This window comes from Raphanus sativus, chromosome 2 (assembly GCF_000801105.2).
Source record: "Raphanus sativus cultivar WK10039 chromosome 2, ASM80110v3, whole genome shotgun sequence".
NCBI classification, from domain to species: Eukaryota; Viridiplantae; Streptophyta; class Magnoliopsida; order Brassicales; family Brassicaceae; genus Raphanus; species Raphanus sativus.
In genome coordinates this window covers 11,919,618-11,980,565 of record NC_079512.1, presented here as the reverse complement: position 1 = coordinate 11,980,565, position 60,948 = coordinate 11,919,618, and the positions used below count along the sequence as shown (strand labels likewise).

General features: G+C 39.6%; 6 protein-coding genes across 7 annotated transcripts in view; 3 read left to right on the top strand and 3 right to left on the bottom strand.

Moving 5' to 3' along the window:
* Positions 1–2,443: 2,443 nt before the first annotated feature.
* LOC108834429 (uncharacterized) lies at positions 2,444–6,316 on the bottom strand. The gene is made up of 2 exons (XM_018607765.1): positions 5,222–6,316; positions 2,444–5,071 (listed from the first exon to the last, which is right to left on the bottom strand). Exons 1-2 carry the CDS (start codon positions 6,314–6,316, stop codon positions 2,444–2,446), a joined length of 3,723 nt encoding a protein of 1,240 aa, XP_018463267.1.
* Positions 6,317–6,804: 488 nt separating this feature from the next.
* LOC108840902 (peptidyl-prolyl cis-trans isomerase D-like) lies at positions 6,805–7,953 on the top strand. The gene is made up of 2 exons (XM_056999937.1): positions 6,805–7,288; positions 7,451–7,953. The coding sequence occupies exons 1-2, from the start codon at positions 7,049–7,051 to the stop codon at positions 7,715–7,717; spliced, it is 507 nt and encodes a 168-aa protein (XP_056855917.1). The 5' UTR covers positions 6,805–7,048; the 3' UTR covers positions 7,718–7,953.
* A 5,329-nt stretch (positions 7,954–13,282) lies between these two features.
* On the bottom strand, positions 13,283–15,077 carry LOC108824872 (co-chaperone protein p23-1). Its single transcript, XM_018598246.2, has 6 exons — positions 14,921–15,077; positions 14,372–14,558; positions 14,129–14,285; positions 13,977–14,023; positions 13,702–13,882; positions 13,283–13,511 (listed from the first exon to the last, which is right to left on the bottom strand). The coding sequence occupies exons 1-6, from the start codon at positions 14,923–14,925 to the stop codon at positions 13,435–13,437; spliced, it is 654 nt and encodes a 217-aa protein (XP_018453748.2). The 5' UTR covers positions 14,926–15,077; the 3' UTR covers positions 13,283–13,434.
* Positions 15,078–15,333: 256 nt separating this feature from the next.
* LOC108819989 (DNA mismatch repair protein PMS1) lies at positions 15,334–19,401 on the bottom strand. Of its 2 annotated transcripts, none has more exons than XM_018592988.2 (10): positions 18,711–19,401; positions 17,435–18,577; positions 17,081–17,358; positions 16,873–17,005; positions 16,690–16,758; positions 16,499–16,572; positions 16,283–16,348; positions 16,102–16,205; positions 15,842–16,023; positions 15,334–15,648 (listed from the first exon to the last, which is right to left on the bottom strand). In XM_018592988.2, exons 1-10 carry the CDS (start codon positions 19,257–19,259, stop codon positions 15,496–15,498), a joined length of 2,751 nt encoding a protein of 916 aa, XP_018448490.2. In that variant the 5' UTR covers positions 19,260–19,401; the 3' UTR covers positions 15,334–15,495. The 2 variants fall into 2 exon arrangements, with proteins under 2 accessions (XP_018448490.2, XP_018448496.2); XM_018592994.2 differs by having other exon boundaries at positions 16,873–16,999; positions 18,711–19,400.
* Positions 19,402–24,715: 5,314 nt separating this feature from the next.
* Positions 24,716–26,901, top strand: LOC108843024 (xyloglucan 6-xylosyltransferase 2). Its single transcript, XM_018616100.2, has 2 exons — positions 24,716–25,872; positions 26,376–26,901. Exons 1-2 carry the CDS (start codon positions 24,856–24,858, stop codon positions 26,748–26,750), a joined length of 1,392 nt encoding a protein of 463 aa, XP_018471602.1. The 5' UTR covers positions 24,716–24,855; the 3' UTR covers positions 26,751–26,901.
* Positions 26,902–60,658: 33,757 nt separating this feature from the next.
* Positions 60,659–60,948, top strand: part of LOC108840312 (putative lipid-binding protein At4g00165) — a 600-nt gene continuing 310 nt past the window's right edge. Inside the window, exon 1 of the mRNA XM_018613146.2 lies at positions 60,659–60,948. This exon is cut by the window's right edge and continues 310 nt beyond it. Within this exon, the coding sequence (XP_018468648.1) occupies positions 60,781–60,948 (168 nt within the window). The 5' untranslated portion in view covers positions 60,659–60,780.

The following is a 60,948-nucleotide window of genomic DNA, read 5'->3' as shown; positions in this document are numbered from 1 at the left end:
GACTTAGAGGAAATTTCAAACATTGACGGTTCTATCGATTTCGAAGTAATTTCAAAATTTTTGGTCGGCCAAACCGTTGTTTTACAAATCACGAAATAATAGAGTCATTGTTTCGGGCACGCCGACTAACGGTAGCGACGCGACCATGTTTTCGCGAATATGTGTCTGATCAGGACGTATTCGTCGATGGGGGCGAGTATCGTTGTACGTTTGCGAGAGGACTGGGCCGAGCTCGCGTATAGATATCGCTATGAGGGAACGGACCCTCGTGTTGTGAGATATTCTTCTCGGGGAAGGTTTGATTTGTTTTTGGTTTTAGCTGGACCGGTTAAGGCTGCCTACGTACCTCGAGTGAGGATCAAGCCATTCGTAGTTCGGGTTTTGTGAGTAAGAGTGACTGTAAGGTGCACTTACTCGGTTTCGCGAGCAAGAGTGATCGAAGGATACACTTGCTCGGATTTTTTTTGTGTGAGTAAGAGTGACTGAATGGTGCACTTACTGGTTTTTTTTTTTTTAGGGCGAGCAGTTGCCCTATGAGTGGAAGCGTCGTAGATGCATGGAGTTCCAGGCGCGAGGTACCGCGTCTCCATGAGAAGTCTCGAGTCGGAAGACTCCGGGCCGGATGACTTGTGTAATCTTGTAGGGACCTTCCCAATTGGCACCTAACTTGCCGGCTTTCCACTCTTTGGTGTTTTCAAACACTTTGTGCAGAACGAGTTCTCCGAGTTCGAGAGGTCGGGATCGAACCTTCTTATTGTAATAACTCTCGATCTGATTCTGGTAATTCTGGATACGGAGGAGCGCTTGGTCGCGTCTTTCCTCGATGTTATCCAGAGCGTCGAGGAGCATGTGTCGGTTGATCTCGTCGTGAAGGGGCATCTTTGAACGTCGTAAGCTGGTGACGTTCACCTCGGCTGGTGCCATTGCCTCGACTCCGTATGCCAGCGAAAAGGGAGTAGCTTGTGTTGCTCCCCGAGGTGTCGTACGGTGAGACCATAGAACGCCGTCTAATTCGTCTGCCCAGCATCCATTCTTCAAGTCGAGTCGTTTTTTCAGACCGTCTATGATGGTTTTGTTCGTTGACTCGGCTTGTCCGTTGCACTGCAGGTGCCTCGGAGTTGCGGTGTTGAGACGGATTCTCCATCGCTCACAAAATTCGCGGAAGTTGTGCGAAATAAATTGGGACCCATTGTCGGTGACTATTTCATAAGGGAGTCCATGACGGCAGATGATGTTTTTCCAGACAAATATTTGCACTTCTTTGTCGGTGACGTTTGCGTATGCCTCTGCTTCCACCCACTTTGTGAAATAGTCGGTTAAGACAAGGATGAAGCGCTTTTGCCGGGAGGTCGGCAACGGACCGATGATGTCCATTCCCCACCGCATAAAGGGATATGGTGCGGAAGAGTTCGGTCGGACTGTGGATCGTAGAAGCATGGCGTTGGCATTTGTCGCAGTGGCGAACGTAGGAGTCGCAGTCTGTGTTCATTGATGGCCAGTAGAAACCGAGGTTCTTGATCTCCAGAGCGAGTGCTCGGCCTCCCGAGTGATTTCCTGCTGCGCCTTCATGAGTTTCTGCCATAACGAGCCTCGTTTGCTCGCCATAAATACACTTGAGGAGAACTTTAGTGGCGGTCCAACGGTGGAGCTCTCCTTCGGTGACGACGTAATGCGCGCTGTGTCGCTTTAATCTCCTGGCTTCCCACTTGTCAGTGGGTAAAGTCCCGTGGGCAAGGAAATTAATGAACTCGGTAGGCCAGTCGGTCGTTTGATCGTCGTCGATCATCATAGGGGAATCGTCGGTGACGGGCGTTGCTTCGGTAACCGAAGCAACGGTTCCACCTTCTTGGTGGTCGAGGTCGATGCTCTGCTTCTCGATGCGATGGATAGGAATCGTCCGCTTGACTTGATCATGAAGTTTGCTGCCGAGGGCAGCAAGAGCGTCGGCGCAGATGTTCTCCCCACGGGGAACCCTGGTTAATTCGAAGAACTCGAAACCTTGGGCTATATCTTGGACGATGCGAAGGTATGCATCCATCCGATCGTTGTGTACGTCGTAGTCACCGTGGTATTGACTTACGACGAGCTGGGAGTCACAATATGCGCTTAGTCGTTTAGCTTTGATGGCTTGGGCGAGACGGAGTCCCGCGATGAGAGACTCGTACTCTGCCTCGTTGTTGGAAGCAGTGAAGCCGAAGGTGAAGGACTGTCGGATCAGTTCTCCGGTTGGCGACTGCAACTGGACGCCCGCACCTGATCCTTTGTTCGTGGAGGAGCCGTCCACGTGCAATATCCAGTTGTTATTAGGTAGTATGAGGTCCTGTTCGAGCTCCGGTATGAGCTCGATGAGGAAATCAGCAAGGACTTGTGATTTGGCTGCTGTGCGGTTCTTGTACGTTATGTCGTGGGCACTTAGTTCCATCGCCCATTTCGTCAGTCGTCCTTACTGATTCGTGTTCTGCATCACCGTTCGAAGAGGCTGGTTGGAGAGAACCTCGATACTGTGTGACTGGAAGTAGGGGCGAAATTTACGAGCCGAGGTGACGACAGCAAGAGCCATTTTTTCAAGAGTCGGATAGCGGGTTTCCGCTTCAGTCATGCGTTTGCTGATGTAGAAGATGGGTTTCTGTTCGCCTCGGTCTTCCCGGATGAGGACACTGCTAACTGCCGAGGAGGTGACTGCAATGTAAAGGGATAGGATATCACCGACTTCTGGTTTTGCGAGGACTGGGGGCGTGGTGAGGTAGCGCTTGAGCTGGGTGAATGCCTCCTCGCACTTATCGTCCCAGACGAATCGTCTGTTTTCTCGCAACAACTCGTAGAACGGAAGGCATTTGTCGGTTGATCGAGAAATGAATCTGTTGAGGGCCGCGATTCTGCCTGTTAGGCGCTGCACCTCTCTACTGTTCTTCGGACTGGGTAGATCGAGTATCGCTGATATCTGCTTGGGGTTGGCTTCAATGCCTCGTTGGTTCACTATGTATCCCAGGAATTCGCCCGAGGTGACGCCGAAGGTGCATTTGGCCGGGTTGAGTTTCATCCCATACTCGTTCAGTGTCTTGAAACAATTTCGTAGATGGTCGAGGTGATCGTTCGCGTGAAGTGACTTGACTAGCATGTCGTCGATGTATACCTCCATGGTGTTACCCAATCTGTCGGATAACATCTTGTTGACGAGGTGCTGGTAAGTCGCTCCAGCGTTTTTCAGTCCGAAAGGCATGACCTTGTAGCAGTAGGTTCCTCGGTCGGTAATGAAAGCTGTCTTCTCTCGGTCATCGGGGTGCATCATTATTTGATTATACACCGAGAAGGCATCCATAAAGGTAAGTATTTCGTTACCTGCGGTTGACTCAACTAGTCGATCGATATGGGGGAGTGGGTAACTGTCCTTCGGGCATGCCTTGTTGAGGTCAGTAAAATCGACGCAGACACGCCACTTCCCATTTTTCTTTTTGACGACAACCGGGTTTGCTAACCATTCGGGGTACCTCACCTCGGTGATGGATCCTGCTGCGAGTAATCGGTCTACTTCCTCGTTGACTGCTTTCGACCGGTCGGGCCCGAGTTTCCGCCTCTTTTGCCGGATAGGTTTGAAAGTGGGGTCGACGTTCAACTCGTGTGAAGTTATAATTGGATCGATCCCCTTCATGTCTGATGCGGACCAAGCGAACGTCGAGGCATTGTCTCGGAGGAAGGAGGTGATTTGGGTTTGCATTTCATCCGAGAGGAACGCGCCGATTCGTACGACCTTCGTCGGGTCGTTGACGTCAAGCGGGACCTCGCGGATCTCTTCTTTCTGAGGGTACACCTTATGGATGGGTTTGGAGACGGAGTTAATAAGGGATACAGACTGCTGGAGTTTCAACGTTGCGATGAGTATTTCTCTTGCGGCTTGCTGGTCTCCACGGATGGTTTGCGTGCTGCCGTCCTTTTCCGGGAACTTGACACATTGGTGGTAAGACGACTGGATGGCTTTCATTGCATGGAGCCAGGGAGTGCCAAGGATCGCGTTGTACGGTGCTTTGGCTTGTATAACAGAGAACTTCACCGTGCGAACGATATCTCCCGCGTAGACGGGGAGGCGTATAGTGCCGAGCATCTGCTCCGAAGCTCCGTTAAATCCGGTGAGGGTGCGAGAGGATGGTTTCATATTTTGTAGATCGACTCCCATCTTATCCAATGTGTGGCGGAAGATGAGATCAACCGAGCTCCCGGTATCGATCAAGACTTTGGTGACTTGGCATTCTCCGATCCCGATATCTACGAGGAGTGGATCGTTATGAGGCATATGGACGCCCCGTGTGTCGGCGTTGGAGAACATTATCTGATGTTCGTCGTCAGCTGACGAGGGCCAACGTTTGGAGGTTACAGCTTGTCGCCTGTAGTCTTTGAATGCTTTGACAGAATCGCCGCAGAGGGGAGATCCACCCATGATTACGCTGATCCGTGGGAAGCGACTTCGGCGTCGAGATTCGATTTGTTCTCGGAGATCGGCAATTCCGATATAATCAGATGCGGCATTGGGATGGCGCTCTTTCGCTTTTTCCAAGTGCCGACGCAGGTCAGAATGTTTTGAACGGTTGAGCTTTATCCTCAAGTCGTCGGCCTTAGAGTTGAGGCTATCGCGTAGGTCGGAGACTTGGAAGGGGTGATCTGGGTCGATCCTTTGGGATTTGGATGCGCTATCTGTGGTACCGAAGTGCGGAGCTTCAGTTGATGCGAGGGTCGCTGCAGTTGCGGCTTTTCGCTTCAGCAAAGCCCAAAGGTCGGTCCCTTCTGCGTTGGTAGCGTTTACTCGGGGAGGAGTTTGCTCGGTCTGCTCGTCGTCCGAAGAGTCGCTCATTCTGGAGAGGATGACTTCTACTCGTCGACGGTTTCTCGGCTGATCTTCTTCGGCCGATGAGTCGTCTTTGTCCTGAGCGTCATCTTCTTCTGCAGTGGCTTGAGGTTGCTTCTCTTTGGATTTCTGAGACTTCTTTTCTTTGTTCTTGCTCCAGCTCTTGCCGTTCTTGGGCTTCGGTTTGGGGGGTGGCTCAATCTCCAGCTTGCCGCTGGCCACAGACGATAAGAACTGTTTGTAGAGGACGTTGCACTCATTCGTGTTGTGAGTGTCGACTTTGTGATAGGCGCATTATTTACGGGAAGGGGGAGCGCCAGGTCCCGACGACTCGGAAGGTGTTTGGCTCTTCGGATCGTTTTCGGAAGTCGGGCGGTTGTAGACGTTCCAACCCTTTTCCCGGACTACGGCAGTAGATGCAGGATCCTCTTCCTCGGTGACGGCGTATGCGAAGTTACGCTTCGGGTTGCCGGATGAATGTTGCCTCGGCTCCTGACGGTTGTCACTCGTCTTGGCCGAGTTCTGCTTCGCTGTTGCGTCTTTCGCAGCGTTCTGTCGTCCGGTGATTGCCTTCGTGTCCTCCTCCATTTTTATGAAGTTATGGGAACGTGCTATGGCATCTGCTAGGGATCGCGTCGGGTGTCGGTAAAGATCGGCTCGGAAAGTAGACTTGAGGTGAAGGGTGTTCTTCAAGGATTCGACGGCGATCTGGTCGGGGATGTCTATTTTTGAGACGACAGACTTGAACTTTTCCATGAAGTCGCGGAGGCTTTGACCGTTGGCTTGGGTGAGGTTCCACAGATCGGAAGCAGTCGCTTCCTCGCGAGTGAACATGATATAGTTCTTTAGGAAGGCGGTGGAGAGATCGTGGAAGCTGTTGACAGAGTTTTCTTTGAGGCCAGTGAACCAAGCCAAGGCTGTTCCTTCTAGGGTTTCGACGAAGAGCTGGCAAAAGCCGGCGTCTTTCTCTTCGTCGGAGAGATTTGCACGGCGCATAGCGATGTTGAACGACGTGACGTGAACCGTCGGGTCGGAGAGTTCGATCTGCGGAGCAGATGTCGTCACGTGGTGGATCTGCGAGCTGATGTCGAGGATGGACTGCTTGAGCGCCGCGAGCTCGTTGATGGTTTGCACGTCGGAGACGCTGGTGGTCTGTTCCGGAGCGTGGTCGTCGGCGTCGGGAGCCTCGTCTTGAGTAGGTACTGCGCCGGCCGTCCTCTCGGTGGCAAAAAGGTGTCGCCAGTATGCTGCCGTCGAAGCATCGGCGTTCACGGCGAGGGGGGCGATGAGAGCAGCGAGAGCAGTGAGTTGGTCGGTTACTGCCTTTTGGGCGGCGTCTTGTTGAGCTAGACGCGCCATAATGGTATCGATGGATGCTGGTGGTGGCACCGGCAAGGGAGTCGCCGGTGTCGGGGTTGGAGTAGGCTCACGAGCATCTTGCTCTTCGCCGGAAGTGGAACCGTCGTTAGTCGATCCCATCTGGTATTGACGTTACTTCGCTTTGCCCCACGGTGGGCGCCAACTGTTTGATCGGAAAATGGTTCTATGCTAAAGTAGACAGATTTCGATTGTGGGTTTAGTCGAAGACGTTTTTATTCAGATGAGAAAGAGTTCAGTCGGTGTACAAAAAGGGAAACAAACGGTGAGAAAGAGAGAGAGAGACCGGAGCTCGAAGCTGACGGTCGGAAAAGTACAACGGCGAGAATACAAGATGAAAACCCTAATTCTAGCCGCCAGGTGAGTGTGTGTTTTCGGATCCTCTCCTCGTTGTCCCTTTGCCTCCTTTTATAGCTGACGTCCTCTTGATCTCATGACCTAATCTTCGTGACCTAAGCTTGTTGGGCTTTTGTTCGTGGGCCGGACGTCGCGACTCCTACTTAGCGGACCTCGGGGTGCCGCTATGTCGGGAAGCGAGCTGCCAACTAGAAGTGGCGGCCTTCTGTGCTATCGGGCCGAGCCGACGCAAAGTTATTAGTGTGCCGGGCCATCTATTATTCGGGCCTTGTGAGAGGATGTAAATCCTGTCCCTACAGGGAGTCTGGTATACCACTCCACTACAAGGGATCTATCATCCACTCTATAAAGCCAAATCGTATTTGGTGTGGCGGGGATATCACTCAGGGGAACGGATTTGGAGGCGAATCGATCTACGGCCATCGATTTCCCAAGGAGGACTGCATCAGGAAACACGACCGTCCAGGTGTCCTCTCTATGTTCAGCTGCTCTGGTGGAAACCACACCTCTCAATTCATGCTCCTCATGAAGGAGTCCCCTGGCTACGACCGCGAGCACGTCGCGTTTGGACAAGTTTTGGAAGGCTTTGATGTGATCTCTCTTGTTGAGCAATTGGTTGGTAATGAATTTAGGAACCCTTCCCTGCCCTTGACAATCGCCAACTGCGGTCAGATTCTTCCCGAGTCTGACAAATCTGGCGGTTCTGTGTCAACAATGGTAACTTCTTTTCTGTGAAGATATCTTTGTTAAGATATCTTTGTTATTTATTCTATCGTTTGCATCATATATATGGTTTGTTTGAGCTTCTGCTTTCCTCACACTATTACAATACAAAACTCTATGATTCAGTTTTACTTTTCTTTCTTTTTATTGTTCCAGGCAGGTTACTCTACCCTTATTCCAGGCTCCGCCACTGCGGCCGTCACTTATCAGAAGTTGCTGAAGCAGGTGCGAGATACCCAACTGAAGGTGGGGGAGATGGAGGCCGCAGCGGCAAAGCAGACCTTGGCCTATCAAAGTGAATATGACAAAGACAATGCACTGGGTGCGCTGGTAAAGGAACATCTGGTACGTTGCAGAGGGTCTACAAATAATAAGGGTAGCAAAGACTTGTTGGAGAAGAGGCTCAAAGCTGGATATGAATAGGTTCTTAAGTTCTTTATATTGACATTGTGTCCGCCTGAGATCATAAGGCAGCTTTTACTTTTCAGATTTGTCCCTTTTCGGATCTTTCTCTACCTTGTCTTTGTTTTCGTTGTTGGTTGTGTTTCTTTTTTTTTTATTGGTTGGTTCTTCGTTTGGTGTTGTTACCTTCTAGTTTTAAACTGGATACCATTTTTATAGTCTGCTAAGCTTTGATCAAGAGTCTTCCATTCTTTCTAGTTTATATTACATCTTGGGTTTATGAAGCTTGACCTACGTTGTAGAAATCCAAATCTTTCAACAATCTTTTTCTTTCTCAGATTGATTTTGTATATATCCAAGCACTGATACAAGACCAATGATAGGTCTCAAAGACTTAAAAACAAAAACACAAAAGCTTACTGCAATTTTCTCTTCATGTCTCATTCCAAATACATCGATGTATATAAATACAGAGGAAGACAAAGTAACTACCCCACTAACACACGTTCCTAGTGGAGAGCAACCCTAATGCACTAAACCAATATTGGTTTACTTTGGTTATTAACCGGTTGACTCTCATCAATACTCCACCCTCTAAAGAACCTTGTCCTCAAGGTTCAACACAACATCCAAATCTTTACATGTTATGTTTCTTGTCCACAGCAACATATGACTGTGTGCGCTCTTCTTATCACGTAGTGGTGGTGGTCTACCAAGGGCTGCTTCCTCTTTGACGATACATATCTCGCCGTCACCGTTACGTCCACGATCAAACGGATGTTTTCCATGAGTACCAAATGAAACATGTCGTGGAAGGAGCTGCAAATAACTAAATCCAGATACATGCTTGGAAGAGTTTGACCAGCTACACTTTCCTGAATTTTTTGCCAGAACAGTGTGATGGTGATGCTTGACGGGAACAGTTTGATCTTGTCCTTGTTTCCGTGGTGAAGTTGCTGAACGCTTGAGTGATGAACGTTTGAGTGATGAAGTCACCAATGTCAGAGATTCGCTTTGAACCAGTCGAGTTGGTTTTTTCTCCGTCATCCTCTCCGTCTTCCACGTCGTCATCTTCTTACGCCACATTGCTGCCTGATCCTCCCATTCTTGAGCCATCTTCTTCAGCTCATCACGAAAAGCTACAAACTCCTTCTTCAGGACTGCTAGCAAAACCACCATTGATGGATCACAAGAAAGAGCATAACACTCTTGATTCATGGTTGGTAGAGTGCGGTTTTGATACCACGAGTGTGGTCCGGATCAAAACCAAAATTTGCTTTGATGCCAATGAAGGCCCCTCTTCAAAGCTAAGAGATTTGCTCTGATACCAATTGATAGGTCTCAAAGACTTAAAAACAAAAACACAAAAGCTTACTGCAATTTTCTCTTCATGTCTCATTCCAAATACATCGATGTATATAAATACAGAGGAAGACAAAGTAACTACCCCACTAACACACGTTCCTAGTGGAGAGCAACCCTAATGCACTAAACCAATATTGGTTTACTTTGGTTATTAACCGGTTGACTCTCATCAACCAACGGACACATCTATACTATTAAAAAAGAAACATTCTGAAAAAATCTACTTATGAAAAATCATTAGACCTATTCACTAGAATTTATTTAGATTCAATATTTAATCTCTAATCATAGCATATCCTAAATAAAATACAATTAGTTATAAATGTAACAAATCGTTTAGGCCCACTAACCTACATATTAGGAAAGTTCAGTTAATTACAATATCTACACAATTATATTCACAAATAAAATCTTCAAAAATTGCCAAAGAAAAAAACGATTATGAATAAAATCATATGCAATTCACGTTCATATGCAATTCGCATATGAGTCAAAATAACATATTTACTTTAATATTTTACTCAGCAATTATATTCTAATATATTATTATTCCAAGTCTCAAAACCATAACTAACAGCATAACATATTTATTAATAAGATCAAATTCATGATATTTTATACAAAAATAACAATTTAAATACAGTCCAATTCAAATATATTTAAAGAAATTATTTTATCACCAAACGTTAAAATTCTTATGTAGTAACATTATTCACTATTTCTTATACTCAATAATGGATCTATAATATTTAGAAATTAATTATCAAAATGAACTAAGTTATATCATATACCGTGTCATCTTACAAATATAGTTTTAAATGCTTACAAAATCAAATTTGATAAAGAAGAGCAACCATTATGTTTAAAACTAAATTATGTATCATGTTAAATTAATTTTTATAAGGACTTTATGATAAAAAAATGTTATCTAAGATAAATGTACATTTTTTAATAACAATACATATCTACACTATTGAATTAGCCAAAAATCTATCAAATACATCTTACGTCTTACTAACTTAACAAATATGACTTATAAAATTCACATAAAATATAATAAAAAGTGAAAATATGGGCATTTGAGTCCTCAAATCGGGCAAGGATCGGTTCCTTGCTGGTCCAGATCTTTTAGATCCTAAACATTTGAATCTAAGTAAGAATTAAAAAGTTTAATTTAGATTTAGATCGGTTATTTTTGATTAAAAATCGGTTGGGTTATATAATTCAAACACATGTTAAATACATGTAATTTTTGGGTATATAACAGGTTCAGATTAGTTCAAGTATTTAAAACCCAAAAAGACTAGAAATATCTGAAAACCCAAAATATATAAAACACGAAAAAACTCAAAAACAAAATAAAACCCAAAAAAATCCAAATATCCAAAAACCTTAAATTCTACTTGAAATCTGACTGAAGAACCGAAAATACCCTAAAGTTTATCCGAATACTTCAAATATATTTTTAAAATTTTGATATTTTACCTAAAATCCAAATCAAAACCCAAAAAAACTCAAACACAAAACTTAAAAAATATCTTTAATACCAAAAACTTATCCAAAATAACTAAATATACAATTCAAGTATTTTGGATACTAATCAGTCTCAGAAAGACATGGACTCAAACAGAGACCTACGGATCCAAAAATATATGATAAATTCTTGGGTTCACCCCTAGAGTGAACCTTTAGGTTCACCCAACCAATAGAATTTCGTTATTTCATATTCAATATCTTTTAAAAAAGGAAACAAAATATTGTCAAATTATATTAATATTTTTAAACTAAAAAATAAAAATTAATATTAATTGCAAACAAAAATACGTTTTAGAAAAATATATTTTTAATACCGTCAACCAAACACTAAACCCTAAACCCTAAATCCTAAACCATAAACTCTTGGGTAAACCCTAAACCCTTGGGTAAATCCTAAACCCTTGGTAAATCCTAAACCCTTGGTAGATCCAAAATGGTTGGATAAATTCTAAATCCTACGGTTTAGGATTTATCCAAGGGTTTATGATTTACCCAAGGGTTTAGGGTTTAGTATTTAGGGTTTAGGGTTTAGTGTTTTACTGATTGTGTTAAAAATATTTTTTTAAAAAAATCCAAAGATTTAACCAAGGGTTTACCATGGATTTAAGGTTTATGATTTAGGATTTAGAGTTTAAGGTTTAGTGTTTTGCTGACGGTATTTTAAATATAATTTTTTTTTGCGATTACTATTATTTCATATTTATTTTTTATTTTAAAAACATAATAAAACTTGACAATATTTTGTTTCCTTTTTTAAAAGATATTGAATATGAAATAACGAAATCCTATTGGTTGGGTGAACCTAAAGGTTCACTCTAGGGGTGAACCCAAGTATTTCTCAAAATATATCCAATAGATAATTTTTCCTAGATCAGAACCTGAACTGAGTTTGCATTTTTGAGTCGTTTGGTTTTTCGGTTTCTGGTAAAATACCTATGCCTACAAAAGAGTTACATAAGAGTGTGCATACAAATTTTAATTAAACTAATTTAAAAATTGTAAAATTTTATGCAAATTCTCTTATACAATATAATATAACTTTGTAAAATAATATATACCTATTTATAATTGAAAAACCCCCGCGCTTTTGAAGCGCGGGTCAATATCTAGTGACTTTAGTTAAGCCGACTGATAACGAAATAATCCTCGGAAACGAGATCTCACGCAGGGAAAGCAAATCCCCAAACGAAATCAACATTAAAGGGTGAGAGTAGGCATGGGCAAAAATCCGAACCGAACCTAAACCGAAAAACCCGAAATGTAAAAATACCCGAATAGGTTTTGTAGGATGGTACAAAAAATATCTGAACACAAAGTGTTATTAACCGAATTCAGATAGATAACCCGAAAAGTCTAAAATTAATAGTCAATATAAATATTTTGAAATATATATAAGTATTTCAATTATTAAATTCAATATTTTTGGTAATATAATATATAATAATAAATGTTTGACGTACATAATTAGTTATAAATAAATGTTTTATAATTTTTTCATTGAAATAACAAATCTAATATCTATAAGACAATACATATTGTTTACAAATAATATTCGTTTTCATGTTTGATTTAACATTTTATTGTTATTTTATCAATTTTATATGTGATAGATTAATTTTTATTTAATTTAGATTTTTTTCTTTATGTTTTGATTCAAAATTTTGTTTTTTACTTCGGTTATATCCGAACTGAACCGATATAACCCGAATTCGTATGATATATGGTTACTTTATGGATTTTAGGACACAATACAATTTTGAACCGAATCCGAAGTGTTATTATCCGAACCTGACCCGTGCTAATAAAATTTTAGTATGAAACCTACGAGGGTAAACCTAAAAATTCGAAAACTCAAAAAACCCGATCCGAATGTCAACGGGTACCCAAACTCCCACGCCTAAGATTGAGTACAAACTACAGACTTAAGTTAAGCAACTAGGTTTCAAGCCATCAGTAATACTCTCCGATTAACAGGTATGGCAACAATCAAGAGAACCTATGAAACTGTTTAACGGGAATCGGTATGGCAAACATCAAGAGAACCTATGAAACCGTTTAACGGGAATGCTCTCATCCAAACCACCGCAAAACCATTTTCTCCTAGAACAAGGAGGACACTCCTCAAGAACCAAGTAGCAAGAACTCCATAAACTAGCGAGTCAAATATGGCAGAGGTTGATGAGAGGGTTTTCTGAGTCTAGATACACAGAAGATTGGGAGGAGATAGTAACTCTTATGTTGGATCAAAGACTGGACCATATAAGGATGTTCCTGCTGAGATATACTTTTCAAGCAGCTGCCTCATGCGATTTGGTGGAAAAAAATAGACGCAAACATAGTTTGGGTTAGATTTAATATGGGAATATGGTTTGGCTCAGGAGGATAATATTAAGATAGAAGCATAGTCAAAATTCTTTATGTACAAAAGTTTTAGATAAATAAAATTCAAGATTTATTCAAAATAAAGAATGGGATGAAACGAACAGCCCTTACATGGAATGAACAAACAGACAGTTATTCCTTGATCACCCATATTTTAACATGTAGATCTGAATGATGAATATTCGGGCTGTTTTGCCTATGCCCATATTTATGTTTGATTGTCTCCGCAGACATAGAAAAAGGCATCCTACAAAACTCAATGTCAATGCATTTGGCAGTGCCAAAAATGCAGAGATACTTAAAAATTGAACCAAATCCATAAAAGCAAAACAAGAGTAACATAATTTTTAAAAGAAGTAAAATCAGAGGGTTTGATCATAAACTTAAGAATCTAATAGTAAACCCTTAGCTAACAAACTTGAAAACAATAATTTCTGGAAGGAAGAGTGTCTTCTTCACTTCACATCTACTGGCTTCGTTTCCTCCTTAACGGCGGCTTCATCTTTTTTGTCTCCTGATTTTGCAGTTTCTTCTGCAATAACACATTTCATTACAATTAAATGACACAACAAATAAGTACAAAACTCTGACAAAATGTTTTCTAAGACTATATAACATCATCTCAAATGCTATATTGATTACTTGAATAACAGTCATTCACTCTCACTTCATCAAGTAGATGTTACCAAACATAAACTATTAAGATCTTCGAAAAGCCTTACCCTCATCATCACTGTCTTCAAAATCTTCTATGCCTCCCATGCCGTCTCCCATTCCTCCCATACCTCCCATGCCGCCAAGTCCTTCAAGTCCGGGCATTCCACCCATACCGCCAAGTCCACCCATACCACCAAGTCCTTCAAGGCCGGCCATTCCGCCCATACCGCCCATACCGGCCAAGCTCTGCAAGAAGCAAGAATCGACCATGAAGTCATTTCTCAAAGGACTAAATATATATACGTATTAAAATAAAGAATATCACAAGCTAGAAACAAACCGAGAAATCCATTCCGCCCATTCCTCCCATATCCATATCTCCAGCACCTAAATCAAAAAAAAAAACAGCACAAAACGAGTTAACACCTTCAAAACTTTACAAAGAATGCAACACAAGAACATGTATATAAAAGCTTAAAGAAGAATGCTAACCAGCGGTGCCTTCATCGTCCTCATCTACCCACTTGTCCCAATCAATCTTGACATAGTGTGGCGCTTTCCCACCGCGGATTAGCTTGTTCCACCTTTCCGGCTCTGCTTTCTCTATTATGCAGAAAATGCTTCTCACTCCGATGTTGATTTTGCTTTCCTGAAAAAATCAGAAGATAAAAAAGTTGAAGATCTAGAACCATAAATAGTCAACAATCAAAGACCAGGCTAGTCAACGAAACTCACCTCAACGTTGACTTTGTCGTGAAGTTCGAGTTTGAGTTCATAAACGTGGTTTTCAGGACCAGCTTTTGCCGAGAAATCAAAGACACCTTCAGGGAGAAGATTAACTTTAGTCTCCTTGGAGTCAGCCAACACTACGGTGAGGAAAATCTTGTCAGTGGTCTCGGCCCACTTCACTTCAGGATGACGACTGTAATAACACATCAAAACCGATCACGTAAGAGACACCAACACAGGTAAAGTAACTGTCATTTGATTCTATACAGTAAACAGAAACTTCAAATCAAAACCAATATGTCTGCAACTTCAGCAAAAGAAGGAAAAAAAATAAAATCAGATTAAAACCATAAACCCTGAATCTAACTGCTCAAAGATTCATGCTTTAGCAAGAATAAACTGATGCAAACGTATTCATATGCAATTGATGGCGACAATGTAAAGAGTAAAATAAACCCTAAACCCGATTTTAAAACCCTAATTTTTTTTTACCGAACCCAATGAAATCGTGAGGCAGAGATCTCAGAGATAGTGAAAAAAAGGATTACTGAATACCTCATGTTTAATGGACGAAGCTTGTAGAAGAAGAAGAAGAAGAGCCCTAGATAAGAGAGAAAGAACTCAAACGGTGACGCGAAGATTAGATTTGTGTTTACTTGTTTTGATCGGGGCAGAGGAAGAAATTAGTTGCTCCACATAGATCGTGTTATAGTACTCGAAGCGATTATCTCGTACGAGCTAGTGTACAAAACTTTAGGTGGGTCACGACGAATCAACGGTTAAAGATTAAGAAAGGACAGGCTTTTCAAATGTTTTAACGGTTAAGATGAACGGCTTCAATTTAGGGTTTAAGCAGACTCTAATTTCTGAGCTACTTTATCAAAATTCCCGGTTTATCTTCCACTCAAACCGAATAATATCATTTGAATTGATTTGGGGATAGCATCTTTCTTTGTGAGCGAATGGAGTTTATAGTAACTGTAAAACTGATTTTGAATTTCTAACGCATTATATATCTGTAGATAGTACGTTGACCTGTTGTGACTACTGGCCAAGAAGATAAATAGACTAGAATTACATTTTACATTTGATAGTTAGTAACTGGACCACTGGCCACGACTTTTTAAATTTCATGACAACGAAATGGCTAAACCACCATCATCATCATTGTCGTCGTCGTCAGGTAATGTGAGTAAACTTGCCAAGTCCACAAGATGACGCATCGTTGGTCGTCCGTGCGGACAATTCCAAGGAGAGTCCAGGTCTGCCAAGTGCTCTACTATCTGCACACAAACCCACACCAAAAAGCATTGGTTTTTTTGCAAAACATCAGATGAGTTGAGACATTTAACTTATGCAGAAGAATTGGTGAACACTAATGTCTTGTGTTATATAATACTATTCAAGTTGATTTTTTTTAGTAGAGTTTGATTCCGTCATCACAAGCTTTATTAAATAAGAAGAGGGACTTTGTACCTTCTGCATTTCGTTTTTTCTGAGTGCATCTCCGATCATCACAGACGATCTGCATGCTCTTGATGCTAGCATTGCTCGGACTCTTGATGGACATACCGAATCTGTTTTGCTCGTTTTGTAACTACTGATAACCGAACATTCCCCATGGTTATCTCCCAGAGTTGAGATTAGGTCTTTAAGATCTGCCCACCCGATGCAAATATAATTTAAACAAGATGAAACATGTGATGCAGCAACAGAAGGAAAGAGAAAAAGGGTACCTTCGACACCGAAAGTGATTTTCTTGCTATAGGGAACCGCTCTCAGTCTTAAGTGTCTTCCTGGAGGAGCACTCGGATTCTCATCAAGAATAAAGCCGTTCTCCCTAGAAAGCAGTGGAAGAATATTACCCAATGTTGAAGATAAGAACATGATGCAAGGTGAATAACGGTGATCTTTCACCTGATTACATCCATATGCGTTAATATTGTAACTTCTTCTTCTGCAGAGAGCTCCAAAGTCAAAGGTCTGGTTGTCGGGGACAAAGTGAATAAATATGAGTAACAAGAATAGTAGGGACAGGTGATACTACAACTAGTTCAACTGTTTCTCATCAACATGGAAACTTGGGAAAGTGAAAACAGTGAAATAGAATCTTGAGATCATAAAGCAACTCACTGGAGTAAAGGTTGCTGGTTCATGACAGTTGATCTTGCTAAGTGTTCAAAGTTGAATTTCTCATCTGCAGCATGCTGCCCATAAAAAAACCAATCAATAGTCTTGTCCATTAAGTCAAAAATTCAGGCACACAGGACGGAAAGCTTCCATTTCCATTACTCAACTAATAACTAAGCAAAAAGAAGATTCACCTGATCCACAATGAACAGATCTCGATCCAATTTTGCAATGATGAAACCAAGATTGAATTGTCCGAGTACCTATCACACAGCGCAAACAGATAAATCTATCTCCACATAAGCTAGGATAGAGCAGAACGAATAAACACACACACACACACTAAGAATCGATCTTTCCAACAATAGGATAAGAACCTGCATTCTCCTAAAATCTTCTTTTCGGAAAAGCCTTTCCAGCTCAGAAGTAGCTGCAGCCAAAGCTCTTGCCTTTCGCTCCTCATCATCCTGTTGAGATAACTCTAACGTTGCAGCAGCGAAGCACCTGTAACTTATCATTTTAAAGCATCACATTCCTCTGACTGCATTCAGGACACACAAAAGAAGATATGCAAAGAAATCTTACTTTTTGGGCCGTGGCGTGTTCATACTTTTAGATACATAACCTGTGGACTGTAATCTTGACAGCCTTCCTAACCTCCTCTTCCTGAGGTCTTGAAAACTAAATTTTAGTGTGGAAAACATTTCTGGGCCGGTTGATTGAGCTGGGGAGTCCAGCACTGTTGCAACAGGTCGCAGTGGCTGACTGCAACGTGGATTATTCTCCAAAATCCTTTCCGTATCCCCCTCAGTGCGAGTGTTTTCTGATGTCGGTTCTTCGAAACATAATGGTTTCTCTTGCTCCTGTTGATGAATTAGTGATATAAACAATTAGTAACCTACTAAGAGATATATTATACTACAACAAAAGCCTACTTACTCTTTTGTGTCTTTCTACATTGTCAGAATGGGTTCTAGGAGATGTCAAATTTCTTATTTCAGAGTCCACTTCATTTTGCGTTACATCTTGCTTCGAGACACCAACTTGATCACGTTCCATCGTACATCTTGCAGCCAAAGCACGGACTTCAAATTTACCTTTCTCCACACGACAACCAGGAGGGGGGTTTCTGAGGACAGGTGTTTCAGAGAGGAGGGTGCTTATGCTTTCATGTTTTCTTTTTCCCACAGTAACGAAAGTATTCAAAGTTGACTGTGCAAAGCTAGAGCGATTGCTTACGTCTTTACTTGCATCCATAACTTTCTCAGTCACATTGACGCGAGGTAAACCTTTGCTAGCTGTCTTGTTAAGGTGAGTTACAGATAGGGACTCATCATGGACTGATAAAGAACCTTCCCCTTGCTTACTCGCACGTGGCTTAATGTCGAATCTGAAAACCTTTGGTGTCAAACTATTATCCAGCTCAGCTTCCCTCGAGGAAGAGATTCTCTTTTCAATAGCTTTCCCATCGCTGGTTTTAGAACTGACATCCAGCACAATCCCTTTTGACAGGACATTTGATTTCTCCTGACGAGATGAAACTCCAGCCTTAGCTGGTCGCTCAGAATTATCCTCGAGCCTATTAACAATATAAGACGCATTGCTAGAGGAATATATCTCGTTAAGACCTTCCTTCAGAGAACCCATAACAGAAGTCTCGTCAGAAAAGAAGACCTTTCTTTTATCGGGCGTGACATTCAAATCACATGCTCCACCAGGTAAAACAAAATCCAGAATGGCAACTGGGTATTTCCGAGAACTTGTATCTTTATAAAGCTCATTCACCAACTTGCTGACTTTAGGCATATCTACAGGGCGACCATTTATAAAGAAATACTGTCGATCTGCCAAACTGCGTCCAGTACCTTGCCCAGGCTTGGAAAGAAACCCTTCCACTCTACACTCATCTGATATACATATACTTACAGGTTGTAGACTTGTAAAAGTGCTCATGCCAAATACTGTAATGATATTATCTTTAAGTGAACCCTTCCCTTGTGTGCTCAGCACAACAGACTTTGGGGTTTTCTCAGTCGTGTTAGAGCAGACAAACCTCACTCCTTTCGCAATAAGTGCATATGCCTGCACAAAGGGGAAATTATTGAAAAAGACATTAGTCATCGCTGAAGGGGAGAGCCAGTCAGCAAAAGTAAAAAAAAAAAAAAGAAGCTAATTCTAGTATAAGAAACTGAGCACAGTAAAATTAGAAACTCACGTTCAACAAAGATACAAGCTTCCCATACTCTTTGCGAATATTGCGTTTAAACTCTTTGCTTCGAACAGGTAAACTAGAGAACAACTTCCTCACAGTGACAGTGGTACCAATCTGGCGAGCAGTCTTCTTCTGAGCAACCAACAAACCGGAACGATCAAAGGTCAAGAGCGTAGCCACTTGCTCCTCCTTTGTCCTCGTCTCCACCGTGAGATTCCCCAAGGCGCACAGAGAGCTCAGAGCCTCTCCTCTGAAACCGAACGTGTTCAAACTCTGAAGATCTGCGAAACCCTCCAGCTTCGAAGTATGGTGCTTAAGCGCCAGAACGTTGAAATTGGGCGGGGAAACGCCGCAGCCGTTGTCGATGACTTGGAAGTAGTCTTCGCCGTAGTCACGGAGGTTGATTTCGATGCTGGTGGCTCCGGCGTCGAGGCTGTTCTCCACAAGCTCCTTGATGGCGGAGGAGAGGTCTAGGATGACTTGTCCCGAGCAGATTCTGTGAACGGCGGCTCTGTTGATGGGTTTGATCAACGGAGACGGATCTCCTTGCATTTTCGAAAACCCCTAAAACAATCGATTAAACCCTCTCTAAAATCGTCACACCGTCCGTAATCTGGGAACAACGTCGGAGAAGCTGAGAGAGAGAGAGAGAGAGAGTAAAATCCCTAGGTCTGTATTTTGCCGCCAAAATCGAAGCGTTTGGGCCATTTTATTAACTTTAAAGCCCACTGGTTATTGATGGCAAATGTTATATCTATTTTCGTTGTTTTATAAATTTTTTGATTTTTCATATATTTAAATAATTTTAAAAAAATTGTTAAAATTAGATATATGAGATCTAATATTTTATATTGTTTGAACATAAGATTAATTATTGTGTTATTTGAAAATATGGATACTAGTATAGAAAAATATTAGTGATTTAAGATAGGTTTAAACTGTAAAGCAAAAAAGTGTATTTAATGTAAATAAAACAATCGGTTAATTTAACTGATTTGTTTTTGATTGAAATGTTTTTGTAGTATCTAAACCTCTAAAATATGTTCTACTAGTGATTTTCCGGCGCTACGCACCGGGTTCGTATGTTATACTTTTACATAAATTTATAAATTATTATATGGTCTTAACAAATAAAATATGTTAAATATGAAAATAAAAATATATTAAAAATGATATTTTCCGATCCTTTTATAAAAGTGGTTAGTTACTATAGTTCATTACTTTGTTTGAAGTTGTTTAGTTAAAAGTGTAATAGCATAAGTGGTTGTTACTAATCGATTTAATAAAAATAGAATAAAAAGCCGATAGTCATAACAAAATTAATTTAGTTGGAATTCAAACATAAAACAAAGTTGATGTTTTATATAGAGACCATACTTATATTATTAATTATTAAAATAACTATATATGAACTATAAAACTTTTACTAATATATTTAGTTCAAATAATAGAAAGATGGAATACGTTTTAAATTTTATAAATTTTATAAAAAAGGGTGAAGTGTTAATTTTTGGTAAAATAATTGGTGAGTATCTAATATATATTTTTAAAATTACTATGTTGACTTTTAAAATATAGAGGTATGAGTTGTATGTGTTACTTTGGTTTCAAGGTCTCTCAAAAAGATGTATCTTAATATAAGAAACATAAATTTATTTTCTATATTAGTTTTGTTATAATGAAATATTTTGTGTGTGTTCATAACGAAATTCTTGTTTGTCCACCCTTATTTAGAATATCAACGAATCTTAATATGAATCTAAATATGTTTTTTATCTAAAAATTATAAATGGTTTCTAAACTCCTCTATTTAATGGACAACTTCTATATTAACTGAAATGGAACAATTTCACCAAATTTTCCTAGTAAAAAGTCAATTTGTTAATTAGTAAATGAGATGTTAGCATCTATAACGATTATGAGAAATACAATTTCTAACTATCTGTGACATTCGGGTTTGCTGACTTGTTGCATTTAGTAATGATTTTGACAATAAATAGTTAGTGTGGTGCAAAGGATTAATGGTGAGGGTGGTGTGTGGTTTACATCAATTTTAAATAACTTTAAAACCCATGCAACTTTTTTGAATTTCTCTTAGATTGGAAGTAATGATTCTTTTTTTCCCTAAGTTGGGTTTTTTTGCTTAATAACCAAAAAAATAATTAGATTTTGGGAGAGAGAATAGAGAGAGATAGGAAGAGAAAGTAGGAGAGAGGGAGTGTTTTTAGTTGGTTAGTGAATTTTGTTTTTTGTGTGCATATTTCACCCAATTTCCCTAAGTTTTAAGAGTATATTAATTATGTTCACAGTTTTTAAAATGTAAACACGGATAGCATGCATCAGGGAAGTTATTGGTTTTCGTTGCACAGTGTAACATGGGAAGATACCATAGAGTTTATGTGTCAATACCAATAGACCAAATGTTAGTCTTTTGGACTTGAATCACCATCAATTACTAAACATTATTAGAATAGGATGAGTGGAATTTCTAGATTGATTATATGATGGTTACGTCGATTGTGTTAAAGAAGAAAAATCGTAGAGGCTCCATTCTCCATCGTCAACATCAAATACAAAGAAACCCTATAAACCAGTGTTTTGACACTCGGCCGGGACATTGAACCGGACGATTTACCGGGTCTCTGGATCATTGGGTCAACCGTAGATGAACCGCAGTTTAGTAAATGAATTAATTCTATTACATAATAATATATTAGCTATGAAAATAAATATATAAAAACTAAAGTTAATATTTTAAATGTTTTCAAACATAAAGTAATAGTTTGGATATGCTATTTTATGTTTAAATTTTTTTGAAAATACTTAAATTAGTTTCCATTTTTGTATTTTTATTTGACATATAAAATATTAAGAAATAGTTTAAAGTATTTAAAAAAATATGTAACATAAGAGTTATGAAATCTAAAAAAAAATCAAGACATAAAATTCATAATAAATTAAAATTCTAATCCAAAATTAAAACATCATTGCAATAAATTGTCAATAACAAAAATAAACTAACATCTAATCACAATTAACACCAAACACACATAAAGTTGAGAAAATATTTTAATTATTAAAAGAAGAATGCCACATGGCATTTTCCCCCCAAGGAGATAAAAAACTCAACTTTATTAGTATAGATTTATTTTCGTTGTTTTTATAGTTTACTTGATTTTTCAATTATTTAATTTATCTAAATAATTTAAAATAAAATTGTTAAAATTATTAAAAAGATAGATATAATGTTTATATTGTTTGGACATAAAGATTAATTGTATTGTTATTTAGAATCATAGATATTAGCATAAAGAAATGATTATCAGTGATTTAAAGTAGATTTAACTATATAATAGAAATGTGTATTTAACTTAAAATTTACAAAAAAGAAATGTTAGATTCAAATGTAAGATTTTGTTTTAATAAGAAAGATGTTAAGCCAAAAACCAATTTTTTTTTGTTTACTCGGCTTTCTTTGCTCGAGTTCTTACAGAATGACAAATACTATACTATCTAAACTAGAATATGAAATTTTGGATTTTGCATACCGGCTATATATTCCAAACAGATTTAAGCCTAAACTGTGTAAAAGATTAAACTAAACTCATTCCAAGTAATTTCAAGGATTGGATCGTTCTTTTTTTATTACTTTTGAACACTTGGATCGGATAGTTTAGGGGTTGATTGGTTGTTGCTATAGCTTTAGATTTTTTGCTTTAGAAAATAAGCTGTAAAATTTTTGCTTTGATTTTAATTTTTTTGGCTTTGGATATTTTTCAAAGCACTTGATAAAAACTGTAGTAGGAGTTATTGGTTCTAGTATTTTAATGGATTTACAAATATTTTTAGATTTTAGAAGTCTTTGATAAATCCATGATTTTTAAATCATACAAATGGATTTAAGAATAATTCATATGAATTTCAAAATCAAACAGGTGAATTGTTATAAATCAATCAAATAGATTTATCATTACGGTGGAAAATGCTTGGGTTTGGAGAAATTGTTTAGAACAAGTTTTCGTTAGTTAGTGTGGTAAGGTGACATTTACGTATAAAAGGGTAAATGCTCAAAGCTTTGAAATATGCAGTAAAACAGACAATTCAATCAAAAGTTTCCAAATTATACAGAAAAAATTCAATTACCATTACATAATGTCTGAAAAGTAAGCATAAGTAACCATACAAAAAATGCTAATATGAGAAAAACGATTTAAGCCCTAACAACCAATTAAAAAGAATGAAAGGTAAGAACCATATCTGGTGACTGCAAAACGAAGAAGGTGAAGATGTGTTTGGTACCCAGAGAGAAAAATAATGATGAACAAAATACGAGATATTGATCAAACATACAAAGATACGAAAACTTGTCCAAACGTTAAAATCCAAGTCAAAATAACATGTACGAGCTCAATATTTGCTCCTTTGTATTTTTACCCTTAAAACATTTATAAATCCACTTAAGTCCAATTATAAATCAAATCCTTAAATAAATCTATACTATTGAATAACACTTGATTTTAAAATCTATTTTAAAATTAATGAACCAATAACAGTAGATTTGAATATGAATTTTAAAATCATATAACCAATAACAATAGATTTGGTTTGGATTTTCAAATCCACTAAAATACATAAACCAATAACACTTCCGTAGAAAATTTGATTTCTAGAGCTAATATATTTTCTTTTAAAAATTTTGAGTTGTAGCTTTAGATTTTATTAATAAAGCTTGATTGTTTTGGTTTTATTGCTTTAGAAAGATTTATAGATGTGTGGAGCACTCACAGTCATCACCAATCACCCCCTTAAGCTCCGGAATTCTATCTTAATTGACATCTCTAGTAGTGATATATAGGGATGGGTACGGACTGGATATCCAAAATTTTAAGGATATGTGCGATTTGATCCGCTCGATACGAATAATTGATTTTTAGATTTGATCCGATCCATTATGTTTTGGATATTGGTGTTACGGATATCAGGAAAATCAATATAATCAATACATTTTACCGGATATCCGATTTGATTCGTCAATCCAGTCAAAAAGTAATAAAAAATATTTTTCAAATATAATAGAAGAAAAAGAAAAAGTTAAATATAAAATAATAATATCTCATTGCAAATTATTTTAAAACTAGATACTTTTAAATAATTGATGATCAAATAATTAATTTAGTGAATAAAATAACTAAAAATATATATAGAAATATTAAATTATATATAATTTATATACATGTATATGTATATGTACATTATTGATCGGATCAGATATTTGTTTTTTTAAATGAGTATTTGTGATTTGCTTCTTATTTGACGGATTTGAATTTTAGTATTTGCTTTGACTCGTAAAGTTACGGATATCTAGATTTTTCGAATCGAATTGAAATGAATAACAGATCAAATTAAATTTTACTGATATTTTGTCCACCCCTAATGATACATCCACAAAAGACAGAGAGACTATTTGTGAATTTTATTTGCGATGGTGAAAACTAAATATTGTGGCTGTAAACTGTAAAGTAACTAAATATTGAATTGCTTTTTTTTTTATTGTCCAAAACAATCGTAACAAGATATTCAGTTAGTTTTTTTTTTTTGATAAAAAAAAAGATATTCAGTTAGTTATATTACCAACTTTCTAGTGTTTTCTTCTGTCGTTTTCATCTATGTATATAAATAGAAAAGAACTAGAATTTGATGATATCTTAGTAACCTCTAGTTAGTAATTAACCTTATCAAACAAGTTGAAAATCATTTCCTATTTATGTTCCTTTTTCTTTTCAACCTTTCCTCTATTTATAAAACTACAGTATTACTAATACCGAGCTGACTTTTCAACGCTCTCAGATCTCTAGATCTAAACTACATCAACGGACAGGAACAATAGATCACAAGTCGCACACCCTGATGTCATGCCACCTGTAAATAAGACTACTAACCCACCACGACCACCGACAAAACCGAGTGAAAATGAGACAACCTTAACTGTAATGTCAATTATCTTGTAACAGTAACTTCGTGTCCGAATATTTTTTTATATCAAGTTCGAATCTTCATTAATGGAAACTCAGATCTTGTCTTAAAATACCTCGATTAAGATCTTTATCACAACAGAGAGGATCTACTAGAAAAAAGAAGATTGGAGAGGATGATGGAGAGGTGTTTGGGAGCTCAACGGTGCCGGAGAATCCAGAGAGCATTACGTCACTTGAAGGTAACGGTTCTATGTCTCGTTCTCACCGTAGTCGTCCTACGTGGCACAATCGGCGCCGGGAAGTTCGGAACTCCGGAGCAAGATCTCGACGAGATCCGTCAGCATATCTACGCATCTCGTAAACGAGCGGAGCCTCACCGTGTGCTCGAAGAGATACAGACCGGCGGCGATTCCTCTTCCTCTTCCTCTTCTTCCTCCTCCGGCGGCGGGAGCAATAACTATGAGACGTTTGACATCAACAAGATATTCGTTGACGAAGGAGAAGAAGAGAAACCCGACCCGAATAAACCGTACACTCTCGGACCCAAGATATCCGATTGGGACGAACAGAGATCCGACTGGTTAGCTAAGAACCCGAGCTTCCCCAACTTCATCGGACCGAGCAAGCCACGTGTCCTCTTGGTGACTGGTTCTGCTCCGAAACCGTGTGAGAATCCCGTCGGAGACCATTACCTGTTGAAGTCGATCAAGAACAAGATCGATTACTGTAGGCTTCACGGGATCGAGATCTTCTACAACATGGCTTTACTAGATGCCGAGATGGCTGGTTTCTGGGCGAAGTTGCCGTTGATCAGGAAGCTGTTGCTATCTCACCCCGAGATTGAGTTTCTCTGGTGGATGGATAGTGATGCGATGTTTACGGACATGGCGTTTGAGCTTCCGTGGGAGAGGTATAAAGATTACAACTTGGTGATGCACGGGTGGAATGAGATGGTTTACGATGAGAAGAATTGGATTGGGTTGAACACTGGGAGTTTCTTGCTTAGGAACAATCAATGGGCGCTTGATTTGCTTGATACTTGGGCTCCTATGGGTCCTAAAGGGAAGATCCGTGAGGAAGCCGGTAAGGTTTTGACCCGTGAGCTCAAGGGTAGGCCTGTTTTCGAAGCTGATGATCAGTCTGCTATGGTTTATCTCTTGGCTACTCAGCGTGACACTTGGGGTAATAAGGTAACAACTCATTTCCACTTATTCTATTTAAGCATTGGTTTGATCTTTAAAGTTCATTTTTTGCTCACAAAATTGCATTGTGATTGCATCTTCTCGGTTATTGATTACCATAAATATTGTTTTTTTTCTTTGCTCATAGATGGCAATGTAAGTTGCATCTTCCGGTATTATTATGTTTCTTACATTAAGATTAGATTTGTAGCTTAATCACAAATCAAACAATCTGAGTTGCATGGTGGTTTTATAGCTTCTCTTGATTACATAAAGATTGTTTTTATGCTTATAAATAGGAAATAGCGTTGTGATGTTACATCTTCTAGTTATATTAATGTATCTTGATCACATCAAGATTGGATTTGTACTCACAAGTCACAATGTGAGTTGCATATTTTCGGTTTATAACATCTCTTCACCACATAAAGATTGACATTTCTCATCACAATGCAAGTTGCACCTTGTGGTTTTGGTCTAGTCTCATTTGAGCCGCTCCATTGTTGTTATAGGTATTCCTAGAAAATGGATACTATCTTCACGGCTACTGGGGAATACTTGTCGACAAATACGAAGAAATGATAGAGAACTACCACCCGGGTCTAGGCGATCACAGATGGCCCTTGGTGACTCACTTTGTGGGTTGCAAACCATGCGGGAAGTTTGGGGATTACCCCGTGGAACGGTGTCTAAAGCAAATGGACAGAGCCTTTAACTTTGGGGATAACCAGATTCTGCAAATATATGGTTTCACTCACAAATCTTTGGCTAGTCGCAAAGTCAAGAGAGTGAGGAACGAGACTAACAATCCACTTGAGATGAAAGACGAGCTTGGATTGCTTCATCCAGCGTTCAAGGCTGTTAAGGTACAAACAAACCAAGTTTGAATTTGGATTCTTGATATATTTATTGTCTTTGCTTGTTGTTGTACTAAGATGGATGAAAAAAATGTATTCTGCGGAGACATAAGTTTATTTTTTGCTTTTGTTTCGTCTCTACGTCTACAATTTTATAAAGAGTTCAGATTGTTGCGTCTTCTTTCTTATAGAACATGAGATTTTGTAGCTTCGTAAATCAATAATCACTGTTAATTCAAGAATTTTTTATGAACAAAAAGAGCTTTTTTTTTCTTATAACCTAATTTACAATATAACTACATTTATCAACCAATGATTGTTTTTCTGGCATACAAGTTTTTTTAAAAAAATACATCGAGTGACGATTAATTAATAAGGGTACTAGGCTTCCAATGGATTACGCAGTTCGAACAAATACAGATATAAATTTAAATGGTTAAATTAAGTTATCTAACTATCATATTTGGTTGAATACTAAAAAAATGTAAGTTAGATATTTTTAATAAAAAATATTATTATTATTCAATAAATACAATTAAAATTTGAACATTATATAAAAATTAAATACAATTACAACATACAATAAAATAAATAAATATTAAATATTTTTGTTTGCCCATAATGTATTTGCAATAAAACAAAATATAAAATATATGGTTTTCTATTTATCTAAATCTTATATATTTTATAGCATAAAATACTGTGTATAAATACCTGTTACAGAAATTAAATTAAATTTATGAATATATGAAGTAAATTTATATAAATGTTTATGAAAATATTCATAGTATTTAATATATATATATATATATATATATATATATGCATATATATAAATATAAAATGCATTAATTCATTTTAATGATTTCTATAAAATAAATATTTAAATTTATAATTATTTGAAATTAATGAAGTGCATAAATTTATTTAAATGATTTCTATAAAAATATTTTAAACTAATATTTATTTTTTGTGCTCAACTGTAATTGTTTTATTTATGTTAATCATCATCAACAACAAAATGAAATCAATTATAGCATATATGTTTTTCTATTTATCTAAATTCTATATAAAGATTATTTAGTGTTGTTATTCAGTTTATGAATAAAGAATAAAGTTGTGCATAATATTTATAGACATAAAAGTAAAATATCACCCATCGAGCCTTAACATTCAGCTAGACTTTTTTTTCTTATGTTTAGAGTATAATCATGGGTTGATCCGCCCTATGGTTCGGTGAGTTTACACTAAAACTATTTTCATATTAAAATATATTTTAATTTATAAAAAATCTCGAAGTATAATTCATACTTAAAATAATAAATATTATCTGTTTTTATTCTAAGATCAAATTGTAAATTTTATTAAATTTGTTAGTTTGAATTGAAAAAGCTACTAACATAAGTTACAAAAAAGAAAAAAAAGTATTAAATTAAATCATGGAAAATTATTAAATTAAAAAATCATGGAAAATATAATGATTTATATTTTTCCTATTTTATTTCTATTTCATAATTTCTATTGATTTGGCTTTCATGTAGCAATTCTTTCCGGTGATTGTAAATGATTTATTTTAGATTTGTATATGTTTGTTTTACTTGAGTCTGATGCTTTCAAGCCGGTTGGCCCGAGGAGACTTCTTCACCATGGCATTGAGTGTAGGTATGTCTAATAGCAAACTCTGCTTTACCTTGTTAGGGTGCATGCAGAGTAGTATGTTCTCAAGTAAGGCCGAGAGTTTCTTAAGAGTCAAGAAAAGAGTTAAGAGGCGAAGAGACATGGTACCAACCATTATGTAATTATAACCTGAACATAAAGTGTTTGCTATTGTTTGTTACGTTACTGATTAAATATTAGTAAAATTTAAAAGTGTGTATCACGAATGTGTCGTCGTATGTGTTCTGATATTTTATGTAATAGCGATGAATGATTAGTGTTCAGACAAACTATAATAAAAACAGCTCGAAACACGCACTTCTCACTCTAAACATGGTGAAAAGAGTCATAATACTGAGGCCCTTCATTATTGGGTGTCTAGAAGTTTAAGGGTATTCATAATTTTAGTTACAGCTTATGAAATCATAGCAAATTTAACCATGGGTATGAATACTTATTGGAAATTACCACGTGTTAAACCCAAATCAGTTAAAGGCTGATTTCGAAGTGCGTTATGGACTGTTTACACAATAATATCTCGAAATATGCTTATATCAATAGTGAGCTTAATCTAACCAACATTTGTAATAGTTCTAAAAACAAAATAAAAAAGCAACAACTGATAAATAAACCACAACAACATGACAACTAAGGGGGTTATTTTTTTTGACTAAATTCTTCAAATTAAAGCATGAGAAAAAGATAATACAAGCCTATTGGCCTTAGTGTTTGCTTGGGGAAGCCCATGAATGAAAATAGATTACAGCAATTGGTTATGCCCAAATTATCAGCCCAAAAAGTAAAAACATGATCAAAGAAAGAGAGGATCAGATCGTCATAGTGGGAGGTGGAAGGTCTTTTGACGGGGTGGAGAGTTCTTCCATCACCGAACAGAGTAGATGAGCGTAGAGGAGATCAGTTTGTTGCGGAAGCGAACTAGAACTGCATCATAAGAGAAGATACAGCCGGGTTTGATTCACAGATCGCTTGGATCCTATTTCTCACAATTGAATCACTGCATGCAACAACAGAGGTGGGGGATCGGAATGTGTTGCGGTGCAATCGGTGGTTCCTTTCGGTCCAGATACTATAGATGGTGAGCTTCCAAACCATAGCAGTGAGGTTTCGCTTCCATTGCGGTCCTCCCGTATTGGAGATAATCGATAGGGTTTGGTTCCAATCCAAAGACAGAGCCAGCCCACAACGATTAGATAGTTCCGCCCAAACGTCTTCTGAGAATGGGCAGCTGAAGAAAAGGTGGTCTCTTGACTCCGGAGAGCCACTGCAGAGGAGGCAAATGGGGGAGACATTGAGATTCCAGGACAGTTGGCGATCCTTAGATGGCATTATGTTCAGTACGGCAAGCTACGCTTGGAAGTTGTGCTTGGGGATTCCTGATTTGCTCCAAACAGCCTTATACCACGCGACCGCCGGTTGATGGACCTTCAATAGTCTGTAAGTTTCTCCAGTGCTGTACTTCAACCAAGTCTTTCCTTCTACTTCCCATTCATAGCAATCAGGTTCATTAGTGAGGAGAGTATTAGAGAGAATACATTGAACCTGAACCTGTTTATCTGATCGTGCAGCTCTAAGTTCCCATCGATCCTCATGATAGAGCTCAGCGAGTGTTGCTTGAGGTGGAATCCCCATCGAATTCCTCTCCCTTGGCCGAAGGTAATCTTCCATTTTCCCAAGACAGCTCCAGTTATCTGTCCAGAATCGCACCGTAGTTCATGATCCAACTTTGATCTTGATCCAGTTGTAGACAGTGTCTCTATGGCTAAGCATTTTCTTTGTGATCCAAGAGTAGGTTTGCTTAGGTTTGATAGTCCAGAAATTAGAGAGGTCGTTATCTAATACCACAGATCTGAACCACGCTACCCAAATAGAACCTGAGGAAGTGAAAAGGAGCCAAATTAGTTTTATTGTGCAAGCTTTATTCCAAACAGAGAGGTCACGGCAACCTAATCCTCCTTCCTCTTTTGACAGGGTTAACGTGGCCCAAGCCACTCTAGCTGAATGGCTTCCTTCCACGGTACCGTGCCATAGGAACGAGCTCAGAGAGAGTTAATCGAGTTGATGCAAGATTTTGGGATGATGAAGGTAGAGGTCTAAAAGTTTGTAATTCCTGCAACCACCGTGTTAAGTAGCAAAAGGCGCCCAGCGTAAGAGAGAGACCTAGCACTCCAGCAGTTAATCTTCCCTTTGATATGATGTAGCAGAGGGCCACACTGATAGATAGATAGCTTCTTTGCAGTGAGTGGAACTCCCAAATGGCGCACTGGGAGAGCTCCTACTGTTAGTCCCGTAGCAGAGGAGATCTGATCGACTTCAACTTGAGACAGACCCGAAGAGAACACAGAAGTTTTCTGTAAGCTTACAGAGAGACCAGAGTGGAGCTCAAATTCTTTCAGCACCTCTAGGATTGCTTGCACAGAAGAGAGAGACCCATCCGTGAAGATTAAGAGGTCATCAGCAAAACACAAGTGTGTTAGCCTTGCAGTGCGGCACTTCTCATGGTAAGCAAACCTCCCATCTTCTGCTGCCTTGTTTAGCATTGTAGATAAGCAGTTCATGGCTATTACGAAGAGATAGGGGGAGAGTGGATCACCCTGTCGAAGACCCTTTTTACTCTTGAAATAGCCTTGAACTGTCCCATTGTAACCTATGGTAAAGTTTGGTGTACAAACGCAGGCACGAAGCAGACGGAGGTAATCTTGGGGAACTTGCAGCGAGGAGAGGCAGATAAAGAGGAAGTCCCAGTTGAGGGTGTCGAAGGCTTTAGCAATGTCGATTTTCAGTGTGATCCTTGGAGGTCCCTTATCAGAACTGTAGCCTCTCACCAATTCAGTAGCAAGAATGGTATTCTCAATCAGAAGACATCCTTTTACAAACGCCGTTTGGTTAGGCAAGATCAGGTGAGTTAAGATTGGCTTCAGTCTGACCACTAGCATCTTTGAAATAGCCTTATATATCGTTGTGCAGCAGGAAATAGGTCTGTAATCTGTGATAGCAGATGCGCCAGTGTGCTTTGGGACGAGTGTAAGGATTGTAGTGTTGAAAGTAGCCGGGAGGAAGCCCGTGTTGAAGAAGCTGAGGATCGAGTTCGTCACTTCATCGCCAACAATCTACCATGCTGCTTTGAAAAAGCCTGAGGAGAGACCATCGGGCCCCGGGGATTTGTTCGGGTTAAGTCTGAGGACAGTAGAAGCTACTTCTTCAGCGAGTGGTTTAGTAGAGAGAATTTGCTTTTGAGCAAGTTAGCAGGAGAATGAGAGGAGTTGAGTGAACCAATTTGGAGTAGAGATCGTGTGGCGAAAGTGGCCTGGGGCTAGAAGACCTTTAAAGTGATTGATAGCGATCATTCCCATTGCAGTAGGGTCTGAGATACAGTCACCATTCGAAAGGATGAAGAAGCGGATCGAGTTAACCGCCATTCGAACCCTCCAAATCCGGTGAAAGTAAGAGGTATTAAGATCTCCCTCCTTAAGCCAAATTCTCGATTTTTGCCTGAAATATGCCTCCTCTATCGTTTTCAGGAACTCCCATTTGAGACGCAAGTCACGCTCCTGTTGGAACAGCTGCGGGGAGGGGTCAGTTAATGCTTGTACCTGCACAACATTAAGCAAACGGTTAGCTAAACTCACTCTCTCTTGAATTTGTGAAAAGTTCTCTCTATTAAGTGTTTTGAGCTCAGGCTTAATATTTTTTAATTTCCAACACAGGTCCCGAAGATTGTCCACAATACTGCCTGCCTGAATCCAATAGTCTGCCAGGATGGTGAGGAATTTAGGATGTTTGGTTAGGTAGTTGAAGAATTTGAAGGGCCGGGTACCAGATATAGGGAGGGGGACAGAGAGGTCTACAACTAAGGGTTTCATATTCATTTAATCACTACAGGCCTTCTTACAATCAGGCTCATTTATCTTGAGCTTAGGATTCTCGGTTATGGAGACATCCACTTTAGGGAGTTCCTCCAATGCTACGACTGTAACACTCGATGTCCCCTTGGCATTCTTGTTGTCAACTTCAGCAGAGGTGGAGGCAAGTGAGGTGGGTTCATGCATATTGGTTGTGGGCGTCCCACCTCCTTCTTGTTACAGAGATCTGTAAAACATGAATCAGTGAGCGAATTAGTTTACATTATAAGTACGATTAACATGTTTCAACACCAAAAATTGGAACTGGGGCATGTGTACGCTCGGTGAAGATTCTTGATATTGTGAAAGTCTGATGCTTCGGTGTGAAACTAAAAGCATTCAAGGCCCTGTTCGTTTCGTGAACTGGACGCAGCATCCAGACGCAGACGCGGGACGATGTTCGTTTATGCGAAATAAGAGATTAAGTCGGACGCAGCATCCATATATTTTTCCAAAACTCATCCGAAATTTCCGGGATTTCTGGATGAGAATTTTCAACGTTTCCAGCTGCAGTCAACTCATCCAAAAGTAATTAAAGTTGGTTATACCCTTTATTTATTTTTAAAATTACAAAGTTTTGCCATAGGTTTTCTAAACCTAATTTTCTTACGCCGTCTTGGAAGCAGACTCATCTCTTTACCTCCTCTCTGCAACGAAGCTCTCGACACCTCTCTTCACCTCCTCTCTGCAACCATGAAGCTCTGGAGATCTCTCTCGTACTCTTGATCCCAGATCGTCATCTCTCTCTCTCGCAGCCCTCTCCTTGCAGTTTCTCTCTCCTCGCGAACCCATCTCTCTCTCTCAAGGTCTCAGAAGCTTCAGTCTCTCACTTTATCGTAAGAGCTTCAGTCTCTCACATAGATCTCTGCTTGTTGTTACATTTCGATTTTGTTGCTTGTTGCTAACAGAGCTCCTGGAGTTGAATAGATTCAGCCATGACAGATTTGTATTGCAGTAGAAAACTTAGCTTGTGATAGCTTATTTCGAAATCTCATTTGTTTTGCCCTCACTATTGCAGTCTTGTGCCTGTGATAGCTTATTTCGAAGGGAAACAACAAGTTTCAATCTTCATCTCGAACCCATCTCTTCCGGTGAGCTCTCAATAGCTTTGTGAACCTACTAAAGGGTCTGTATATGCTAGCTTAGCTTCGAAACCATTCCATTTTTGATGGGTTTCATCCATTTATGAATTTGCTTTGATGGGTTTCTCTGTTTGTTTGTGTTATGGGTTTGTTTCTTAGGTTTAGTTCTGGTTTTCTGTTTTTTTTTTGCAGGTTCTTTTCTCAAGGTCACATTCTCCAGCTCTCTCTCTATCTCTCTCTTCTCTGACGCCTCTCCAGGTGTTCTCAAGGTCTGCTGTGATGGTCTTTGTTTGATACTGATATACCATAGCACTTAATTAGAGCTGAAGCTCTTGTTTTATTAGAGCTGAAGTTTGATAGCTACTGGTTACAGTTCATGTGATGTGTGATAGACATATCTAATGGAGCATATTTTTAGTGGGGTTCATGTAAGTGGAGCAGAAGGATGGAGTGCTCAGAAGGTGGAAATGAGTTAGACAATGATGATGATGCTGATGCAGCATCTGAAGCAGGGACAACCAATCCTCCAGCAATGCAAACCAATCCTGAACCAGATGCTCCCTCATCCTCCAATGGTCCATGAGGCTCCAATGGTCCACGAGGCTCCAATGCTCCCCGAGCCTCTACTGTCCCAAAAATCCTTCTCGGAAAAGGCGTTCATAACAAGCAGCAGAGGTTATGAGAAGTACTCTTCAATCACGTGATGAGATACTCTCTCACAAGAACCACCTAATAGAAAGCCATCCAGATTTGAGTTGCAGTCAGCTTAAGGCTATGAGAGTCTTGCATTCACTGTCTAGTATCAAAATGTGGTCTCCATTGTACAGAGCTGCCATGAAACATTTCAAGGAAGCTGCTACAAATCGACAGACATTCCTCAACTATGAAGATGACGAGAACAAGATCATCTATTTGGAGGAAGAGACCGGGAAAAGCAGATATGACATATCTGGAGTTTGAGTCTTGAGTTCTCGTTTGAGTCTTGTGTTCTCGTTTGAGTCTTGAGTCTTGTGTTCTCGTTTGAGTCTTTATGTATGACAATCTGAAGTTTTCATTTTTATCTATGACATTTTCCATCTATGAATTATCTATGACATGTTTATCTATGACTTATGTTACCTTGTTAACATGTTTACTTGTTTGAATATGGCATTGTTAACATGTTTACTTTTTTGAATATGGCATTGTTAACATGTTTACTTGTTATTTTGCAGATATGCAACGAGACAGCATTAGATACATTCGCATTGCTAACTGAGGATGATGATATGGATTTGGAAGAAGAAGAGATCATGTATATGCTAGAAGAAGGTTATGGAGTTACAAATCTTCCTCCTCTTCCTCGACAAATACTCAGAACAGACAGAGGTGGAGGTTGGCGCCGTGTTCAGCGCCTCATGTTTGAGAGTGACAAGCAATGTTTTGACATCTTTCGGATGAATCAAGGTACTTTTATGCATCTGTGCTTTAGGCTTCAACAAGACTACAAACTTGAGGAATCACACAACGTTTATCACGAAGAGAGTGTGGCAATGTTTGTTGAAATGGTTGCACAAGATTTAACAGTTCGAGGTTTGGCTGAGAGATATCAACGTTCGGTGGATACGGTGAAAAGAAAACTAGATGAAGTTCTCTCTGTTCTACTAAAGCTTGCTGCAGACATCATTAAGTCATCCAAATGAGAGTTTACTACTCCAAGTCCTGTTTTAGTAACCAATGATAGGTATGTTCACTTACAAGAGACTTTTCTTTTTCCTTTCTACCAATCTCCTTGTTTATCTTTCATTTGCCATGTTTTGTCTGAATTCGAACTATGTGGAAAGAGTAGTTTGTTTTGCGTTTATAACATTTCGGGATCATGTGTTTTGCATTTGAACTCTGCCATGTTTTGCGTTTGAACTCTACCATGTTCCTTACTTCATCTTAGTCTACTTTTGAACTCTGCTCGTAGCTACTACTATACATGACACTGACTGATAATCTGAATCCGTACAGAGGCAGGAAAGGAGAACCAACAATCAACGTTCTCACGATATGCAATCTGAAAATGCGATTCATCTACGCATACGTTGGAGTTCCTGGTAGAGCTCACGACACCAAAGTTCTTACACATTGTGCGAAACATGAACCCTTCTTCCCTCATCCACCAGATGGTAAATACTATCTATTTGACTCCGGTTATCCAACTAGAACCGGTTATCTAGGTCCGCATCGTAGAACTAGGTATCATCTTGACCGGTTTTATAGGGGAGGACCACCAACAAACTCTAGGGAACTGTTTAACCGGAGGCATGCTAGTTTACGTTCTGTGATTGAAAGAACATTTGGGGTTTGGAAAGCAAAGTGGAGGATTTTAGATAGAAAACATCCGAAGTATGATGTTAAAAAGTGGGTGAAGATTGTGACAGCAACTATGGCACTTCACAATTTTATTCGAGATTCATCTGATGAAGACAGTGATTTCACTTATTTGGAAACAGTATGTGAGTATGAACATCATGGTGACCAAACAATAGAAGAGCTTGAGCATACTGAATACCTTCCATCTGGTGAAAGAGAAATGGAGATTCGATGTGATGCAATCACTGAAAGGATAGCAAAAGGAAGTCGCCTTCCATATTAGCATATGAAGAGGTTGTCTCAAGCAGCTACTTCCTCCAGGTTTTTATTCTCATCTTTGTCTCTCTCTCTCGCATCTCATGTTTATTCTCATCTCTGTCTCTCTCTCGCATCTCATGTTTCTACGTTTGTAATGCCTCTTTTAGCTCCACGTTTGATCTCTTAAGGATGTGTGATATGTACTTGTTTCAGGTTTGAGTGTTCAAGACATTTCAAGATCTTCTTGATGTCAAGGATTATGTTTACTATTGTTCAGACTTGAAGACTTGAGTGTTTGAGTGTTTGAGTGTTTCAGTCTTTGAGTGTTTTGAGTCAAGACTTTGAATTTTTATTTTTATTTTTTATTTCAAGACTTTGAGTTTTAATTTTAATGTTTATTATTGTTACTTTTGAATGTTATAAAACATGAAAATTGAATTTGATATTTATTTTTATTTATGTATTTTTTATTTGCAGTGAAACATAATTTTTTACAAGTTAAAACATGAAAATTGAATTTTTAGACCAAAAGAGAAGATAAGGAGTTTTTGGTCATATGACATAAAACTCATCCAGATACAAAATACAGAAATACAAAACGAACATAACTGCATCCGGATACAGTTTCCAGACGCATGATCCAAATTTTTCAGAATCGCGAACGAACATCTGATTGATGCTTCCAATTACTGCGTTCGGATGCCGCGTCTGGAATTCTCTTCCAATTTACGAAACGAACAGGGCTCAACTTGAGCTGAAAAGTGTAAGCACAACCGACTAACTCAGTGATGATAGGTGGGGCCTCGTTAACCTGCTGATCATCAATACCTACTCCCTAAGGACAGAGAATCCATTTTGTCAGATATTTACAACCAGAGTTGATGTAGTTTGAAAATTTTAGAATGATTAATCAACTGTAATCATACCATGAGTTCACCACACTTCCGCAGCAGTGGGTTTAGTTAGCTTGGCTATCTCTTCATCAAAAGCAAAAAACACAGCGTCAATCTCCTATTAGCTCCCCTCCTTTCTTCACATTACGGGCTTTCCAGAATTGGAGCAGACAAATCTCCACTCGGTTAGAACATCATCACGTTTTAAATTAGAGACATCGATACGAAAAGTGGCTATCGGAGGAAGGTGCGCTTCAAATTGAAAGTTTCGAAGGTCTTTTTATGAGTGATGATTGCCATATACATCAGCTGACAGTATTTATAACCCTAGGTTGAAGACGTTACCATAGAAGGTCTTCGATGAAATCAATGCCCAAAAGTAAAGAGAGTTTAATGGTTGTTACTGCGGTCATCATAGTCGGATTTGAATGCTAAAGAAAGTGTTTCTCGTCGTTGGAAGCCGAAGAAAGGAATCTTCAATCTTTCCTCTGTCTCCCCTCTTAAGCTATTTCACAATAAGCAAAAGAAGATTAAAGGAGAAATTTGGCATTTTGTAAAAAATAAACCCAAAAGCCTAGAATAGAAAGATTTAATAATATAACAAAGTTTTGCGTTTAGTATAGAAAAGAAACCGAACAAAATACAGTACTGTTGGGAAAACTCACCACACAAACTCGCTGAAACACTTTCTATTGCACTTGTCGTAGTACGTTAGAAAGTATGAGTTTGTAGATCTATGGAGAACAGAAGAAGAACACGGAATTATAGAAGATAGACACAAGAATTTGATATCCCAGGGTTCACCTAAACGTGGTTACGTCCCTGGGGCCTGGCAATGAGGAAATTCACTATAATCTCAAGTACAAAGACATAGCACCTCTCTCTCTCTCTCTCTCACAAGCCACAAGCCGGCTTGCTTGGTCACTTTTGGACCTTTCGGACCTTGCCCAAGGTTCTAAAGAGAAGAGTAGTACACACGAGCTCCTCTTATATAGTAGGAGTTTATTACATTAATCTAGTTGGATTAGGGCATTCGCCCCTTTCCATAAACCTATTAGGAAATATTCCAAAATACTTGCAACTTCCATAACTCCATGAGAAGTAATATTTCCAGGAACCTATCACCTTCAATAAAGTGATATTTCCTTTTCCTAATATGACGTCCTTGTCTTGGTTTAAGTTATGCGATCTTGTTTGATTTCCATCACCAAATCCTGACGAAGTCCCTGAAGTATTCGCTGACGTAATTCCTGAGGTAGTCTCTGAAGTAGTCTCGAATCCCAACAAACTCCACCTTGATGACATCAAACATGATCCACTACTTAGGTTAAGCAAACTCGTGCTTTACCAGATGAAGTCGATGTTCTCGACCATCCCAAGAAATTTAACAGCTTCCTCAAACTCAGGAACCACCTTGGTTACAATATCAGCAGGATCCCTTGAAGTATTTAACTTCTACACACTTGCATCACCTTGAGCGATATCCTTGATGAAATGCACCTTTCTGCTAACGTGCTTAGCCTTCTCACGGTTCACATTGTTCTTTACTGGAAACAATGAACGTTGAGAGTCACACGATATCACCACCGTGTCTTGCTTGAATCCAAGCTCTTACACTAAGCAACTTTTAACCACATTCCTTCCATGACACCTCCTACCAGCGTCATACACTCTGCTTTAGTCGTTGACAGAGTCACAACAGTTTGTAGTCTTGATCTCCAGGTGATTGTATCACCACCAGCCATGTAAACATAATCCGAGATCAACAATCTTTTGTCCAAAACAGGAAGCAAAGATCCGAATCACAAAATCCTTCAACCATAAACACTTCATTCTTCTCTGAAGCATAGTCTGATCTTGTGTTCCCGTGAAGTATCTCAACTCCCACGCAGTCCAATGAACCATCCTAGGCTTACTCATAAACCTTCTAACCAACCCATATAATAGATCACTCCTTGTACATGGAATATCATCCATTCATCTCTGCTTCATCATCTACTACAACAGACGCTCTGAAGTGTATACCAACAAGTGTTACAACACTCCTCTTATGAAGTAGACACACGTGATCTTCTCTTCCATCAAGCTGAAATCCTTCTGGTTGTTTCATGTAAATCCATTCTTCAAATACTCCATGAAGAAAAGCCGGTTTACACCAAGTTGCTCAACGTCAAAGTTCTCTGTAGCAGAAAACCTCACAGATACGTGTCTCACGATGGGTGAGAACACATCTTGATAATCAATTCCCTTTCTCTGAGAATATCCCTTTGCAATTTAACCAAGCCTCGAATCCAGGCTTCTCAACACCAGTTGTACCAGATTCCAGTTTAACACATCCACTTGCAGCCAATCGCTTCACACTTCTCAGACCTTCTCACAAGCTTCCAGGTTTGGTTCTTATCCAGTGAAGTCATCTCTTCACCATATGATTCATCCCATTGACCAATTTATTTTGCTGCTCATCACTCCATGATTGTCTCGAGGTTCTTCAGCACATACATCATCAGCTACATATAGCATAAAACCTGATATATCTTTGGATTCAGAGTACTGTGCAGGTGGCACTGTTCTTCTTCATACTCTGTCCATTCCTAAGTGACATCCTTCAAGACTTTCACCTTGCTCAACATCTGCATCAACAGCTATGCCAGCTGTTTCGTCAACAGCTCCACCTGAAGTCTCAACTTCCGGTCTGATGCAGTGTCACCTTGTTCAACATCTACTTCAGCAACTATATCAGCCGTTTCGTCAACAGCTCCACCTGAAGTCTCAACTCCTGGTCTGACGTAGTGTCCTCATCAATAATATAAAACCGTGGATTACAGTATTATAACCACCCTCCTAAAACAAGGACCACCTAAACCAGTGATTCTTCAACCTTCCAGCAAAAAATACTACATACCCATCTTGCACTGCCGTCTGTACCAACGGAACACGCCGTTTAACTCACTTGGTTAAGAAGACTTTCGACAACAAGACCACATGGTACCATTCGCAAGGTCACCTTGAGGGTAACATCCACACCAGACTTGAAGTTACATTTGGAGATCCACACACAAAACCGCATGTACATACCTGAGAGCTTTACATGTATCATGTTTCCCAAAACTCTCACAGAACTCCAAAACTCCAATCGTCCTCCTTATCGATCACCCCCTTCTAGGGCAAGAATCTGTAGATTCTTCATACTCATGTGCTCAAGACGTCTATGCCACAAGACTGTCTCATCCATAGATGGTTTCTTTCTGCCACTGCTATATATTCCACCTGATGCAGTTTCTCCATCTAACAGGTACAATGACTGAGACACAGTTCCTTGAAGAGCTAGCTTACCATGCTTGTAAAAATTAGTCTTCCCACGTCTGCCACTATGCTCCAAGCTTAATAAACCGAGATTCCAGTGTCTTAACCGAGCCTCCATAAGCTTTGTTGATTGTACCAATCCATTGCACTCCTACCGCGCAATCATTACCAAGAAGTACTTTCCTTGAAGTCAGCTCTTGAACCATGTGAAAACAATCCCTCCTACACGTCCTGTAGTAAGAACATCTAGAACCAATCACCCACTTATCATGACGCTGCGTATCTCTTACCGATAGTGCATCACCCTCTGGACCAGGATCTATCACACCCACTACTTCAGCTTCTTTGTCATACTTCTTCTTTGTAACATAACAGTTATTCCTAGTGTTCCTCTGCTTCTCGCAGAACCAGCAGGTAATTCTAGACCCTGAGCTTGATCTAGAACCGATCCTATCAATCCTCACAAGATCTTTTTCTCAGACTCGCCTCTAGCATAATATCCTTCACCATCATCATGTGAAACCCTAGAGGTTTAAAGATCTTGATCTTTAGACCTTGCAGCACCGTCACCTCTTACAACGACAAAACATCCTTGCCGTACTTAAGCGTTTCCTTGAGAGAGCCGAACTGTGAAGGTAGCAGATTCAAACAACAGAATCGTCCTTGCACCTCCTCTGACACAGTTACATTCACGCTTGATAGGTAAGACACCATCTTCCAGAAGCCATTGATCTTCTCATACTCCGAGTATCAACCATCTTGAAGATATAGAATATGTGATGCAAGTGAATTATATCCAGTAGAGTCTTGGAAAGAAATAACATCTCCAGCATAGACCATGAAGAAGCCGTTGAAGTACACAACTCGTTCTTCCTTAACACATGATCTCCCACACTGAGACTGATCAGATTCATCACCGTCTCTGATCTTCCAAGCCTTCCAGCTTCCTCTTTCACCAACCGCTCCCTGTAAACATCCTCGTCTTCATCCTTCTTCCTAGCTGAGACAGAAGGTGACTCGGACTCTTCTAATACATCCTTTAGACCAAGGACAGACAGATGCACAAGCATCCTCTTCTTCCACAACGAGAAGTCTCCCTTCCCATCGAACCGCTCCACCTCAATCCTTACTTTAGGTATTGAGATTAACACCACCTAAGGCTCTGATACCACTTTGTTGGAAAAACTCACCACACAAACTCGCTGAAGCACTTTCTGATGCACTTGTCGTAGTACGTTAGAAAGTATGAGTTTGTAGATCTATGGAGAACAGAAGAAGAACACGGAATTATAGAAGATAGACACAGGAATTTGATATCCCAGGGTTCACCTAAACGTGGTTACGTCCCTGGGGCCTGGCAATGAGGCAATTCACTATAATCTCAAGTACAAAGACATAGCACCTCTCTCTCTCTCTCACACAAGCCACAAGCCGGCTTGCTTGGTCACTTTTGGACCTTTCGGACCTTGCCCAAGGTTCTAAAGAGAAGAGTACACACGAGCTCCTCTTATATAGTAGGAGTTTATTACATTAATCTAGTTGGATTAGGGCATTCGCCCCTTTCCATAAACCTATTAGGAAATATTCCAAATACTTGCAACTTCCATAACTCCATGAGAAGTAATATTTCCAGGAACCTATCACCTTCAATAAAGTGATATTTCCTTTTCCTAATATGACGTCCTTGTCTTGGTTTAAGTTATGCGATCTTGTTTGATTTCCATCACCAAATCCTGACGAAGTCCCTGAAGTATTCGCTGACGTAATTCCTGAGGTAGTCTCTGAAGTAGTCTCGAATCCCAACAAACTCCACCTTGATGACATTTAAATATGATCCACTACTTAGGTTGAGCAAACTCGTGCTTTTACCAGATGAAGTCGATGCTCTCGACCATCCCAAGAAATTTAACAGCTTCCTCAAACTTAGGAACCACCTTGGTTACAATATCAGCAGGATCCCTTGAAGTATTTAACTTCTACACACTTGCATCACCTTGAGCGATATCCTTGATGAAATGCACCTTTCTGCTAACGTGCTTAGCCTTCTCACGGTTCACATTGTTCTTTACTGGAAACAATGAACGTTGAGAGTCACACGATATCACCACCGTGTCTTGCTTGAATCCAAGCTCTTACACTAAGCAACTGTTAACCACATTCCTTCCATGACACCTCCTACCAGCGTCATACACTCTGCTTAAGTCGTTGACAGAGTCACTACAGTTTGTAGTCTTGATCTCCAGGTGATTGTATCACCACCAGCCATGTAAACATAATCGAGATCAACAATCTTTTGTCCAAAACAGGAAGCAAAGATCCGAATCACAAAATCCTTCAACCATAACACTTCATTCTTCTCTGAAGCATAGTCTGATCTTGTGTTCCCGTGAAGTATCTCAACTCCCACGCAGTCCAATGAACCATCCTAGGCTTACTCATAAACCTTCTAACCAACCCATATAATAGATCACTCCTTGTACATGGAATATCATCCATTCATCTCTGCTTCATCATCTACTACAGCAGACGCTCTGAAGTGTACACCAACAAGTGTTACAACACTCCTCTTATGAAGTAGACACATGTGATCTTCTCTTCCATCAAGCTGAAATCCTTCTGGTTGTTTCATGTAAATCCATTCTTCAAATACTCCATGAAGAAAAGCCGGTTTACACCAAGTTGCTCAACGTCAAAGTTCTCTGTAGCAGAAAACCTCACAGATATGTGTCTCACGATGGGTGAGACACATCTTGATAATCAATTCTCTTTCTCTGAAAATATCTCTTTGCAATTTACCAAGCCTCGAATCCAGGCTTCTCAACACCAGTTGTACCAGATTCCAGTTTAACACATCCACTTGCAGCCATCGCTTCACGCTTCTCAGACCTTCTCACAAGCTTCCAGGTTGGTTCTTATCCAGTGAAGTCATCTCTTCACCATATGATTCATCCCATTGACCATTTATTTTGCTGCTCATCACTCCATGATTGTCTCGAGGTTCTTGCACATACATCATCAGCTACATAGTAGCATAAAACCTGTTTATTTCTTGATGGTTTTCAGAGTCTGTGTAGCTGCCACCTTCAGTTCATTGTGTTTCTGCTGGGATGCGTTGATTTTCACCTTTCTCAACTTCTGGTACAGGTGATGCTGTGTCACCTTTCAGCTTCACGTGAAAGTCTCAGTTGTCTTGCTCATCTTGTTGACAGTCTCCTTCATATTGATCAGTGTCCTCCAACTATCCTGAAAAGTAAAACTAATGGCTGGTGGATTGTGGATCATAATTTTCTATGTGCGTTGTTCCGTCCAAACACAAACATACCATCGCTTGTCAATGAGCATCTATCACAACAAAAGAACCTTTAGTGAAACATTTCCCAAAACCATTTCACACAACCAGCAAACCAGTGATAAGAAACATCCTAATCGAGGACTAGTAAAGAACAATCATTTGTCCCCAAACCAAAACCCTATCCTGCTCTGAACCAAATTGAAACCGTAAGCTAAAAAGCCCCAAATCGAAACTCTAATCGTATACTGACCCAGATCAAAACCCTAATCTGAAACAAGTCATAAAAGAAGAAGAAGAACCAGCAGAGGAGATTTAATTCGGGTGGTCGTAGCCGACGACGATTCGAGAGTGGTCCGGTGGAACCCATGAGGATTTCTAGTCAGAGGAGAGAACGTGAAGGAGAGTCGGAGTTGACTCGTTGGTGTCAAGAGAGAACGGTATTCCGAGGAGAGAGAGGGAGAGAGAGAGAGTTCAATTTTTTTTTTCTAAGGGATAGAATTTAGAGTTTGTGGGATGTTTCGTACATTAATGATGAATTTTGGAGCAAAATAAATTAGAGCCAAACCCAAAATATTATTGGAGCCAAATATTATGGAGGGAATATAATTGGAACCAATATTTCTACTGTAATCCCTAAACTATAAATTTTCACATTTTAAAGTGTAATCCTTTAACTCTTAAGATATACTATAGTTTGGATTTAAATTTAGAAATTTGATATAAGTTAGTGAACAGATTTATTGCTTAGAGATAAAATTAGAGATTTAGGGTATATGGTATGGAATATAGTTTGGGTTTAAGAATAAGATTTATATATGTATCAATTTATTTTAATTTTTATCTATCTAGGTTATATATTGTTAGAAAAATTTAATATGCAGTAGTGTTCTGACTTCTAATCTTTTAAAACTTGAGCTTAATATATCATACCCTAACTATACACTTAGATATATCATAGACTAAATTAATAATACACTCTAAAGATATATACCCATATATTTTAATTTATATTTTAATTATACAAAATTTGTATTTAATTTATATGTTGAGTGTAAAAATTAAAAGATAAAGTGATAATTAGAGTTTTGAATGTTATATATATAAATATAAAATATAATAGGTTATATATTGGTGTATCTCAACCCTAAACTCCAACCTAAAATCATACCTCTAACTCTAAACCTCAAAACTTAACCCCAGATCCTTCAACCCTAAACCCCAAACCTTAGTATATACCTAAAATATATAGACATTTTTTAAAAATCTATAGCTATATAGGTCATAACTTTCAAATACAAAACTATAAATCTAATAGCATAAACCACATACCTTTACACCAAACCCTATACCATAACTACTAATCTTCACATTCTAATAATCTAATCCCAAACGTATTCTCAATATATATATATATATATATATATATTATATCATACCCCAAACTATACACTATATACCATACCCTAAACTATACACTAGTATATGTTTTTTTTGTCACAACACTTATATATGTCATACCCTAAATTAATCATACACTCTAAACTCTAACCAAAAAAATTAAATTTCTAATCTTTTATTATTTTTAAAATTTTTAATTTCAAATCTTAAGTCCAATACCCTAACTCTAAACTCTAAATGTATATCTTAAAATTGGTATTTTAAAACATAACTCCAATTTTAGATTTAAATTCTAAAATTAGTTTTTTCAAACTTTAACTTAAAATCACAATCTTTAAACAATAAGTCTATTTTTCATTAACCTTAATTTCAAATTTTCTACAAATATTTTGTGACTTTCTGTATATTAAAAAGAAACAAAATAATAAAAATCTGATTGGTCAAAAAACTGACCACTAAGGTGCAAGTGCGAGGATCACACTTTCTTTTAACCACAGCCAATAGATTAAACTAAATCCAATGGCCAATAATGAACAAACTTAAAATGTGTTTCTTCTAAAAACCAAATCGACATTGTGTTCTCTATCCTTTTTCGATCTTCTTCATCCTTACACAACCACCATCACTATAACCTCTGACGCCGCCATCTCGCCGTCAATGAAGCTATCTCAACCACCATAAGCTCAGCCGCTGCCACCATCATCTTCATCTCGATCTCCTTGTTCTCTACTAAACCTCACCACCAGACTTTGCCTTCGTGTCCACCACAGCTCGTCGTCGTTACAACCACAGCTCCGTCGTCACCACCCTAGCTTCGTCCAGAGGCTACGATGAAGAAATCATTTCACCTCTTCACCACAACGACAGGTAAACTCACTTCCTTTATCTGTTATCTCTGTCTTTTCATCTTCCTATATACTTGTAATCGAATTTTTGTTTTGTTTACAGATCTAAGAAGGAACAGGGAAGGAGAAGAAGTTGTGTTACAGAGCAGCGTATCCGCTTTAAGGAGATATCTTTCGGAGTCGGAACGAGCCGGAGTCGGAACGAGGGAGTGGAGTCGGACCTGTGTTGGATTCTGTAGGAGAGATGTTGACACGGGAAGGAGAATTGGTGGAGGAGTTTGTGATGCTGGATAATGGAAGCGTGTTTGAAAAGCGTTGACGGTGGAGGATCCAGAAGGTGGCGGCGAGGTGGAGCTCTGCGAAGATTAGGGATATTAGGTTTTTTTTTTTGGTTTACAATTAAACCAAAATTTGTTTTTTTAATGTTTTTTTGTTTAATGTGTAAACTGATTTAATTGTAAACTGATTATTATTAATGAATAGATTTTAAATTTATTTTCTAAATTGATTTTTGATCTAATTTGAATCATTTATTTAAATTAAATTAGTTTTTAATCAATTAATTAATTTTAAATCAATTAATTTATTTAATTATAATATTATAATATTATAAATATTAATTATTGCATTCAAACTAACGCTATTGTTATAAACTTAATAATAGCACAACCGAAAACCGCTATTAAAAGGGTCGGACCTATTATAACGGGCGATGTCAGAGCGTCCAAGGAAGCGCTATTAAAAATGAATCATAGCGCTTTTCGTCCGCTATTACTACCCATATTTCCTGTAGTGAATCGTCCTCCTTATCGATCACCCCCTTCTAGGGCAAGAATCTGTAGATTCTTCATACTCATGTGCTCAAGACGTCTATGCCACAAGACTGTCTCATCCATAGATGGTTTCTTTCTGCCACTGCTATATATTCCACCTGATGCAGTTTCTCCATCTAACAGGTACAATGACTGAGACACAGTTCCTTGAAGAGCTAGCTTACCATGCTTGTAAAACTTAGTCTTCCCACGTCTGCCACTATGCTCCAAGCTTAATAAACCGAGATTCCAGTGTCTTAACCGAGCCTCCATAAGCTTTGTTGATTGTACCAATCCATTGCACTCCTACCGCGCAATCATTACCAAGAAGTACTTTCCTTGAAGTCAGCTCTTGAACCATGTGAACAATCCCTCCTACACGTCCTGTAGTAAGAACATCTAGAACCAATCACCTACTTATCATGACGCTGCGTATATCTTACCGATAGTGCATCACCCTCTGGACCAGGATCTATCACACCCACTACTTCAGCTTCTTTGTCATACTTCTTCTTTGTAACATAACAGTTATTCCCAGTGTTCCTCTGCTTCTCGCAGAACCAGCAGGTAATTCTAGACCCTGAGCTTGATCTAGAACTGATCCTATCAATCCTCACAAGATCTTTTTTCTCAGACTCGCCTCTAGCATAATATCCTTCACCATCATCATGTGAAACCCTAGAGGTTTAAAGATCTTGATCTTTAGACCTTGCAGCACCGTCACCTCTTACAACGACAAAACATCCTTGCCGTACTTAAGCGTTTCCTTGAGAGAGCCGAACTGTGAAGGTAGCAGATTCAAACAACAGAATCGTCCTTGCACCTCCTCTGACACAGTTACATTCACGCTTGATAGGTAAGACACCATCTTCCAGAAGCCATTGATCTTCTCATACTCCGAGTATCAACCATCTTGAAGATATAGAATATGTGATGCAAGTGAATTATATCCAGTAGAGTCTTGGAAAGAAATAACATCTCCAGCATAGACCATGAAGAAGCCGTTGAAGTACACAACTCGTTCTTCCTTAACACATGATCTCCCACACTGAGACTGATCAGATTCATCACCGTCTCTGATCTTCCAAGCCTTCCAGCTTCCTCTTTCACCAACCGCTCCCTGTAAACATCCTCGTCTTCATCCTTCTTCCTAGCTGAGACAGAAGGTGACTCGGACTCTTCTAATACATCCTTTAGACCAAGGACAGACAGATGCACAAGCATCCTCTTCTTCCACAACGAGAAGTCTCCCTTCCCATCGAACCGCTCCACCTCAATCCTTACTTTAGGTATTGAGATTAACACCACCTAAGGCTCTGATACCACTTTGTTGGGAAAACTCACCACACAAACTCGCTGAAGCACTTTCTGATGCACTTGTCGTAGTACGTTAGAAAGTATGAGTTTGTAGATCTATGGAGAACAGAAGAAGAACACGGAATTATAGAAGATAGACACAAGAATTTGATATCCCAGGGTTCACCTAAACGTGGTTACGTCCCTGGGGCCTGGCAATGAGGCAATTCACTATAATCTCAAGTACAAAGACATAGCACCTCTCTCTCTCTCTCACACAAGCCACAAGCCGGCTTGCTTGGTCACTTTTGGACCTTTCGGACCTTGCCCAAGGTTCTAAAGAGAAGAGTACACACGAGCTCCTCTTATATAGTAGGAGTTTATTACATTAATCTAGTTGGATTAGGGCATTCGCCCCTTTCCATAAACCTATTAGGAAATATTCCAAAATACTTGCAACTTCCATAACTCCATGAGAAGTAATATTTCCAGGAACCTATCACCTTCAATAAAGTGATATTTCCTTTTCCTAATATGACGTCCTTGTCTTGGTTTAAGTTATGCGATCTTGTTTGATTTCCATCACCAAATCCTGACGAAGTCCCTGAAGTATTCGCTGACGTAATTCCTGAGGTAGTCTCTGAAGTAGTCTCGAATCCCAACAAACTCCACCTTGATGACATCAAACATGATCCACTACTTAGGTTAAGCAAACTCGTGCTTTACCAGATGAAGTCGATGCTCTCGACCATCCCAAGAAATTTAACAGCTTCCTCAAACTCAGGAACCACCTTGGTTACAATATCAGCAGGATCCCTTGAAGTATTTAACTTCTACACACTTGCATCACCTTGAGCGATATCCTTGATGAAATGCACCTTTCTGCTAACGTGCTTAGCCTTCTCACGGTTCACATTGTTCTTTACTGGAAACAATGAACGTTGAGAGTCACACGATATCACCACCGTGTCTTGCTTGAATCCAAGCTCTTACACTAAGCAACTGTTAACCACATTCCTTCCATGACACCTCCTACCAGCGTCATACACTCTGCTTTAGTCGTTGACAGAGTCACTACAGTTTGTAGTCTTGATCTCCAGCTGATTGTATCACCACCAGCCATGTAAACATAATCCGAGATCAACAATCTTTTGTCCAAAACAGGAAGCAAAGATCCGAATCACAAAATCCTTCAACCATAAACACTTCATTCTTCTCTGAAGCATAGTCTGATCTTGTGTTCCCGTGAAGTATCTCAACTCCCACGCAGTCCAATGAACCATCCTAGGCTTACTCATAAACCTTCTAACCAACCCATATAATAGATCACTCCTTGTACATGGAATATCATCCATTCATCTCTGCTTCATCATCTACTACAGCAGACGCTCTGAAGTGTACACCAACAAGTGTTACAACACTCCTCTTATGAAGTAGACACACGTGATCTTCTCTTCCATCAAGCTGAAATCCTTCTGGTTGTTTCATGTAAATCCATTCTTCAAATACTCCATGAAGAAAAGCCGGTTTACACCAAGTTGCTCAACGTCAAAGTTCTCTGTAGCAGAAAACCTCACAGATACGTGTCTCACGATGGGTGAGAACACATCTTGATAATCAATTCCCTTTCTCTGAGAATATCCCTTTGCAATTTAACCAAGCCTCGAATCCAGGCTTCTCAACACCAGTTGTACCAGATTCCAGTTTAACACATCCACTTGCAGCCAATCGCTTCACGCTTCTCAGACCTTCTCACAAGCTTCCAGGTTTGGTTCTTATCCAGTGAAGTCATCTCTTCACCATATGATTCATCCCATTGACCAATTTATTTTGCTGCTCATCACTCCATGATTGTCTCGAGGTTCTTCAGCACATACATCATCAGCTACATATAGCATAAAACCTGATATATCTTTGGATTCAGAGTACTGTGTAGGTGGCACTGTTCTTCTTCATACTCTGTCCATTCCTAACTGACATCCTTCAAGACTTTCACCTTGCTCAACATCTGCATCAACAGCTATGTCAGCTGTTTCGTCAACAGCTCCACCTGAAGTCTCAACTTCCGGTCTGATGCAGTGTCACCTTGTTCAACATCTACTTCAGCAACTATATCAGCCGTTTCGTCAACAGCTCCACCTGAAGTCTCAACTCCTGGTCTGACGTAGTGTCCTCATCAATAATATAAAACCGTGGATTACAGAATTATAACCACCCTCCTAAAACAAGGACCACCTAAACCAGTGATTCTTCAACCTTCCAGCAAAAAATACTACATACCCATCTTGCACTGCCGTCTGTACCAACGGAACACGCCGCTTAACTCACTTGGTTAAGAAGACTTTCGACAACAAGACCACATGGTACCATTCGCAAGGTCACCTTGAGGGTAACATCCACACCAGACTTGAAGTTACATTTGGAGATCCACACACAAAATCGCATGTACATACCTGAGAGCTTTACATGTATCATGTTTCCCAAAACTCTCACAGAACTCCAAAACTCCAATCGTCCTCCTTATCGATCACCCCCTTCTAGGGCAAGAATCTGTAGATTCTTCATACTCATGTGCTCAAGACGTCTATGCCACAAGACTGTCTCATCCATAGATGGTTTCTTTCTGCCACTGCTATATATTCCACCTGATGCAGTTTCTCCATCTAACAGGTACAATGACTGAGACACAGTTCCTTGAAGAGCTAGCTTACCATGCTTGTAAAACTTAGTCTTCCCACGTCTGCCACTATGCTCCAAGCTTAATAAACCGAGATTCCAGTGTCTTAACCGAGCCTCCATAAGCTTTGTTGATTGTACCAATCCATTGCACTCCTACCGCGCAATCATTACCAAGAAGTACTTTCCTTGAAGTCAGCTCTTGAACCATGTGAAAACAATCCCTCCTACACGTCCTGTAGTAAGAACATCTAGAACCAATCACCCACTTATCATGACGCTGCGTATCTCTTACCGATAGTGCATCACCCTCTGGACCAGGATCTATCACACCCACTACTTCAGCTTCTTTGTCATACTTCTTCTTTGTAACATAACAGTTATTCCTAGTGTTCCTCTGCTTCTCGCAGAACCAGCAGGTAATTCTAGACCCTGAGCTTGATCTAGAACTGATCCTATCAATCCTCACAAGATCTTTTTCTCAGACTCGCCTCTAGCATAATATCCTTCACCATCATCATGTGAAACCCTAGAGGTTTAAAGATCTTGATCTTTAGACCTTGCAGCACCGTCACCTCTTACAACGACAAAACATCCTTGCCGTACTTAAGCGTTTCCTTGAGAGAGCCGAACTGTGAAGGTAGCAGATTCAAACAACAGAATCGTCCTTGCACCTCCTCTGACACAGTTACATTCACGCTTGATAGGTAAGACACCATCTTCCAGAAGCCATTGATCTTCTCATACTCCGAGTATCAACCATCTTGAAGATATAGAATATGTGATGCAAGTGAATTATATCCAGTAGAGTCTTGGAAAGAAATAACATCTCCAGCATAGACCATGAAGAAGCCGTTGAAGTACACAACTCGTTCTTCCTTAACACATGATCTCCCACACTGAGACTGATCAGATTCATCACCGTCTCTGATCTTCCAAGCCTTCCAGCTTCCTCTTTCACCAACCGCTCCCTGTAAACATCCTCGTCTTCATCCTTCTTCCTAGCTGAGACAGAAGGTGACTCGGACTCTTCTAATACATCCTTTAGACCAAGGACAGACAGATGCACAAGCATCCTCTTCTTCCACAACGAGAAGTCTCCCTTCCCATCGAACCGCTCCACCTCAATCCTTACTTTAGGTATTGAGATTAACACCACCTAAGGCTCTGATACCACTTTGTTGGGAAAACTCACCACACAAACTCGCTGAAGCACTTTCTGATGCACTTGTCGTAGTACGTTAGAAAGTATGAGTTTGTAGATCTATGGAGAACAGAAGAAGAACACGGAATTATAGAAGATAGACACAAGAATTTGATATCCCAGGGTTCACCTAAACGTGGTTACGTCCCTGGGGCCTGGCAATGAGGCAATTCACTATAATCTCAAGTACAAAGACATAGCACCTCTCTCTCTCTCACACAAGCCACAAGCCGGCTTGCTTGGTCACTTTTGGACCTTTCGGACCTTGCCCAAGGTTCTAAAGAGAAGAGTACACACGAGCTCCTCTTATATAGTAGGAGTTTATTACATTAATCTAGTTGGATTAGGGCATTCGCCCCTTTCCATAAACCTATTAGGAAATATTCCAAAATACTTGCAACTTCCATAACTCCATGAGAAGTAATATTTCCAGGAACCTATCACCTTCAATAAAGTGATATTTCATTTTCCTAATATGACGTCCTTGTCTTGGTTTAAGTTATGCGATCTTGTTTGATTTCCATCACCAAATCCTGACGAAGTCCCTGAAGTATTCGCTGACGTAATTCCTGAGGTAGTCTCTGAAGTAGTCTCGAATCCCAACAAACTCCACCTTGATGACATCAAACATGATCCACTACTTAGGTTAAGCAAACTCGTGCTTTACCAGATGAAGTCGATGCTCTCGACCATCCCAAGAAATTTAACAGCTTCCTCAAACTCAGGAACCACCTTGGTTACAATATCAGCAGGATCCCTTGAAGTATTTAACTTCTACACACTTGCATCACCTTGAGCGATATCCTTGATGAAATGCACCTTTCTGCTAACGTGCTTAGCCTTCTCACGGTTCACATTGTTCTTTACTGGAAACAATGAACGTTGAGAGTCACACGATATCACCACCGTGTCTTGCTTGAATCCAAGCTCTTACACTAAGCAACTGTTAACCACATTCCTTCCATGACACCTCCTACCAGCGTCATACACTCTGCTTTAGTCGTTGACAGAGTCACTACAGTTTGTAGTCTTGATCTCCAGCTGATTGTATCACCACCAGCCATGTAAACATAATCCGAGATCAACAATCTTTTGTCCAAAACAGGAAGCAAAGATCCGAATCACAAAATCCTTCAACCATAAACACTTCATTCTTCTCTGAAGCATAGTCTGATCTTGTGTTCCCGTGAAGTATCTCAACTCCCACGCAGTCCAATGAACCATCCTAGGCTTACTCATAAACCTTCTAACCAACCCATATAATAGATCACTCCTTGTACATGGAATATCATCCATTCATCTCTGCTTCATCATCTACTACAGCAGACGCTCTGAAGTGTACACCAACAAGTGTTACAACACTCCTCTTATGAAGTAGACACACGTGATCTTCTCTTCCATCAAGCTGAAATCCTTCTGGTTGTTTCATGTAAATCCATTCTTCAAATACTCCATGAAGAAAAGCCGGTTTACACCAAGTTGCTCAACGTCAAAGTTCTCTGTAGCAGAAAACCTCACAGATACGTGTCTCACGATGGGTGAGAACACATCTTGATAATCAATTCCCTTTCTCTGAGAATATCACTTTGCAATTTAACCAAGCCTCGAATCCAGGCTTCTCAACACCAGTTGTACCAGATTCCAGTTTAACACATCCACTTGCAGCCAATCGCTTCACGCTTCTCAGACCTTCTCACAAGCTTCCAGGTTTGGTTCTTATCCAGTGAAGTCATCTCTTCACCATATGATTCATCCCATTGACCAATTTATTTTGCTGCTCATCACTCCATGATTGTCTCGAGGTTCTTCAGCACATACATCATCAGCTACATATAGCATAAAACCTGATATATCTTTGGATTCAGAGTACTGTGTAGGTGGCACTGTTCTTCTTCATACTCTGTCCATTCCTAACTGACATCCTTCAAGACTTTCACCTTGCTCAACATCTGCATCAACAGCTATGTCAGCTGTTTCGTCAACAGCTCCACCTGAAGTCTCAACTCCCGGTCTGATGCAGTGTCACCTTGTTCAACATCTACTTCAGCAACTATATCAGCCGTTTCGTCAACAGCTCCACCTGAAGTCTCAACTCCTGGTCTGACGTAGTGTCCTCATCAATAATATAAAACCGTGGATTACAGTATTATAACCACCCTCCTAAAACAAAGACCACCTAAACCAGTGATTCTTCAACCTTCCAGCAAAAAATACTACATACCCATCTTGCACTGCCGTCTGTACCAACGGAACACGCCGCTTAACTCACTTGGTTAAGAAGACTTTCGACAACAAGACCACATGGTACCATTCGCAAGGTCACCTTGAGGGTAACATCCACACCAGACTTGAAGTTACATTTGGAGATCCACACACAAAACCGCATGTACATACCTGAGAGCTTTACATGTATCATGTTTCCCAAAACTCTCACAGAACTCCAAAACTCCAATCGTCCTCCTTATCGATCACCCCCTTCTAGGGCAAGAATCTGTAGATTCTTCATACTCATGTGCTCAAGACGTCTATGCCACAAGACTGTCTCATCCATAGATGGTTTCTTTCTGCCACTGCTATATATTCCACCTGATGCAGTTTCTCCATCTAGCAGGTACAATGACTGAGACACAGTTCCTTGAAGAGCTAGCTTACCATGCTTGTAAAACTTAGTCTTCCCACGTCTGCCACTATGCTCCAAGCTTAATAAACCGAGATTCCAGTGTCTTAACCGAGCCTCCATAAGCTTTGTTGATTGTACCAATCCATTGCACTCCTACCGCGCAATCATTACCAAGAAGTACTTTCCTTGAAGTCAGCTCTTGAACCATGTGAAAACAATCCCTCCTACACGTCCTGTAGTAAGAACATCTAGAACCAATCACCCACTTATCATGACGCTGCGTATCTCTTACAGATAGTGCATCACCCTCTGGACCAGGATCTATCACACCCACTACTTCAGCTTCTTTGTCATACTTCTTCTTTGTAACATAACAGTTATTCCTAGTGTTCCTCTGCTTCTCGCAGAACCAGCAGGTAATTCTAGACCCTGAGCTTGATCTAGAACTGATCCTATCAATCCTCACAAGATCTTTTTCTCAGACTCGCCTCTAGCATAATATCCTTCACCATCATCATGTGAAACCCTAGAGGTTTAAAGATCTTGATCTTTAGACCTTGCAGCACCGTCACCTCTTACAACGACAAAACATCCTTGCCGTACTTAAGCGTTTCCTTGAGAGAGCCGAACTGTGAAGGTAGCAGATTCAAACAACAGAATCGTCCTTGCACCTCCTCTGACACAGTTACATTCACGCTTGATAGGTAAGACACCATCTTCCAGAAGCCATTGATCTTCTCATACTCCGAGTATCAACCATCTTGAAGATATAGAATATGTGATGCAAGTGAATTATATCCAGTAGAGTCTTGGAAAGAAATAACATCTCCAGCATAGACCATGAAAAAGCCGTTGAAGTACACAACTCGTTCTTCCTTAACACATGATCTCCCACGCTGAGACTGATCAGATTCATCACCGTCTCTGATCTTCCAAGCCTTCCAGCTTCCTCTTTCACCAACCGCTCCCTGTAAACATCCTCGTCTTCATCCTTCTTCCTAGCTGAGACAGAAGGTGACTCGGACTCTTCTAATACATCCTTTAGACCAAGGACAGACAGATGCACAAGCATCCTCTTCTTCCACAACGAGAAGTCTCCCTTCCCATCGAACCGCTCCACCTCAATCCGTACTTTAGGTATTGAGATTAACACCACCTAAGGCTCTGATACCACTTTGTTGGGAAAACTCACCACACAAACTCGCTGAAGCACTTTCTGATGCACTTGTCGTAGTACGTTAGAAAGTATGAGTTTGTAGATCTATGGAGAACAGAAGAAGAACACGGAATTATAGAAGATAGACACAAGAATTTGATATCCCAGGGTTCACCTAAACGTGGTTACGTCCCTGGGGCCTGGCAATGAGGCAATTCACTATAATCTCAAGTACAAAGACATAGCACCTCTCTCTCTCTCTCTCTCACAAGCCACAAGCCGGCTTGCTTGGTCACTTTTGGACTTTTCGGACCTTGCCCAAGGTTCTAAAGAGAAGAGTACACACGAGCTCCTCTTATATAGTAGGAGTTTATTACATTAATCTAGTTGGATTAGGGCATTCGCCCCTTTCCATAAACCTATTAGGAAATATTCCAAAATACTTGCAACTTCCATAACTCCATGAGAAGTAATATTTCCAGGAACCTATCACCTTCAATAAAGTGATATTTCCTTTTCCTAATATGACGTTCTTGTCTTGGTTTAAGTTATGCGATCTTGTTTGATTTCCATCACCAAATCCTGACGAAGTTCTTGAAGTATTCGCTGACGTAATTCCTGGGGTAGTTTCTGAAGTAGTCTCAAATTCCAACAAGTACGAATTTTTTTCCAGAAAAAGCTTTTGATGTGGCGCAAAACGCTCCAAAAAGAGGAAAATGCAACTTTATAGTATTAGAGTTTTTAAACACTCTGCACAAAATTCAGTAAATATCTCTTTTCTGCTGCACATTCACACATGTGCACGTAGTTTGGAAATCTTTATAAGCTCGTGTCGTTACAATAGCTGGAGTTAAATTTAGAAAGATCAAAATACCTGTTACATCAACTGACAAAATACAACTGCATAGGTTTAGAAGAGGAATAAAGTGATGTTTGATTAATATTATAATGTCTAGCGTATTTTTAAAGTAAATAAAAAACCAATTACTCTTTCTTTCAGTTTCATTTTAACTCCCGTTATACAGTAAATTTTTTGTTTCGAAAAAAATTTTACTTTAGAATTTCAGTGCAAAATTTACTCAACTTTCTATGTTATATGTTTCTTTATATTTTTCAATTTATTTTTCTATTAGTTGAAACCTGAGTTATTTATTATAAGATATAGCTAATTTTGGCGTAGCTAAATATATATGTGATGATATTTTATTTTAAAAAAAATAAGTGTTAGTTGTTCAAAAATCTAAAACGATAATTAAAATTATACAGAGAAAATATTGTTTTCTGTACAACACACTTATGTTTAAGAGAAAAATAATTATTTTCTTTTGTGTATTGATTTGTTACTTTTATATTAAAATAATTGAAAAGTGTAGCAATTAGAACATATTTGAACGTGACTATTATGCTAAAAAGTTCAGAAACTAACATGTGATTGTAAAATGTTATTTATTATTTAATTCTAACTAGATTAGCTCGGATTTGTTTTTTTCACTATTGATCTAAAAGTGATTTTAAACTAGCATTGTTTTTTCTTTTTCAAATCTTAACAATTTAGTTTTATGTTTTTATCATTTTTCTTCAGTATGTAGTATTTGTTCGAAATATATAAAAATAAAATGTGTGATTCAATATTATTCTATATTGAAGAAAATTGTGTTCTAATTATGGAAATGTAGTAACGACATGAATTTTTAATTTAAATTGAAAATGAATTTATCTTTTAATGTATTTGTATTATAGTTCTAACCATCAATCTACACATTTTTTCTATATCCTTATTCGATTTATATTTTTGACCCGTTATGTCGAAGCATAAATTTCATTTGTCGACCATTTTGATTAAATTTCTATGAATTTATAACTTCTTATTAGAAAATAAATAGTTTAAAAATTGTTCTATTATAGTATTTGAGTTTCAAGTAGTGTTTTCATATTCAACCTAGATTAGTGGTCGAACCAGTGACATTGCGTCCTATATATAATCTGGTTTGCATTTAAATGAAAATTATTTTTATTAGAAATCCAATAGAACCCATTAAAAATTCATATTTATGCCGTCCGATGTTCCATCAATTTTCATATTAAGACAAAATGTTTTTTTTTTTTTTTTTTTTTTTAAAGGCTTCCATTATATAAATGCATGAGAAAAAAATTACAACAACCCAAGACTCTAGTTAGGAGCAAGTGCCCAATAAAAAACTTATAGATTAGAACCCAAATCCTATTTAGTTAATTACCCAGAAAAGTTAACAGCCCATTAGAAAGAAGGAAGCCCAGTTGAGAAAGATATCATTTTGAAATTAATCAGTCGGTTCGATGGAAACGAAGCAGAGCTGGCGGAGAGAAACAGACGAAGAGGAGAGGCTCCAGTTTATTTTGATCATGCGACGAGTACAAGCTCCAGTTTACCTAACCCACCGCTGCATCATCTGTGAAGATCGTCTAGGGTTTGTCTCCCTGAAACTCTGCAGTTTGTTTCTGATCTGATGGTCAATAATGTAAAACATCCTTTCCACTGATCTAAATTGGTTTGCATGTAGGCGCTGATTCCGTTCATTCCAAGTCCAATAGAGGGTGGCCTGCCATCCAAGAAGTGTCAGTGACCGCGACGAATGAGACTGAGGAAGCGATAGCAACTGATCAACCGAGTCCACCCAGTTGCGAGCAGGGGTGATCCCACATCTTTCCGCCACCAAACTCCACAGGTCAAAAGCGTAGTTGCATTCCCAATAGATATGATCCCTCGACTCACTGTGAAGGTTGCAGAGGAGACAGGTCAGTGGTACTTGGAGGCCCCAAGACAGAAGCCTATCTCGTGTCGGAATTCGGTTTTGCACAACAAGCCAGGCGTGGAAGCTTTGGCGAGGGATGCATCTTGAATTCCAAATTATTTTCGCCCAGTTAACCTCTTCAGTCGATCCTCTCAGGTGATTGTAGACCTCTCTTGTACTGTATTTTTCACTGCACTTCCCATTGATTTTCCAGACATAGAAATCCTCCGCATCATTAAGAGTTACAGTAGTGATGTGGGATAGAACCTGAAGTTGATTCTCTGTTCTTGCTGCAGGGAGGCGCCAATTTCCGTTGCACTGAAGTGATGCTAAGGTAGCATTGAGGGGTATCCCGAGTCTCGTTCTGCCCCCTTCAAGGAAGTCCTGAAGCTTTCCGAAAGGACTCTAGTTATCTATCCAGAACCGCCCATGTTCTCCATTTTGGATGCAAAGGTGTATCATGGGGTAAGCAACACTCTTTAGCTTAAGTAGTTTATTTGCTAGCCATGAGAACTTCTGTGATGGTTTAGTGGTCCAGAAATTAGTTACTGATCCTTTTAATACTACCTCTTTGAACCAGGATACCCACACAGAATGCGGCCGAAAGAAGAGGAGCCATATTAACCGCAGACAGCAGGCTTTGTTCCACAAAATGAGATCCTTGACGCCCAATCCTCCCTCCTCCTTCGGTTTGGTGACTGTTGCCCACGCCACCCTTGCTGAATTATGCGCTTCTAAGTCCCCTTTCCATAAGAACACACTACACATTGAGTTGATCTTCGCCACACAAGCCTTTGGGAGAACGAAAGAAGAGCACCAAAAATTGGTAATCCCCGCTATCACCGTTTTAATTAACAGGAGCCTTCCAGAGAATGACAAAGTTTTTGTTGTCCAGGATGAGAATCGAGATTTGATCTGATGGAGCAGTGGTTCACAGCTTGCAAGGGAGAGTTTTCTCGAGTTGAGCGGCACCCCAAGGTATCTGAAGGGTAAAGTTCCACAGGTCATCCCCGTTGAAGCTTGGATTGTATTAATCTCTGCTTCCGATCGATAAACCTGATGCAAAGAAACTTGTTTTCTTCATGCTGACAGCCAAACCCGAGCGCTCTTCAAACTCTCTCAAGACTTGAAGCACGCATTGCACTGACTCAATGTTGCCCTCAATGAAGATTAGTAGGTCATCTGCAAAGGAAAGGTGAGTAAGTTTGATTTGCTTACAGTTGGAATGATATCTGAACCGGGAATTAGTAGCAACGGCATTGAGCATATGGGATAGGCAGTTCATAGCTATGACGAATAGGTAGGGGGATAAGGGATCCCCTTGCCTAAGGCCTCTAGTTCCCTTGAAGTAACCGTTTACTGTTCCGTTATAACCCACCATGAAACTCGTTTTGCAGACGCAGGAACTAAGCCAATGAAGCATCTGATCTGGGATTCCCAAGCCATGAAGACAGGAGAAGAGGAAGTCCCACGACAGAGTGTCAAAGGCCTTTGCTATGTCCACCTTGATGGTGATCTTCTTCGTCCCCTTGTTTTTATGATAACCATTTATTAACTCACTGGCTAGGATAGTGTTTTCAAGTAGTAATCTCCCCTGAACAAAGGCTGTTTGGCTCGGTAGGATTAGCTTAGGCAGGATGGACTTGAGTCTTTTAACCAACAATCTTGATATAACTTTGTAGATGGTGTTTAAGCAGGAGATTGGTCTGAAGTCCGTTATTTTGGAAGCGCCTGGAAACTTGGGCACTAGGGTGAGGATCGTTGCATTAGCTGTAGCGGGCAGGAAACCAGTATAGAAGAAGTGAGAGATCGAGGTGATGACTTCCTCTCCTACACTGCTCCAAGCCGCTTTGAAAAAAGCCGAGGTCAGCCCATCAGGCCCTGGTGCCTTATTCGGGTTAAGCTTAAATAACATTGACTTGATTTCCTCAGGAGATGGGATGAGCAGCAGTTGAGAAGCTTGAAGTGGCGTTACGGACAAGTTGATGAGCTCTTGGAACCAGACCGAGGAAGATGGGATTACCACAGCAGTTGAAGTAAGACCTAATACAGCAGTAAAGTAAGAGACAGCATGATCGCTAATCTCCATCGGGTCCGTTAGCCATATTCCAGTATCAGTGAGGAAGGCTCGAATCGCGTTGTAGCTGGCTCGGAATTGACAGATTCTAAAGAAGTAAGCAGTATTGAGATCACCCTCCCTTAGCCAATTGATTCTGGACTTTTGTCTAAAGTATAGTTCCTCTATTTCTCTTAGGAAATTCCATTTCTGGTGTAGGTCTCTCTACTCTTGAAAATTTCCTGGAGTCGGATCAGCGAGCGCTTGTACCTGCACAATTTGAAGCAACCTGTGAGTTTCACTAACCCTCTCCTGAATTTTAGAGTAGTTTTCTTTATTTAAATTTTTGACAAGAGATAACACAAATGATTGCAGCCACATGCAGGATGATAAACTCCCCACCAGAGAAAGCAAATTTAAAGGCCTATCTTCTTCTTCTTCTTTGATATCCCGTAGCTATAGCTTGAAAGTCAAACAAACCAATGGCTATCTCAAAAGCTTTTCCATTGCTTCTCGTCTTGTTCCTAGTCCTCAACTTAACATTCTCGTTCTGTCATGCCGTTAAGCAATGCCCTCCTTCCACAAAACAATCATCCATGAAATGTCCAAGAGACACGGTCAAGTTTGGAGTGTGTGGGAGCTGGTTAGGT

Bases quoted from the DNA above. Each gene is read 5' to 3' on its own strand.
- LOC108834429 (XM_018607765.1), bottom strand. From the start codon at position 6,316: ATGGGATCGACTAACGACGGTTCCACTTCCGGCGAAGAGCAAGATGCT. The intron at 5,072-5,221 runs GTCTACAACCGC...CTCTACAAACAG, and splicing joins TCCGGGAAAAGGGTTGGAAC to TTCTTATCGTCTGTGGCCAG.
- LOC108840902 (XM_056999937.1), top strand. From the start codon at position 7,049: ATGTTCAGCTGCTCTGGTGGAAACCACACCTCTCAATTCATGCTCCTC. The intron at 7,289-7,450 runs GTAACTTCTTTT...TTATTGTTCCAG, and splicing joins GCGGTTCTGTGTCAACAATG to GCAGGTTACTCTACCCTTAT.
- LOC108824872 (XM_018598246.2), bottom strand. The intron at 14,286-14,371 runs GTGAGTTTCGTT...TGATTTTTTCAG, and splicing joins ACGACAAAGTCAACGTTGAG to GAAAGCAAAATCAACATCGG. The intron at 13,883-13,976 runs GTTTGTTTCTAG...TGCTTCTTGCAG, and splicing joins TGGGCGGAATGGATTTCTCG to AGCTTGGCCGGTATGGGCGG.
- LOC108819989 (XM_018592988.2), bottom strand. From the start codon at position 19,259: ATGCAAGGAGATCCGTCTCCGTTGATCAAACCCATCAACAGAGCCGCC. The intron at 18,578-18,710 runs GTGAGTTTCTAA...CCCTTTGTGCAG, and splicing joins AGCTTGTATCTTTGTTGAAC to GCATATGCACTTATTGCGAA. The intron at 15,649-15,841 runs GTACAAAGTCCC...GTTTGTGTGCAG, and splicing joins GAAAAAACGAAATGCAGAAG to ATAGTAGAGCACTTGGCAGA.
- LOC108843024 (XM_018616100.2), top strand. From the start codon at position 24,856: ATGATGGAGAGGTGTTTGGGAGCTCAACGGTGCCGGAGAATCCAGAGA. The intron at 25,873-26,375 runs GTAACAACTCAT...TTGTTGTTATAG, and splicing joins GTGACACTTGGGGTAATAAG to GTATTCCTAGAAAATGGATA.